The sequence below is a fragment of the Limanda limanda genome, chromosome 23 (assembly GCF_963576545.1).
Source record: "Limanda limanda chromosome 23, fLimLim1.1, whole genome shotgun sequence".
NCBI lineage: Eukaryota > Metazoa > Chordata > Actinopteri > Pleuronectiformes > Pleuronectidae > Limanda > Limanda limanda.
The window spans coordinates 5,493,650-5,561,920 of record NC_083658.1 but is presented as its reverse complement, the minus strand read 5'-3'; the positions used below and the strand labels follow the sequence as shown (position 1 = coordinate 5,561,920).

Sequence of the window (68,271 nt, the reverse complement as noted above, 5' to 3'; positions counted from 1 at the left end):
CAAAAGCAGTTATGAGGCACAGATCTACACGAACACCAAAGTTCCAAGAGCCATTTTCAAACTTGAATTCAAGAAAATGTCTGAGCTATTAGATCTGAATCGGCAGCTTCTACAAACGTGGCTTCTCTTTTTCATCCTAAAATAATCGCGCCCATCACGATATTTTGCGAACATCTTACGAGGTTACTGAGTTTAGCTTTTAAATAATGGCCAAAAAACTGTTTTTGTCGCAGGAAGTTTACCTTTAACGTTTTTGCATAGAAAAAAGCTAACATGGCCAAACATGTGTTTGGCGAGGTCAAAGTGTCCTTGACCTTTGACCACCAACATCTATTCAGTTCATGATGGACGGACCAACGTCCCTCATCCATAAAGCCTCTGACCTCGGCTGTCACCAGAGTGGAGGCATTAAAAAAAGCAGATGAAGCTGAGAGTGTAGAGGTAAAGACTGAATTTTCACCATATAAAAGAATGTTTTAAGAGAAAATGTCAAACGAGTCAATGTACAGAAGCTTCATCTGCAAAGGGCCTGGTCACCATCAGTGGAGACCTGAGAACAACCTGCAGAGATGCATCCACAGACTCATTAACACAGTGCAAACTGTATGATGGAGAAATGCAATTTAAACCCTGTTAGAGTCAGCAGTAAAATGTTGAGGTCACAGCTTCCACCACTTCAACACAGCTCTGCATCACCAAAAATACATATCTGAACAGAAAGATGCAGCAACTTGGAAAAATTCACCTTTTTACGCCTTCATGTGTCACGCTACATTATATGACCTTGCTTTTTTCTTAAAACACGTCATTGGCCATTAGACTTGTAAGATAAAGGTTTACTGGATAAGATCAGTTCTCTCATTTCATCTATGTTCAAAATAAAAAGGTGGGTTATGACACGTTGTGCTGGTAACACAGTAAACAAACATTTCCTATTCATCATTTAGAAGTAATACAAACAACTAGAATTTCACTCAGTAGCTCAGATTCCTCCGCCAATGCCCAACAGTCACTTTAAATTAAAACAAGCCATACAGCTGAGGCTACATTACGTTTCTCAGCACATAGGTGGTTGTATATATTTTATATAGTAGCTGAAAAGCTATTATATCCACTAGATAAATGATTATTTTACTTTTGCAAACTCAAATTTCAGCCCCCTAAACATGCCAGGTTTTGTTTCATCAAGAGCCATGAATTTTTTATGAATACAACAAAATCTTGGATCCACAACCAGATTGAATGGGTTCCTCCATGACCATTACGACACCCTTCCACCAAGTTTTATAGAAATCCTGCGAATTAACAGACAAACACAGATGAAAACATAACGTCTTTGGAACACCCTGACACCAGCGTCGGGAGATATTCTCACAAGTAAGATAACGACCCAAGTTTGGTGAGTTATCACACACATACACAAACACACACACACAAACACACAGGAAAACTATACCCTGGCTCCAGCGATGCTGACAAAGGGAAATAAAAAATGAAAAAATAAGACCCTGAGCTCTCATAATGGCAGGCTTTATTCCACTTAGTCTAAATATGAGCTGTAGAAATCGCGGCAAATAGTAAAGAGATTTGATATTTCCTACACTGCCTTTTCATCATTTAATCTCAGCACCTATGGAAAAATAACCATCTAATCTGTTGTGAAGGCCATTTCCTTATTTACAGTGTGTGCCCAGACTCCACTAATATGCACAATCATTATTCAACAGTATTTCAGCTGCTGCAAACTGTAGAATAAATAAGAAACTAAAGAAAATATATTTGCAGTGTGCTCGAAGGCAGTGGTCTCTCCCTAAGTTCTCGAATATTATTCAGCAAATATGTAATTTGTGTGTGAATATTGTGGGTAGTGTTTGTAGAGACATTTTACCTGTTTTGTTCGGGTTCATTTTTACATCAAAATCCGAAAAAAACTATAGAATACATGGAACCATGCTTAAATAATTGAAACCCTTTGTTTCCTGCATTTTTTTGTAAAATGTAATTTGTCTTCTTTTCTTTAAAACAAATATACGTAACAATTAGTGTTAAATTTACTTAATTTGAATGTCCCAAAATATACTAATAACCAAACACGTCTCTATTATGAATTTTTACAGCCAATTGAAAGGGGATTTATTTGATCTGAATTTAAATCTCAAAATCAGTTGCTAATGATTAATCATGACAATAAAAGCTCTGTGCATCTCACTTGATTTTCAGTGTTTCCCTCATCAGGCGTCGTCCTGCTGTGAAATTACTACGTCCTCCGGCTGTTTCCCACAGTGCACTGTGTGTTACATGCACAACAACTCGAGGACTGATAAGAGTAAATGGGATAAAACAGGATTAGATTTCTCTGCACATGGTCAGTTAGTGTCAGTGTGTGGGGGCTGTAAACATCTGTCTGCAGGTGTTAGACACACAACAGTTTATAAAACACAGTCGCAGAGGATTCTGTGCCCTCTGAGGTTTAAGGTGGATGTAAAGCGCCCTCTAGTGAAACGTTTTTACACTCCTGGCTGCTACAGGAAAGTCCTACCTCTCATGTTCTGTCAAACACTTAGAGACAAATTAAATTAAAGTTCTAAAATGCAATTTCAGTCTCCTCAAATCACGTCCTTAGTATTGATTCACAGACTGAAGTACAGAAAAATGCTGACATTTGTTTAATTCTGATGGTTTTAGAGTAAAAATTGCCAATTCTACTAAATCATAAGTTACTTAGAAGTAAAACACCTTTTAAGTTAGAGCTGTAATTAACACCTTTATTTACCTATTTCATGACCCATTTCATGAAATTGTAAGTATTTAAACAATTGTATAAGGATGTAGATATATTAAAAAATATCAACTTTGATTATCAACTTTGATTATCATTGAAATAATTGCTCATAATTATAGATTATTACTGACTTTTGTTGGCATATCGAGAACTTTTCAGTGTTGACCTCACTATTTCTAAAATATGTCCAGAATTAAGGAAATTAAAGTTATATAGTAGAAAAAAGCATGAATAAAATATATAAATAGAATTCCTGCAATAACCTGTAAAGGGGAGATACTTTGTCCCGTCCACTCATAAATGCTCAATACAGGTCATTTAAGATCAGATTATATGCGATAAGACAGTATTTTAATTATGTTTATATTAATTTTAATTTAAACAAAGGAGAGAAATATAAAAAGAAAAAATCAAATCTGACTTTGATCGCGATGCCACTTTCACTACATTGTTTGTTAGACTCTGCTGCCATCTAGTGGTTAAAAGAAGACTTTCAGCATTTACTTATTGCAGTTTCCAATGTAAGAATTCATTTAGGAAGGTGAAGATTCTCCAATTTGAAAAATATTACACAACTACTTCCATTCATAACTATGCTGTGGATTTTTAGAATTGTTTTGAACATACTGGAAAAATTTGTCAATCTCAAAATGGTGAAATTGGATGCGTGTAGGGAATTAAAATGATCTGATTAATCCTTATGCATCAGCAACTACACCTTAAGTTACAAAAACATCCGTCAGTAACTTAATGTTTGTTTCATCCACATATAGCAGAGAAGAGTTCCAATCAGATACAAACATCTCTTATTCTACTACATCACAATTCAAACTATAAAATCTGTTTAAATTATTAGATGTTAAAGATTGCCTTCATGTAAAATATTCACCGTCGATAAGTTTCTTAAAAAATGTATTGAATGATCACTTAAAATAGTTGCCATTTGATTTTTCATTAATCGAAGACTGGACTTATCTAATCAACAGCAGAGTAAACCTAGAGAAACTGAACGCTCAGCGGCAGAGGAGCCAAACAAAAAGCTGGGTTCATTGACAGGTGAAGAAACCTCACACAGACATGCTGACACACAGTAGCCAAGACAGACCTCTACACACACACACAATTACTTAATTGCTGCTTTATAAAGCCGACAACAGTCAGAAGACACAACTTTCATCAGGCATAGAACAAAGGCAGATGTAAGGTTTAAGAGGTTGATCCAAGTTATATATTTCGAGTCTCCCACCTCTCTAGACTCAATAAAATGTCTTAAATCCTGTGAATTATCTGAACATCACCTGAAAGAGCAGGCCTGTGTCGTCACATGACTTGTTGCTGGAATGAGAAATAGCCACGTTAAGCACCAGCCCTAACTCCACGGCTGGGAATCAGTTTCATTAGCTCACAATCTTGACCGATACCTTGTTTGACGGACATGGATTGACATTTCAGTCAATCCTAACTGAACCGCATGGATCTATTATACATCCACGACTTTCCTAAAACTCTCTACATCCTTTCCCCCAAAATATATATCCAGGCCTGACAGTTGTTATCTTTAATCCAGTTTTTTATGACCAAATCTTTTCAGAATCAGGAGAAAAATCAAAAGTCTCTCATGTGATCAGCAGCAATATGTCCATAAATTATGGAGTTTTTAATTTGGTCTAATTATGGGGGGGGGGGGGGGGAGGTTATAATGTTTAATGTGCAATATTGCATGAACATAGTAAAACACCCCTTTAAAGTTAAGGTCAAAGTAGCACTTGAAAATTAAGACTTAGATATTTATTTTACTGATTTTTTTGTTAGTTTGATATAAGGAATCTTTTAATAACCTATAAAAAAGCTTTTGTATATTTATTACTGTCTTGGGGAAAACATTTTGTCACTATAATGCAACAGGGGCAATAAAGATTAAACTGTACCCTAAATATTTACGGGCAAATTAATCAGTTATTGTTAAATGGCTGTTCCAAAGTCAGGGGCTTGTTGGCTCTTCTATTCACTACGTCATCTCTGTTTAGAGGGAACATAAGTGCTGTGCAGACTCAATGTAAGTCACGTGACTGAAGAGTGGTATTGCTAAACATACACATACCAGTCAGCTAATGGAGCAGAAGAGCGACAGGCTCATAACTCATCCCAACAAATGTTAGAAATCCAAATAATACAACAAACGACTAAAAGTCAGGCCAACATATCATTATTCTTTTAAATGCCCACAATCTGGTCACAGTTCTTTCCAGAGCGTTACAGTTGCACCATCAAGCATAGGACAGACTGACCAATCAGAGCTGTCGGAGAGGAAATGCTCCTGGCTCCTAAACTTATATATGTAAGGTTTAGTGAAAAAGAAACACACTTCATTAAGCTCTATACAATTTTACAGTCAGATTATACATAATCTATCCAATTTCCTCTGTACAGTCCAGAGAGTTCAGTCAGCATCTGAAACAACCACAAAAAAGACGATTCAACTAATCGACATATGAGCAGTAGCCAGGGAAAGGACAAGTTGGACCAACAACACTAAATTATCACAACTCTGTGGCTGTTAGCAACCACTTCTTCAATAACACAAGTGAGAACCTCACAGTATTATGGCTCCTAGCATTAATCTGCCTTAAGTGCAGATTCCACTAAGGGGAATTTGATTAAATAAGAACTAGTATGCATTTTTAGGTTGCTATAGTGTCGGGGTGAAAAGAAGTCTTAGTTAGTTTGACATGAATTCTATTGAAATAAAGACGATGTTAATATAGGGTTGTTTGCGTGGATTCATCAAGTAGCGACCCCAAATTTGTGATTCTCAACTTGCCACATATTACTTCTCACGTCCAAATAAAGATTTGAAAGCATCGTTAAAATGAAGGAGAAATTCGCACAAAGTTTGTGACACGTTCGAATAGCAGCACTTACATCATGTTGTTTCAAATCCACATTATGTACATTTTCAAATCTCTTAGAGTTTCCATTCACAAGTTCAGAGGAGTTTGGTCCAAAATATTCAAAGTGTAAAAACACAAGTGACTTCTTCCAACTGAGGAAAGTGTCATCTTCACATCCAGATAGAAGATATCGATGTTGTGTGGATCTCTTGCCATCATAACATCAACCTCACTCAGGTGTAAATATGAAGTGATGTTCCTCTCATAGATTAGCTATAAATTCCACTTTGAACCACTCAGGTGTCCAGTGCTGTCACCTGTTTCCGTCCATGTGGTCAAAAAACACTGCTGCACTCCTCCATCTGGATGAAAGGGTTAAACCCTGCAGAAAGAAAGTCCCTCCACAGACTGAAGTGTTGCTCCCTTGAAGTTAAAATGGAGCCATATCCGTGACTTGATAGGAACGTGTCCGCTTACATCCACTTGGTGTCATCCCAGTTTGCTGCTCGCATTTTTTAATCAACTGGCAAACTGCAACACTTTCCTTCTGAGTCTTCTTTTTCTTGTGATCACCCGGTATTTTGAGCAAAAAACATATGGCATGAGAACAACTCACAAAAATCCAAAATGCATTGATGGTTGATTAATCCATAAATCCTCCAGACGAAGGAGAAAATCTTTCCTCGGAATGACAGGTGTGCTGTTAACACCTGTTAGCTGGCCATGAAAACCTCCTTTAAAGTTTGGACTTCTTGTTTAAAAAGAAAAGCTTTGGAGATGAGAATGTTGGATGAACAGAGTTGAGGAGTCATGCACCCTGCATCTCCCATCCAGGACGATGAATGGAGAGCCTGCCTCTCTGCCTCCTTTTATATTCTCTTCCCCTGCTGACTCGCTTTGGCTTTTACTCTGGCTTCAATGTGAGTGTGTGTGCGCGCACACACAGAGACAGACCTCTTTCAGAGCAGCAGGAATATATTATAGCCCAAACAAAAGAAGCCGCCTTATTGTTTATGAATTACCAGCCTTCCAAAGGCAACAAAGGCCCCTATTTTCATAGAAAACTCCATTTTCATTTCAGCTCCATTTGATTACCAGAGCGGAGAAAATAAAAAGACCTCTCCGGTCGCCCCGTCCCAAAGGGACCCATTCCTCCTTCTCTCGCTCAATCAACACAACTGAAAAGGTTTCTTTATTGCTTCCCTTTCAGGACTGACGTCAAATGGGCTTTTAGGAGTAAACCAATGACAAAAAATTATTGCTTGGCTATTTTGTACAACAACAGGGCCGGGGAGAAGAGAGGAGTCCTGTGTTGTCTTTGTCATCTTTCTTTTCCCTTTTCTTTCACTCCACTCAGCTATTGAAGAGGAAAATTGCAGAGGCTGGAAATTAATGGTGAGGGTTTGAAGGGAAGAGAGAGAGAGAAAGAAAGAAGAGGGAGACACAAAGCAACAATACAAGTAAAATCTAAATTATCGGCTGCTGCTAAACGCAGTGAAAGAAAGAGTATATATTTAGTGTTTGTGTGTGTCACCTGTTGGTTCTATTGTCAAAAACAATGCGAATCCAGTGAATTTTTGTTTCATATACAAAAGGGACCATCGATAGTGTGTGTGTGCGTGTTAGACTTAATGATTGGTTCTCTATACAGTTCAGATCTCAGGCCCTGAGTTTCACAAGCATTTTCCATTCAACTCCAAAGTGTATAGAGTCATGCAATTACATGTCAGGAACAGTTTATGTTATAACCTCAAAGTGTGCTGTGTGTTTGATTAAGAGATTCAGCAAGAAAGTATGCAGTCATCAACTGACTGCACACTCAATATTGAATTTTGTGATGATTATTGAATCATCACACGAGGTAAATTTAACATAAATTTCTAACTGACGCCACCATGACAAAAACAGTATGCCTGAAAAGAACAGTCACCTGAAGCCACCTTTTTCTGTTATCGCAAGCCAACCAAAACACAACAGATGCTACATTTCTGTGCAGTCCGTGCACCATCTTACAATCTAATCCACAAAAACCCTTAATAGCAGGTAATGTAAAATGTATATACCCCTGAATCGTTTTCATTATCAAGCATCATCCTGTGATTGTCACTCACGGCCACAGAGACGAGAAACATTACTCACAGTTAGTAGACTACATCTATGAAGCACTTTTCTAGTCTTAATGCCCAATCAAAATTGCTTTGTAGAACAATTCACATTCATACAACATGCTGCACTTCTATCACACACTGTCTGCACAGGGGCAATTCAGGGTTGGAACCAGGAACCTCTGGTTAGTGGACGACTGAGCCACAGCCATGGACTGTTGAGCAAGGTAATTGATAAGATTGATCGTGTTTAGTTTTTTAGGTTATCTGCATTTCAATTTGAATATTTTTAACTTCATGTCCACTAGATGGATTAAATGACCTACAGCCTGACATTAGCAGCCTGTACATTGTGGAGAAACTATTTTTTCCTCAAGAAGATGAATAGTGTCAGCTCCAGAAGATGCTCTTTCATCTTCCGCTTTGCCTCTTTTTTTTGTCCTTCTGAATGAATATTTGGCACGAGACAAAAGGTGAACCAATCAATTATGCCTCTCACAGGGCCCCAGTGCTGTTGTGAAAAGCATTGACATTTGAGCTTTCCAGACGACATCTGCAAAATTATATGCCTTCCATTGTGTGAGGCAGCCAGCCCTGTATCAAAGGCTGTAAAAGGCCTTGTCAATTTAGTAAGGACAACTCGACAAAGACTCTTTTCTACTCTGTTGTTATGGGAATAATGCTTTTCACTGGTGACCTGCCAAAACCTGTTGGCAATTTGGCCATGTGATGTTATTGACGACATTGATAACAGTCATCCACCTTAGAAACCATCAAACCGTTGTTAACGCACTGTCAAAACATCACAAACGTATACGTGGTGCTCAAATTAAACAAAAACTTTATAGAGGCTATGCAGAGAATACGTGGAGACAGTCGGTCTCTCCTCTAGTATACTGGAGCTGCCTGAAACCACTGATCATTTTCTGTGCAGTAATAAAATAAGTAAAACAATCAGAAATCAAGCCGATATTACTCACTATTACAGAGAGAGAGGGTCAAAGTGTCGGAAACTTCAAAATGTTAAAAGGCCAAGCAGGCAATAAATAAGATTCTGATCTAGCTGAATAATGAGACTATAGGTGGACAGCATAGTCCTCACTGCATGAAACACAGCAAGTGAATATCTCATTCAAATATTTATCATTATAAACAGAAGCATCGTTTAGATAAGGTGACACACAACAAAACCCCATCAATCAATAAAAATCTACAACCTATGGATGAAATATTAGATAATCTACTCCAGATATCAAGGCATCTTTACCAGCGCTTCCACAGATCAAACATTACAAATCCTACGCAGTTTTTTAGATAGTTTAGATCCTAGTTATTGATGTATGGCCTAATACAACCAGAGATTCTAAACCGATAAATGGTGTCACGCTGCCGCGACTGATGTTTTCTGTTCACCTGTTGAATGAATCGCTCTGAAGTCTGAACGTTCGAATTGGCCAGGTTTTTTTGGTGGATTAAAGAACCCAGGAGTGATCTACAGGAGCATGAGCAAGGAAATACTTCTATTAAGAACTCCAGCTATAAAGAATCGATTTGATATGCAAGTGGAGAGCTGGATGGTGATGAAGACATCGCAGGATTGTTTGAAAACATGGTGTGAACACCCCTCTATGTCTTTCATAATCCAAGAGCTGACAATGGATTCCCTTACAAAGGAAATTAAAGGAAATCTGTTACTGGAATGGATTTTATTACTCAAGCAGTAAGGAGTATGCTATAGGAGGAGATAATTGGATTCCTTGGATAATTATTGTATTAGTGAACGGCGTATTTTACAGTAGTTTCATTAGACGTCACTAAATTCTACACATTGGACCTTTATATACACACACAAATATGACTGGACTATAAAACAGTATGAGAAACAATGTGACAGAGCTCCTGTATAAAAAACATAATAAAAATAATAATGACACAGAGTTAGTGTTACTACTCACATTTGAAGTAGAAGTTGTCTCTGCTTCCTTTCATGAAGACCAAGTGTGACGGTCTTCATCTCCCCAAACTGTGAAATACTCATCATTTTCAATAATAAAACTCAAAATAAGCCAATATTCTAAATTGTGCAAAGCAACACAGCAAACACACACAGAGTAAGTGTAAAAACTCACATTCGAAGTTGAAGTCGTCTCTGCTTCCTCCCTTGAAGAACAAGTATGATTATCTCTCTATGTCAAATGAGAGCTCATTTGCTTCCACCATTCACACTGACAAATTGAGCTGACCAGGTTAAACTAGTTCCCACTGACTGGCCTATAATAAACAGCCTTTCTCTAAATGTCATTACACATCATTACACCTACAAACTGAGCATAATTTAGAAAAAACACTCAAGTTTGACTTGTTATATTTGTTTGTTTATTGACATAGGTCCTCATCTACTCCTCACTGTGTTAATAAACACTGGAAAAAGCGCATTTGCCTCCACCATTAAAGCGGATAAACTCAACTAAATTCTGTAAACTTCTTAAGTTTACATTAAATACCTTACTTCCTGTCGTTTATCGGGAGTTCTCGCTTCTTGTTTCTCTTCGTGTTCGCTCGAAACTTCCTCAGCTGCGACATTAAATCCTCATCAAGAGCATAGACTGTATATATATAATCAAGAGACACGTGCGTCTTCCGGCGTCGCTCCAGCCGGCAGTACCCCTCTATGACCACATACACAGGCTGACATGAATCTATCGTCAGGACCCAGAGGGGCGCTGTTTCCCCTGTTTGAGGAAGAGGCCACACATATGGATAAATGTTGATTACGATAGAATTAAATGTGTTTTATCAATTTAAAGTTATTTTATAAATAATCTTGTAGTTTACTTGTGTAAAGTATTTATCTAGATATATCCTCTGTCACTGGGCATGCCCAATTCTAATGTAAACTGCTAGTTACTTTGCAGATTAACAACACAGATATAATTAACAGATAAGTGGTGATGTATTATTATAGGCTGAGACATGTCAATGAATGTAAATCTGTATTATCTTTTTTCTGCAATGGATGAAGCTCTACAAGAGACATGAGTCTGATTGAACATTTTATTCAGACAAATGGGTGAAATAAATAGAGGTTATGATTCTTCTCACAGTAACAACTGCTTGAAGACACAATACATTTAAATCAGTTACTTCAGTTAAATACATAATTTATAGTCAAAAATTGGCATATTGCATTACATGGCTTACATTAGTGTAGTTCTCATTCAGTTAATTTTGCGGGTGAAGTCTTAACGCTAAAAGCCTCATCAGTTTACTGACGCTCGGGAGAAAACACAAAGGTCCAAGTAGAAAATAAAAAAGTCTCACAAATCAAAACCAGCCGTTAAAGAGTAAAAACACAATCACAAATATAAAAATAAGAAATCGTGCTACAGTAAGTTTCTTTTCAACCTTGTAAAAATCATAAAAAAACAAAGAAACAATATATTTCCAGTGTTGCATTGCTTGGACTTTGGTCTTGAAACAAAAAGATCATTGAGCAGACGCACTAAAGCTCCTGAAGACTGCGATGGTGTCTGAACATCGTTTCTGTGACACGTGTGGACTCTTTCTGGGAAATGCAATGCCTTTGAATCAGTTCAGTGCAGTTCAAATTATTCCTGAAGTTTTAAATCAATCCACTCGCCTCAGAATCAGCAACTAAACATGTAATATTTGTTGATATTGCTACCTGATGAGTTTTTTTGGTCAATCGTATATTTCAAGTTCTTGCTGATTTACAAAGCTCTTACTTTGAACAGGTCTCAGACAGTTGGGAGCATGGAGGAATGACAGTGGGTCCCCAGATTTACTTCATCTTCCAAAAGGCACAGGAAACTCAAAATTCTCAATATTTCTAATAAAATAAGGAACGATTGCATTGGTGGTGTTGCGTACAGCTCTCTGAAATGTCATCACTTGCTTCTAATCGCTCCCACGTTGTTTCTTAATGAAATGTCATTATTTACATTGCCAGGTTCAGACTGTATATAAAGATGGGCGACATGACCCTAAAAGCGACGCCAAACCATCTTCGACCTCATTGCCTCAGTCAATAGAGGTCATAAACCCCTCCTCCTCCATGTAAGTGGATGGGACATGGACCAACTAAAAGATCAAGTTGTATGTCAAGTATGCTTTTCTCAAAGAGGATTTACTGTGATTTAGGTAGTTCTTATCATGCTTAAGATACACTTTGTTTTTCAAACAGTTTCCATAACAGCTTGTGTTTGACAAATTATAAGAAGCTCAAAAATATGTAACACTATACGCAGATGTATTCAAGTGTTGAGCATTGCAAGGACTATTAGAGGCAGTGCTATGGTTCTTTTTTCACAATATAAGCTTACATATTTCAAGTAATAAAGAAAAGTGATATTTGGTAATATAAAACATACTGCTGGTGGACAAGATTCTGCCTAGTTTTTCTAAATTAACTGCAAAATGGTTGCAATGATGTTTCTGTTACTCTCATGCATTCTACTGCAGCTTTTGGCAGATGTACAGTTCGTTTAACTTGTAAGCTTTCTCAAATTCACACACGGGGAAATAGAGGTGAATCTGAAAGTTCAGCATTGGTCTTCTTGTTGTGTCGAGTCTGATGAAACTGGTTCTTGCAGCTCATTTGGCTCAAACACATTTCTTTTATCTTAAGATATTGCCTTCTACATGAAATCTGAAATGGAAGCTGAGCGGAAGCTGAAACTCCCTGACGGTTGATTCCTGAGAAAATCTCCCTCCAGCTTCCGTTTGACAATAACAAGTTGTTTTTGATTGGATAAATTCATATTATATCATCTTCAATTCAATTAATGGAAATAATTCACATCAGACTGAGGAATTTCATGTCATCCTGTAAAATATGAGGCCACTTATAAGTGCTGGTAATTAAAGCTTAAAAAAAAGTATTTTGTGTATCACAAATAATAATTTATAGGCATCTTTGTAAATGTTTCTTTAACATTTGGATTTGTGATTACATGGCTGCTAATCAAAAATGTCTGTTTAGTTTTTATGAAATATATAAACTCATGTATCGTTCTAATTCATGCACCAGGTCAGTTAATAAAATACTTTCCTGGCAATGGTGAAATGTTATACTTACTGCAAGAAAGTAAAAGATATAAAGAGATTTTTGTGTCCGCGCTCCAAAGGCTTAAAGAAAGTGGAAAGGAGCATGACAGGATGTGAGATCATCATGCCTACCAGCTATTTTGGCTTCACAACTTTAAAGTCAGATGTGATGGCTTTGCTGATGGCCGGCAGGCATCTTCTCTTGGTCCAGAGTGTACTATGCAGGGAATAGTGAGGGTTTAAGTGGAAACGGTGAAGAGATGTTGAATAACACAATGGAGTGTTGGCAGTTTGTGTCCACACAGGTTGAACAACATTTCACTCAGGCCATTCGGTCATTTAAAGTCACATCCTGTCCGTAATGTTTGGATCCACGTAGATCTCAGAGGTTTGTCTCGTCCCAGGTTGGGTCGTCCATGCTCTTCAGAACCCTCCTGATGACCCTCTCCATCTCCTTCCTCGCTCGCTGCTCCTCCTCCAGCGTCCTCTTCATCCTCTTATTGTCCTGTAGAAAAACCGAAGAGGAGGGGACAGTTGATGGATGAGAGAGAGGAAAAACAAGCGGGATCCATCAAGGAAAAGGAGAAAATTGGTTTTCCACTTGACTTAAAAACACACACAAATGATTTCTTACCACACAACAATCTAGATAAAGTTTAGAAATGTAAGTTTAGTAATAATCAGGTTAGTAGTGAACTAAAACTGCCCACTCACCTGTTTGAGTTCCTGAACTTCATCCTTGAGGCTGTACACAGTGTCCACCAAACTCCTGCAGGAACAACACAGCTCTGATTTACTGTGATCTACTTTACATGTGATGTACTGACACTATCCTCATTTCCTAAATCCATATAAATCATATTTATAACTTGTTAGCATTTCATATCTTTCCCTTTTCATAAAGTAATTGATATGTTGCAATTCATTTTTATGGCAACCTCTAATTTTCCATTCACTATGATTGTATTCACATATTTTGTTGTTTTTGTAGTTTCAGCACCTTTCCTCCACCACAGTCTGTCCGTTGCTCCTGGTTTCCTCCACTATGATCTTCTCCTCCTCTGGGAACAACATTTGAACGTCCTTCCTGCTGGAGCCTGATTGAAACAATGGCGACAGCGTGAGTTATCAACCCTGGGTCACACACAATACGACAGATACACAAATACATGAACATCCACACAAAGATACTTCATCATTCCAAGTGGTTGATACAGAATTAGAGGAGTAAAGTATACAGTAATATGAGGTATATATTTCCTGAAGCTATACTGATGGGAATGCACAAAGACAGCTACAACCGATGCACATGTACATAAACACACACACACACACACACACACACACACACACACACACACACACACACACACACACACACACACACACACACACACACACACACACACACACACACACACACACACACACACACACACACACACACACACACACACACACACACACACAGCAGGTGAGATGTTTTGGCTGATAAACACGTATACACATCTATCTCTACTTGGACGCTAGCTGCTTCTTCAATGTGTCTTACGAGAAAACGAGGCAGTCCTAAAACTTTGGGCTGTCCAGATACTTTCATAATCCGAGTCCTCGGATTGGTCAGAACATGGCAGGCTGCCAGGCAAACCAGCAATGGTGAGGCTGGTGTCAGCGAGTACATGGTTGTGCATGAGGTCAGTCCCTTGCCAAGCTGTGCCATTAAGTCACCAGCAGAAGACGGGAGTTTGGAACAAACCAAATTGAAATGTTGGGGGATGAGATGAGCGGAGGAGTATAAACCAAATAGGATAAAGGATTTTTTTTTTAAAGTAAACCATATTGAAACAAGGCAGAATTTATTTAAGAACATAAATATGGGATTTAAACCAGAAATTAAAACAAAGCAGTTTGGTGGGATAAAAATATTTTAAATTGAATAAAATTCAGAAACAAATAAGGGAGAAACAAGACAGCAAGGATAAAGGAGTTAATTAAAAAACAATGAAGGATGAAGGGAAGACATGAAAAGAGAGGAGAGAGAAAAACATTGTTAGGGCTGAAAGCAGAGAACAAACAGTGTCAGAAATAACACACAGAAGCTAGCAGTGTGTGAGAATGTGCAAGTGATAATGTGTACATGGTTTGTGTGCGTGTTTGCTTACTGGAGTTGAGAGTCTGTCGTGTCTTGGCGCTGGTGCAGTACGCCTCGATCACTTTCAGTATTTGAGCGTCCTCCTCTAGAGCTGCGGTGCCTGAAAGACAAGGACGGGATAGGAGGACGAGTGAGGACATGTGAGGACATGTGAGGACAAGTGAGGACGCACCGCTCGCACATAACACTGCCGTTATAAACGCAGTTATAAACGTACTCTTTCTGACAGTGAAGTCCTCTTCTGAAGGTTTCCTCTCTGGCTTCCTCTTCGGGAGCAGCTTCTTCATGTTTTTAGGACTTTTGCTCATATCCTAGGGAAAAAAGTGATTAGAATGTTAACATTTACACCCAACTCCAGAACATTTACATTGTGTTATTTCCAGCAAATTAATATTAAAGGCAGGTGTCCTGACTTATTTTAAAGTGTCATTAAACAGCACCTCCTTGATGCAGAGAGCAGCGCACGGCCGAAGCGGAGGCGCAGGGCGAAGGCAGCTCAGGCTCCAGGGTTTGGGGGTGCTCGGTGGCTCAAGGGGCCCCCACATTGGGTTGCTTCCATGAGGCGTACCATATGAGGCGGGATGGGGAAGGGTGTGGTAGGTGTGTCCGCTGCTCCCTCCACGTGACTCAGAGTGTCTGGTGGGAGTGACCGGGTGGGACGGCAACTGGAAGGAGGTGAGGACACGTTAAAGAGAGGAGCAGGTGGGTGAAGAAGTGGATGAGGATCGAGTAATGAACAAAGCACTTACTGTGTGACAGACGGACTGATGCTTGTGTGCGAGTGCGGCTGGAGTGTGTGTGTGTTTGGTGAGAAGGTCGAGCCATTCCTGTAGTGCCTGCTGAGTGTTACACGCCACCTGCATCCGCTCACTCTGAGCCCCTGTACGACAAAACACAAACATGTGAGATATTATTAAAAAAATGTTAACCTATAGCTAGAGCGTGAGATCAAATTCAACTTAGATCCTCACAGATATCGAATGCAAAGACAAATCAGAAATGTCCATTAGGTAAAAGAGAGAGAAGGCTGACCGGATATTTCAAAAGCGTTCTTCAGGTTGTCTCCGTCCTCTATTCTGGAGATGAGCATCCCTGACAGTGGCATCCTCCCCTATGCAGAAACACAGGGTTAATAAGTCGACCAGAGTTTTTGATAAGTTGAGGGTTTAAGTTCATGTGAAACGCACCTGATAGATGAATCCACTCATTCTCATGCTGGCAGATAGAACGAGCAGTGTGTGAGGGAAGAGGACGAGGTAGCGTTCGTTTGACTCCTGAAAAAACAAAAGGATAAACTGCATGAACAGAGTCGAAACGATACAATAGCCTGATGTTAAGTAATACAAAAAAAAAACAATTGTGTTTCAGATGGATAAAGATAGTATCAGGGTTTTCAGCCTCTTCAGGTTTTCTGACGGTACCTGACAGTTCTGCGTGTGGACCTTGGCCTGAGACATGTGCTGGACGGGGCCGAGGGTTCTGATGTCATCCCCCTCCCAGTTTCTGATTGGCTCCGTTAAAATCTGCAACTCCAGGTCCTTCCTCTTCCTCACCTCCTGACACTGAGCCTGAACACACACACACACACACACACACAAACAAAGAATCATACAAAGGCACAACAACTTTTTGAGATACTTTACGTTCATCTTTGTTAGTTGGTACAAATACACACACAAGTTAGGAAGTGGATTAACTTGACATCAGCAAAAGCTCTTGTTTCGGCAATTTCAATATCACTGATGTGCTAGAATAGTGGTTCAACAGGTGGTAGTGAGAAATATTGAGAAAAACAATCCAGATCAGCTACAGGTTTAACTGAATTCTGTGAAAAGCTCTTATCAGTGTGTGTCTTACTGAAAGGGTTTTGAAGGCCGCCATTGAAGCATGGAGATCAGCTCTGTCAGGGTGTTGGTCCTGAGACAAAGGCGACAAATAATAAAAAAGATTAAACATAGAAACAGAACAGAATATTTTTGTATACATGCATGGAGATCAGATCATGGTCATTGTTGTGTTACTTAATATCATCTGAATCTTGAAAACTTTGCTTGTTGGTTTATCTGAACAGACACGGACGGACTTACCTCCATGTGTCTGTCCAGTTCTTTCAGCAGCGTGGGGTATCTCTGCAGTCTGGTGAAGGGTTTACTCAGACTCGTGGTCAGAGTCAGGATCCCTGGAGTGGACGCCCCCTTTGACTCCATGTACTCCCCGAGCGCCTCACTGTCACACACATCACACTTACATTTATGTTTTCTGTCTTTGTCTCCTGCACACACAGATCTCACTCATTCTCTGACTGTACCTGTGTTGTGTGAGCACATTGACAGCAGACGGGTGGCTGGAGCAGTAGGCCACGTAGAGGATCTTCATCTGGGGAATCAGATTCAGGAAGAAACCCCCGATCTTCTGCTGGCTCTCTGGGAGTCTACACACACAACATGTCAATATTAAACTGGGAACTGCTTCTGCTGCCATTTAATCACACGTAAAGAATACACAAAGTTGCATGACATATTTAAGGACAGTGACATGAAACTGATCGTGCCTGTTGCTGCACTGCCTCTGCAAATAAGATTGTGTTACTTCAGTCTCCCACTAGATGTCTCTGTCACTACACTGACACTACATGATGCTTCCCTCAGGCCGTCTACAGTCTTTGCTGCTTTGTTTTGATGTGAACCTGGAGGGTGCATTGTTAGTTTAACAGGATGCAACACATCTGCAGGGTAGAAAGAAAACATAATAGTGGTGCATGAGTCACACTGTGGTCAGTGCTGCAAATGAGTAGGATACAAATATTATACTGACTATTTTCAATCTGCTGGTATTTCTTAAATCCATTTTAAAAGGATCTTGACCAAATCTAGAACAAATAATCAGTTAAGGGAAGATCATAGCATACAGATGAGAGGGATGAACTAACTTTGTGTGCTCCTCTAAGGACTGAACCAACATCTGCTGGAAGGTCGAGATTTCCTCCAGATTTCCTTGAATGTGACCGATGTCGACGCTGCTGAGTCTACACGGCACAGGAGGAAGAAGGAAGAGAGGAGGGTCATCATTCATAATTCAAACATTTTCTTCGAGTAATCCTGATTAATTCGTATATTGACAGATTTCTGCGTTTGAATTAAATCTTCTGTGGAATCAGCGATTTAGTATTTAGATATTAGTCAACTGCAGCCTCATCATATAGATATTTATCCTTTTATACTTGAGGGGAACTCTAATTACAAAATGGTGCCAGAAATAAATCAGATCAATCAGATCTTGTAAAAGTGCAGTATTGATTAATTATACATACTGTAGATCAATGATAAAAGCATGGCTGTAAATCATACAATGAACTATAAATATTGTCATGTGTGTATGTGTACAATACAGTATAGATGTGGTATACAGTATATGTATATGTACACTAAATTGTGGGAAGATTTTGCAGACAATTGGTATTTCAACAGATATGCTCATGTGTTTCGCTGCCTCTAAAACACGACTGTGATGAATAAAAAATAAAAAAGGGTAAAAATAACCAGACCTGTCTGTGGGGTGAAGTGAGCGCAGGTATGAGCCCAGGAGACTCTGGAGTTCTCTGGAGTATTCAGTCTCGGTTTCCAGGATGTTCTGCAGGACCTGACACACGCACACAAAGAGATAAAGACTTTAGTTTTATTTACAGTGATAGTAGAATGATACGAGTGTCCATAAAAATCCCAATTCCCATTAAATATATTAGCGCACACTCTTATGTTGAAAATCACATATATTTCTTAGGTAGGAAGTGATACACGGGAGGGCCAATCAAGCTGTCAATCACGATGTTTCAAAAAAAAAAAATCCATCAGTGTATCAAGATTGTAAACTGACAGAAAAAATCTTTGAGATAGATGCATTTTATGTGTACTTTGACTTTTTAGTTAATTTAGCAAGTGGAAATCACTCTGAGAGCAGTTTGTTTTGTTGGTGGAGGATGTATTTTGTAAAAGGCTAATGGACGGAGATATCAGATCCTCTGGGAGCTGGAACACAGTAGCTGCATAATGGGCCCTACTCTACAGGCTAATCTCTCATCAGGAATCTCACAGGAACAAGGTTTCTGCTAATGAATTGTAGCATCCTCGACCGATGTTGTAAAGGCCAGACTGCCACTGCAGCACTGAAATCAAATGAAATTAAAGCTATATTTTGTAAATTGAAAATTGATATTGATGTCAAGCGCATGAAAACATTCACAGTCAAAAAAAAGCTTTTGTCCTAAAGCTCTGAAAAGCTCTATGAGAAAAAAGGACAACAACTTCTATATTTATAATTTTTTCCTCTTTCATTTGTGTTTGGGAACAGCATTGACTTCAGGCAGGGTCTGTGAGTGTGTTAGCATATCTGTGTGTGTGTGTCTGTCTGTGTTTGAGGGACACTTGGGTACTCCAACCAAAGAATATGGACTGTCTAGCTAGAGTGACTGTGCAGCTTGTTACATTATTAAAACGCCCACACACAAACGCACACGCACACATGCACGCACGCACAAACACACATGCACACAGGCAGGAGACAACCCTGGGGCAAGGCTGCCCCAGAAACCACTGAAATGGAAGCAATAACCTACTTTACATCTGATGCACTCACACACACACATATTTATAGATGGCTTATGCAGTACTGCCATGCAGCCACCACAAATCAACACATCCCTGTACACACACACACAGAGACAAAAGCTACACGATCATTAATTGGACGTGTGGATAAAAAATAATTGATTGTAAAAGCAGACACACACACACACACATCCATTAACTTGGTTCACTCCAGCAGTCTAAGTCTAAGAGCTACATGCAGGAAATTATTTATTTAAATTTGTGGGTAATGGCATCTTCAAAAATTCAGAATTCGTTCCGATCGCATTTCAAACCTTTGCCTCATAACCTCCAAGTTCTAACCCAAAACTATTTGGAATATTAATGATAATAATCAACAGATTTTCTTGCTTGAGCATTTGAAGATTAACACACACAAGCCTACATATATGCATACACAAACATGGTCACTGAAGAATGATGCTCACCACGTTGTAGTACGTCTTACTGATGATCGTGGTGTCAAAACCCTTGGGTGGACTTTTTAGGGTCCCAGACTTTGGCTTTTCTAACGTTTTATCTGAAAGCAGAAGAAGGGTTTAAAAGGTCAGTGGCAGGAAATGGAAACAAAAATAAAGAAAAATAAATGGGTTAGGGTTGGTCATACCCTTCAGTTCACTATTGCTCTTTGGAGATATTTCAATGTAAATCCAGAGGAGTAATGACTATTTTCTAGACACGGAGTGTATTCATCTAAATCTCAATTCTGACTGAGCAGAGAAAGTAAATAGTTATTTGAAGTTGAATCTGCAACACTTAGGATGTTTTTAAAAAAACAAAGAGGACTTATTCTCTTTGTTTTTCTTTTATCCAGGAAAGTCAAGAAGTTAAAACAGGAGAAATCTTTATATTCTATTCGTCTTTATTTTGTGTAAGGTTTCTTCTTCCAAATCGAGACTAAGCCTCCCTGGTACAAGCCAGCTTTTTCTCACAAATCAAACAGCTCCCACTGAATGGTCACCACATGAATACATGTGCTGCTACTGCTCAGTACGTCGTGAGCATGGCCCTTGTTTGCTGTTGTGAAGCTTTAAGTCAGGAAGCTCCTTTCTATACAGCACCTCAGGAACTTCCTGTCATTGTGTGCTTGTGGAGCTTCCTTTCTTGTTTCCTGCCTGACACACAACTAACCAACACAATCAGACACAGGGAAGTGGCAGCCGTTGAATATTGGAGCCATTAAATCCAGAGATGAATGGGATTAAGTGTCTGAACCAAAGTAAATACTACACATGTTTGTGCTGAATTACAGTATGTTCATTAATCAGTAAGTTATTATCAGTAAGAACAGACCTGGAGTCAGGACGTGCCGTCATGATGTCCATCTTTATATTCAATCTATACAATGCATTTACATTAAAAATAACCTCTTTTTTTTTTTGCAGTGTTCTGAATAAGCTGCAGATGAAAAAAGCAGTGCACGTTTCAGGTGTTAACTTGAGACATAGAAACAAAAACAGTAACCAAACCATCTACTGGGACCAAGACTGAGAAGACAGTTCATTTTCTCCCCACTGCTCTGAAATATGATTTGGGGAAATAAACGAGGGCTTCACCCACCGCTTCCTTTCAGCTCCCGCACATAGTTACTGGGGAACCATCCGGTCTTGCCGTTGTTCGAGCCTTCCCACCAGCCCCCATCCTCCTGCCTGCTCACACTGATGATGTCACCCTTGCCGAAAGAGAGCTCGTCCTCATTGGTCTGCTGGAAGGGGAAGCGCGCCTTGAACAGCGAGTGGACACACCCACTGCCCTCCGACATGTCCTAGGAAGGAGACGGACCCCCGTCAGTGTTTGTTTTCTACCATTACTTATGAGTGGTAATTGCGGTTGTCATGGTAACTCACCAGGCTGCGGTACTGAGGCTGATGCAGTTTGGAGGAGCGACTCTGAGTGTTGAGAGAATCAAATGACTTGATCCTGGATGTTGAGGAGTGCGACACACACACACTGTCCTCAGAAACACCTATATCTGCAAATGCACAATATCCTAATAAGTAGTTTTACAAAAAAATGTAAATATCTTAAACTCACATGACATGGTAATAAAAAGCTTTTACCAAAATAAAATTACTTGAACTTGATTAGTTCTTGATATGCTTTTACACTTTAGAATTATTTCAAATAAAAAGCATTTCAAATATACATTTTTAGAGCACAATTTACTGCAAAATAAAAGCACTGCAAAGAAGAAAAGTGTGCTTCAAACCAAACACACATTGACACGTGCACAAAACATCAATAATCTTGCCTTCAGTAGCTTTGTTCAGGGCAACCAGGCAGGTCAGCACCTTGGTGAAGTTCAGCCCCTGCAGGAGGTCGCTGACCTCGAAAGGCTTAAGGAGAGAGAATCAAATAAAGAACATGAGATACGTTCAAGAACAGCGATAAGACTGTGTCGAGGGGTTCGAGGCAGGAGAGACCAAGAAAACACATTCATTATAAATTCATGGAGCAACGTCACAAAGCTTTCTGACATTTCAAAGTAAGTATCTCATGCAGGGAATGTTGTGATGGAGGAAAAGGAATCAGGCACTAGCCCTTTTATATACAATTTACCTGTGATACGACCCTGAACCCATTCGCTGACATTGGAATTATTACTTACAGTATTTTATTTGGTGTGTATATATGTTCCATATTGTTTAAGTTCCCCTCAGTGTCTCCACAGTTTCCCATTGTGGCTGTCTCTGTTTAAAAAACAGATAAGGTGTTATTCATAAGAAAATGGGTTTGTCAGCTTAAAACTGAGGAAACACCGAGTTTAGTGGAGGTTCACATCTCTGCTCCAACTGGAGTCTGGATCAGGATTACTCAAAGTCTGAGCTCCCACCTTGTAATCTCCCCATCACACACACACACACACACAAGCCATAATCAAAATACCTCTGAAGCCCCTAATCTTGTGTGTACTCCACACACTGACTGACTTTGACGCTCCCAAAGTGTGAAGGTGGAGCAACCTGAACCGTAAAAGACAAAGCTAAAATATTCTGATGAGGAACTTTACAAAAATTAAGTTAACGACAAGAATCCCTCCTTTTCTTCAAGTGAACTCCACAACAACTACAGTGTTTTTTAACGTCATCTTCGTCTAAGAAAAGATCCCTGGACGTGATACACACGTCCTGATTAACGTCAAAGCAGCGTGGACGCAACAGCTCTCACACAGTTTCCCCTCCACCACGGGCACTTAGCCAACATACACTTCGAAGCTTCTCTCCTCTTCTCCTGCAGCAGAAATATGTTACTGTTGCATGCACACGTTTTACTTGTGCTTCTTCCGAGATCAATACATTTGATTAATACTTAAATCTGACACCAAGAATGACATGAAGCACATCAGCAACAAAGACAGGCGCCTCTACAGTGCACAGATCGTTTGTATGAATGAAGAGTATTGATCTCTGGAGGAATTTAATGGGTTTGAGTGAACAAAGACCCCAAGACACAGGATGTCTCGTCAATAAACCGTCTTTTAAATGTACAAATCTTTAAATAATAATTGTTTTCTTGATTTAAGCGTCTTCCATAAGATACATAGCAATAAAAAACATAAATCACCACGTATTTTCAGGCATGTTCGTAGGGACCCTCCCCTGCATCATAGCATACTTTGACGCGTGTGATTGGTCAAACAGCTTACCTACTAACAGGGAGCGCTTGTTTTACCGCCTTAGAGGAGTCTCACTAAATGCACCAGATCAATATCTCCATCCGTTAAGGTTTAATTAATCGCAGCAGCCGAGTTTATGTTGCCGATTGTTATTGTGATTAATCGTGCAGCTCTGTTTAATCGTGGAGTCATCTGCGCTCACACTGTCCCTCATGTAGTCCACCTCCCATTGGACGGCCGGTCTGGCTCGTCCTCCGCTCGTTGCGTTGACAGTCTGGGAGAATTACTGCGCTGATGTCAGCCGGGCCGCTGGTTAATGGAGGCCTTGGCTCCCAGCAACATGGCTGACATGGCTCTAATCAACCTGATTGGAAATATCCACTGGCTTCCCGGCGTGTTGCATTACATCAGCCCACCCCCCTCCTCCCCTCCATTTCATCTTCTCATTCTCTTTTGCATTTCTCCTTTGCCACAGTTTCAAGTTGTTTTTTCAAAGCCTCTTCTCCTCATCAATAAAATTTTTGAGCTCTTAAGACAATCCTTGTTAAAAAAGCTCTGCAGCCTACGACTTCGGAGCTACACATTCTGATGTTTTTCATTATGACTCTGTGTTTTTTTTACATAAATTACATCAATAATGTGTGTGTGTATGCGTGTGTGTGTATGTGTATGCGTGTGTGTGTGTATGTGTGTGGTGTCACTTCGTACCACAGTACTCACCCGCCCCCTTTCACACCCCGTCGTGCAGGATATAAAAGTGGTTTGATCTACTGTTATGCAAACACACACCCTACATGTCCTTTTGAACTCTGATAACAACACAGATATGATTTTGATAAACACTTCTATATTGCTTTCAGCATTTCAAACGTGTCTCACAGCTTCTGTGCAGGATTATCTATTGTTGCCCACAAAGATTTAATCTAAGTTACAAAGACTTTTGACAGAACGACTAAATTTAAAAGGAAACCAATATTCAGACTACAACCTTATTCCGACATTAACACATTATTCTAATGGACTGTTCCATTCATACTGCCATTTACATGTTACAGAGCATAGTCTGATTTGCACTGAAGTGAACATTACGTCCACTGCGGCATTTATCCAACATTACACCCAAACACAGGGTATGTGTCATCAAGCAGTTAGTAACCAACACATGCTGGGAAAAGTCAAATTGGATGGTATGTATACATGTCTGTCTATATAATGTGACTAAGAACTGAACTCTACATTTCTTGATTGAATTATTGCTTATTATGGCCTTGTTCAAGTTAATATCATGAGAAAATGCTGTTTTCATGGCAGCTTCTTACTCAGATTCATGTAGAATATTGATGTCTAGGGACTACACGAAAAACTCTGCTGGAGCCAACAAACCTTATAATCCCTAATAACAACACTATCTTTGCATGTCACCATCATCATCAAGATGTAATTGAAATGCTGTGAAATCCAAATAGTAACATTTCATCAGAATTATCCAACAGATTCCCACAAACACAGCATTATTGTTCATCCTCTGCCTCTTGTTTCCATAACGACAAAGGAACTGCATCTCGTTCTCGAGCACATCAACACGTTTAACACGGCATCTTTTTTTAAACCAAGAACTGAATGTTATTAATGGGAACTCCATTTTAACTCTTTCAATAACTAAAAGTCAGAAACTACACAGTGGTTTCATGCTTTTAAACCCTTCATTTTGTAATAACAATATATATAAGGATACACACCATTTTCTTCAGTTAATAAAGTTGTACCTCTTTCTATCAGAGTAATTTGAACAAGTTTTATCTCATGGTTTTATTGATGGACAATAAAAGAGTGATTCTAACTTTTGGGTTGCCAGGTTCTTAAACACAACTAGACATTTACCTGGACCACAGGTAATAGTTATATGCAGATCTCAGTGATAAAGTACTTTATAAATAAACTCATTAACACTTAAAATGATTATAGCAGACTTCCAATATTTTTAATAAAATGAATATTTTTCCGTATCGACCCTGTAGAAGGGTTGATTAATGTAAAAGTAGCAGAAGGGAACCTGTGTTTACAAGCTGGAGTGATGGATAAACAGAAGATCAAGTGGTAAAGGTGATTTAAAATAATCTAAACGGATCATGGCTGATTACGATGAAATATCTGAGAATGATTCCCCCCCACAGCCATGTTTAGTCTCCTCAGTATAAACCGGACAAAGAGGTAAACAGAAGATAAACAAGTTGTGGAATCTGTTTTAAACAACACCTGTGATGCTGTCGATGTGGTGGAGTCTGTTTCCTGAGCCTCGTCACGTACTGAACACATTCATCAATAGGTTTTAAAGGCGTCAGCTCACCTCCACACAGAAAGAGCCGCAGCCCCTGATGAACTCTCCGATGTTCCTCTGACAGTCGCTGTCGCTCCTCGGCTCCTGGAAGAACTACACACCGGAAGTGGCGGAATTAGCATCAAAACACTGACTGCAAACATGAGTATTACACTGGGAACCAGGGTGTTTTGATGGTTTTCTGCACGGAAACAGTCTTACTGCAGGGTCTGATTGTGCACCTGCCACTTGCTGCTTGTTAAAGACAAGCTAGCCAAAGATAGAAGCAATATTTCCGGTTTAAGGCTTCAAATTAAAATATAAACAAAGACGTTTCCTAACATTTAGTTTTTAAATTTGAGCAAAAACGACATTAACCACATTACCACTTTGTATAACAGTGATTATAAACCTACATGTTTGTAGACTGGTGTGTCTTTAGCTGTGGAAGAGCTAATTAAGTAAATAAACGAGCAAAGGACGCGATCCAGTGATGCTGAAACGTTTTATGCTTTTATTTTGAAATACACGTGTCCTCAATGTGTATTGAGTTACAGCTAAGTGAGGTGAACTTGACTTGACATCCACAATCTCCCGGGGAAGTTGGATAAGCCAAAGGAGGATGTGACGTCGATAGGTTCAGAGTCCAGCTTGTGGGTGTGTGTGTGTGTGTGTGTGTGTGTGTGCGTGTGTGTGCGTGTGTGAGTGTGTGTGCCCATATTACATCTGTACAATAAAGTTGCTAGTTTGCACAACAGTAAAAAATAGTAAAATTAGTCTAGATTCAATATAAGTATTTTTTCACTTTTACTACACACATGTTTTCTCTTGTTGGCACAGGAGTCATACATATTGTGTCTCGCTACATATATTTTTAACAGTTTTAAAATATAAAAGCAAATAAACGTGCAACTGAAATAGATTGCATCAAATTAAATTAAATAACAGTTAAGGAAAGAAAATAAGAAAAATAAAGTGGAAAAGTAATGGTGAGGATAGAGTGTAGACTGCTGTGTTTCAAGAAATATAATTAGTAGTAAGAATATAAGTCTTAGTAAGTAGTATTAATATATGAATATACTATTCTTATAATTTATTTACATGTGAAAGCAATTTTTTGACAGGAACCTTACATTTATTGAGTTGCAGCCTAATTGAGTTTTGTTTGTCCTATTATGCTTTCATGTGGTTTTTCATAAGAAATAAAGCACATTTTGTATTATTTTTCATGTTTTTTTCCTCCCTCCGCCCTCCATGCACTCACTTTGTCCACCGTCCCGGGTCGGAGTCGCTCCAGCAGCCGGCACAGCACCGCTCCGTCCTGCAGGGACGTCTGGAGGAAACCCTCTGGGTCCGAGATGCTCTTCTTGGGGGACTCCAGGACCCCCAGCGTGATGAGCCACGTTACCGTCTGCTCGGCCGAATTCATGGCTGAGGGTGTGTGGTGTCCTGGATCAGCAGCAGCAGCAGCAGCAGTCTTCCTCCTCCTCCTCCTCCTCTTCCTCACTGTCTGCTCTCTCCTGGTGGTGCTTCCAGAATGAGAGAGGAGGCTCAGTCAGCTCCTCCTGGAGAGAACATCAGTCAGTCCCGTTACTCTGGGTGGATCAGCCTCTGCTATTAATAGAAAACACGCACAGAGGTGGAAATGAGAAATAAAGCAGCTTCCTTCCTTTAAAAACACTCTCATGTTCTGCACTGCTCTCTCTATCCTTCTCTCTCTCTCTATCCTTCTCTCTGTCTCTGTCTCTCTCTCTCTCTCTCTGTTTGCGCGTGCACAAAGTAGCAACAACATCAGGGTCAATGTTGCCACTGTGGGATGTGACTTCCTTTCATGACTTTCAGTTTAAAAGCCTTCACAAGTTGTTGTTCACAATGAAAACCATATAATGATTTGTATGCTGACAATACGTAAATGGGAAAACCATATTGAACTGCTTTTTTGTATTGAAAAAGAGAATTAATATTAATATGCATTTTTGTATTGCTCATTGTATGTTTATGTGTTGTTTATAGACCGCAACCTAAGTCTATTATTTCATACAAAAAGCTTAAAGTGGACTAAACAGAGGAAACTTATTACACCTTATTGGAAATAATATATAATATGTGGCACCAGAAACATTTGTAGCAATATATTTAGCCTTGGCATTGCTGTTGGATTGCCTCATTTCTTTTTAATTCGGTGCCAAATATCAATTTCCAAAAGTCTGAGAGGATACTTATCGAAGCAAGGTTGCAGTTGAAGTTAAGCTGGAATATCAGAGATATTGAAATTGTCACATAACAACACATTGTAAAATAAACATTTAACAATTTAACATCATGCCTTTTCAGTGCAGACCATTTTCTCCCCATCATTCATTTAATACTTTTACTTTGAAGGCAAAAACATTACTTCCATTTTAACTCTTCACATCTTTTAAGACTTGACATCAGTATCACAGGACGGTCCCACAGATGATTAACAGGCTAATTAATGCAGAGCTGCATTTACAAATTTACATATTTAACATGTGGCTGAAACACACGGTGTTAACTCTAACTTTATCTTTTTTATACATACAATCCTAATTGTGACAACTGACAAGTTGCGATAACAATTACGGGTTAACTCTGATTATTGCAAATCCATATACCAATTAATACATTTAGTTATAATGGACAAGCTTTCAGAATTTTTAAACAAAGCACATAGAGACTAATAACATGGAGAAAAAGAAAAAGACTATATTCAAGAACAATGAAAAGAGAGGAACATAAAAAGCTAAACAACAAGAAGATCTGAAAGTGGTGCTCAACATGAACTGTGGGGTCTGGGCTGTTAACCAGAAGCTAACAGGGTGGGGGTTGTGGGTTTGAAAACTTTGTACACAAAGCCCAACAGGATGTTCACTTTTACGAGTAAAATATATAAATATGTGAATTAGCAATACAATAAAAGAGAGAAGAATGATGAAATTGATGTGAATAATAAATGATGGCATCCAAATCTTCACTCCTCCACCACCAACATCATCGAATCCTAAGGAGATTTGTTATGAATATGTTTCAGACTTCCTAAAGTTCATCTATATTTCTGCATAACTCAACCAGCTGCCAGCTTCATGATATTATATGATCACAAACAGGATCAAACTATTTCATAACAAATGGTTGTGGGCTTTTCGCAAGGGGAAAACAAGCTGTGACTTTTATTTCCACCAGTGGTTGTGGCTCCTGTAACACATCAGCATGTTCTTCCTGCAAACGTGACCCAATTCTCACACATCGACTCAGACACAGTCGTCAACCGGTGATTCAAAGTCAAGAGAGGCAGAACGAAACCATTCAGGTGTAACGTGAAACCAGGGGGAGAGAGGACTCGTGGTCAGACCCCCGCCGACATAGGAAATACACAATGTGGGTCATTAATAATGTTTTCCATTTCAAAGAACGTTTTATTTGTTGATCTGAAGATTTAAAGAATAAAATACAGTGAGGTGGAGGTGTCGTGCCTGGATAAAGTCAATCTAATCTGATGGGATACTTCTGGTGTATTGTGATGCTTCAATGACAGCATTGTATGATAACACAAAAAAGTGTGTTTATTACGTGTTTTCTGTTTAATTATTACCTCTTTGTGTAAGCCTCCAGTGTTTTCCCCTGTGTGCTTTTTTGTTTTTTAGTTTTGACTTTTGAGATTCCTGCGTTTGTTGTTATTTTTCTGTCAAAGACATTCACCTATCAAAAGGAAACTTTTTGTTTAAACCCTTCATCCTGGGTCCATCTGCTTTAAACCAATCTGGCGACTAAACTGCACAAGTGAAAAAAAAACACCAACTTCACTTGCACTGTGGTTTTGCTCATCCAAAAACATCAGAAAGGGAAGTGAGCCTTGCCTACTTTAGCACAGTGGGGGTGTGCTGTGTTTTTTTTTGTTGGACTGTGCCATTGTATGCAAGAAGATAGGGGGTGACATGGCAGTTTCATCAGTTCTGTAAGGTTTTCTGTTAACTTCCTTATTTTTCGGTGAGTGCCGCTTCCTCTTTTACTCACTGATGCGGTTCTTCTTCTTCAGACAAGACGCAGCTACAGACGACTCCTCTTCGCCCGTCAAAGAAGAACAAATATCTGAATGTTTACAGATGCAACATGAGTTGAGTTTGCAGCAGGGGTTGACTTGTTTCCAGATATAAAGTCTGACTTTTCTCATGCTGATGCAAAACCGGTGAGTACAGAGATCGCAGCAGGAGTCGACTCGTGGGAATGTTCTGTAAATTCTTCAAATCCAACAGAGAATGATTGTGATTGTTGGGTTCAACTCTGTCTCCAGCTTCTCTGCATCCCTCCGTGTGTGTGACTAAATGTGTGTGTGTGTGTGACAGAGGGAAAAGACAGAGTGAAAAGTGTGTGGAGGCTTGACGACAATGTATGTCTCTGAGCAGTAGTCGAGTGTGTGTGTGTGGAGTGTGCGGTGTGTGTGCGATGTCAGGAGACACCACAACCCTGTCCTGGAGGAGCATGTCTCTCACCAGCCGCTCAGATTCCTTGGATTTTTCTCCCACGGCAACTGTCGCCAGGGACAACATCTTCCCGGTGAAGATCATCAAAGTGTGTTTCCTTAGCAACAGCTCCAACCTGGGCAAGAACTTCAAACTGGTCCGTTGTGAGGATGGCTGGACTGTCAAGGTAAACTCTTCTCAGCTCTGCTCTGCTCTGCTCTGTTCTACTCTGCTCTAGTACTCTTCTGAAATCCGTTGTGTACTTTAAATGCTACACTGTACTCTTTTGTACTATTCTCTACTATACTTTACACCACTGTGCGTCACTATACAGTACTCTACTCTTCTGTACTTTACTCCACTATTAAAAACTGGGCTTTTCTCTGTACTATTTCTTCTACTCTAAGGCACCATGTACACAACTATTCTCTATTGTAATCCACTGTTTACACTCCTTTATTGTATTTTATTATACTGTAATCTACTCTGCTGTACTCGATTGTACTCTGCTCCAGTCTATTGTACGGTGCTGTACTCTGCTATAATTTATTTTAAAAAGCTCATCACCTACTTGGACGTGACTTGTATCCCAGGATATCATTCATGGGGTGCTGTCCAGTGGTTGTGTGGGTCCAGAGATAAAACACAGCCTGTGTTACAGCCTCCTCCTCAAACACCTCAAGTCCTCAGAGAAACACTGGCTGCACCCCGACCTGACAGTGTCCGAACTCACTCAGCGCTATGAACAACAGCACCTGGAGGCCGAGTGGAGGTTCTGTCTGTTTTTTAATACTGTCGTAGTTTTACTAATTTACAACGTGAGCCCCGACTTGAAGAACTTAACTCTGTTGTTTGTGCAGATATGACCTGAGGCTCAGATACATCCCATCAGACTTCATGGAGAAATTCAGAGAGGACAGAACCACTATGCTTTACTTTTATCAGCAGGTCAGTGATGTGTGTGTGTGTCTATCCCTGTTCCCGGCAGATTTATATTAGATAAGGAGTATCATATGTGTTTATGGTAGTTGTAGTCAATGAAAGGTGTGTGTTTGTGTGCTTACCCACAGGTACGAAGTGACTACATGCAGCAGTATGCTTCAAAGGTCAGTGATGGGATGGCGCTGCAGCTCGGTTGTCTGGAGATAAGGTACTGCACAACTACGGCCTCATGCACACTCCTGAAAAAATTAAAATATGTCACTGCAATAGCTTTAGGAAAAGGGGACAACAACAGCAATGATTCTATATTGTTCCTACATGATACAATGTTAATGTTATATGTTCACAGGAGATTCTACAAAGACATGAATCCAAACGGACTGGAGAAAAAGTCCAACTTTGAACTATTAGAGTGAGTCTAATGTGATTCTTGTATTTGTGCATCGCCCTGTTCCTCCATTAAGGCAACCTGCGACTTCCCTTTTAGATCAGGCCTTTTTAAGTCTATGTGATACATGCACTACTGTCAAATCATCTTCACCAAAAACCATTGTGTAAAGATGACAAACAGGGAAACAAAATGTTGTGGAGATAACATATCTTACTCTTTATGCTTTTTTAAAACAAAGGTTTGTTCTCTCCTCCATTAGGAAGGATGTCGGGCTGGACCTGTTCTTTCCCAGAGAGCTTATCGACAGCATGAAGGTAGGAACAAGTCATTTACCTGGTTTAAAACCTTAAATAATCTTCATTTTAAAGTCTAATACAAAATTAGCTAATTTAAAGTGTGTGTGTTTATCAGCTCAAGCAGTTGCGTAAGATGATCCAGCAGACGTTTCAGGGCTACTCCACACTGAAGCAGGACGAGTGTGTGGCCAAGTTCTTCAGCACTTTGGCCCAGTGCTACAGCTTCACACAGGAGAGCTTCGCCTGTCAGCTGGTGGTGAGCGCTTCAGTGTTTCAGATTTTCTAAGAAATGAGAGGCTATTTCCTGGTGGTATTCATGGTTAAGGTTTCTCTTTTAAGACCAGCGATGCGCAGTTTTATTGATTGTTCTCTGCTTGTGTATTTGTGTGTTTTCTGTGTCTGTAGCATGGCTGGAGTATAACAATAGACCTGGTCATTAGCCCTGAAGGCATCAGTCAGCAGACTGAGAACTCAACCGTGAGCTAAAACCCTTCCTCTCTTCTGCTTTTGTCAAATTCTTGCTGATGTTGATTGTTTTTTTCTTCATGTCAAGTGGAAAGAAATAACATTCTATACAACTTGATAGACAAGAGATGCTGTACATGAAGATCCATTATTGCAAATCAGCATCCCTGCATCCCTTTCTCTATTTATTCCTTCTTCATTTCTAAGTTTTGAATCTTTTTCTCAATGCAGCCCGTCTGTCTGGCTGCATTCTCTCAGGTGCGCAGCATCTCCTGCTCTGCAGAGAGCGACGGTCGAGCTGTGCTCACTGTGCACATAGAGGGAGCCCAGCAGGTATATAGCCCTAATGTCTCATGTATTACCAGCAAACAGCTAAATCATTTTTTGTTTTCATATATTTTTTGTTCAATTCTTACAGTTTGTAACTAGCAACTATTTATTGGATGGGTGCAGTGATGTGTTTTTTTTATATTGGATAGGGCCAGGCTGTGTCCCCCTGATTAAGACCACGTCACTTTTCACACATTCAAAAATATGGGTCAGTTGTGCAAAGCTTTTCAATATTTTGTGCATTAAACCCTCCAGCCACTGTCAGTGAACACCCCCTCCCTGGCTGTAGCCGAGAACATGGCCGACCTGATTGACGGCTACTGTCGCCTGGACGGCAGCGCTGAGGGCTCGCTCATTGTCAGACCCAGCCAAGGTACAATAATAACAATAAAAGTACTAATCCTGATTTCTATTTATTTAACAACCTGTCTTTTTATTATCTTTTGTACTTGGGACTTTCCATCACTGAATTTGTGGTTTATTCACTTTCTTTAACACTTCAAATTACTTCTTTAAATAAAGATTTTAACTGAGCCCTTTGTTTAATTTAAAGTAAATGTGGTTTTTTTTCACAGGCAGAGAAAAACTTCCTGACATCCCTAAACAGTAAGTGCGATGTTTAATAAGTGTACGTGAAGACTCTAACAAGTCACTCAAGATAACACTTTTTCACACTTGTTTTCACACTTTCCTCCTCCTCTTCCCCTTTTCTCATTATCTTTTTATTTTCTCTATACTGATTTTTTTTTAAAGAAAACAAGGGTTTAACCATTGCTGTTCAAAAGATGAAAGGTCATTGACTTCTTGCTTTTAAAGAATGTCTCTCTTTATTCCAGCAGTGCCCCCAGTGCTCCTGATAGAGGTTTGAGTCCAATCTACAATCTATAAATTAATTGATGTTTATATTTAATATTTAATTTGAGCTTTGTACCATTCTGCTTATATTGCTATTTTATTTTGTGCAAAGCAATAGCTCACATGGACTGATCAGCATTGATTTTGCCTTCTAAATGCAAAACAAATCGTTATTTTTTCTGCATTTTTCTTTAACTTCAGACACTGATATTTATGCTGAGATTCCAGAAAGCAGCGCATTGTCTGGTGGTGAGTATGTCTGCGGGCAATACATTGCAATCGATATTCTATAACCTGTCAGTTAAATCAATAAACCAGTCATCGTGTGTTATTCTCAAACAGTTCCCTCTTTTATGTAACTAAATCAAGGTGCTCTTTTCCTCCTTGAGAAGAAAATCATAACATATAGAACTATAGAAACTATAAAAACTACACTCCCAGTTACCCGAGACGGAACCAACATTTCAGAGAGGTTAGGTTTTGCTCTGACGTGCCTCTCAGCAAGTTTCGGTTTCAGCCAGAGCACTTGTGCAGTGGCAGGGGTGTGTACGTAGGTGGATCTCAACCGACTTGGTATATTGAATTTCCACTACTATAAACTCAAAGTTTACTTCCTAAATTACCTGCAGGAGTTTAACATGTAGCTCACCTGCACAGCTGCATACTGTTGAAGTGCAGCGATGCCTCTGCTGCTTGCTTGACGTACCTGAATGCAGCACAAAAATATAAAAATGATTACATCCATTTACAATTTCAATTACAGCTCAATAAAATTAAAGCTGCCTGTATAGTATAAACACAACTCAACAATATATTCATACAACTATTTCTCTGTTTCTCAATGTGTTTGTGTGTGTCCAGACAAACACAAGATGTCCAGAGATGACATTGTTTTGGGTCTGATCTTGGGTGAGGGATTCTTTGGAGAGGTTCATGACGGAGAATATAAAAGCCCTGTGAGTTCACTTTATCATGTAAAGTATAAAAGAAATGCAAAAAAATGCACTTGGGGAAAATCAAAAGGTACACTATTGTGACAGTGATGCATGTGTGTCTATGTGTGTATGTGTGTGTCTGTGCAGACGGGGGAGAAGATCCGCGTAGCTATCAAAACATGTAAAGAATGCTCAGCGGATGTAAAAGAGAAGTTTCTCAGTGAAGCTGGTGAGTATGAGGATGGTGCAGTGATTGTTTCCTCTGTAAACACGTTTACTGCTCAACGTCTAAGTCAGGTGACAGCACGGCACAGTCTGCCAAAACTTTGTAACAGGAAGTGTAAAACTCTCCCCTTCACGAGTTACTTGCTACACAAATAGGGTGAAGTAATAAAAGAGTGATTAGGAACATTTCATTTTGCATGTTTCATCAGTCAGAAAGTTGCTGTAGAGTCTTCCTGTTGTGTGGTTATGGCTTAGTGAAGAAGCTCAGACTGGAGGCTGTGGTCGCCTCAACATCAGACCAGTTTGTTCCAGAGCTGACTGACAACAAGCGTAGGTGTAGAAGGAAAACCAGATATAGCATTCTCGATAAAGTGAGCACGAAAAGTCAACATGTGTCACTTTGACAAGTCAATCAAATCCATCAACAACTAAGTCCTGGATAAAAGAGTCTGGAGGCCACCTAGTGCATCACCTGGTGGGGCAGGACAGAAAAGAAAAACCCCACATCAATGAGTTTGCTGCTGTTTCAGTGTTAGCAGATGACCCTTAAGACGAAAAGTCTTTCTGAGGTTGGTGATTTAGAGAACGTTATGGAATAGAAAAAATCATGTGACTCCAAACCCTTGTTTGAATGAACGCTACGTTTTTTGAAATTTCAGTGGAATTCTTTTGTGATCACTCGAAGAGATAAAAGAGGCCTTGGTTATTCTATTTCATGAGAAATCCAATTCAAAGCGGCATTCACTGCTATTTTTTTCCTCTTTGAAGGGCAGTGAAATAAGTTAGAAAACATATGCGTGTTTGCATGCCTATGTGGTTAGAGTGTCCTTTCTGATGGTGGTTTCAACGTTAAGCAGAAATGAAAGCTTGGGCTGTCTCTGAAGTTGACTGGTTAAGAGAATGGCTTTCATAGTTCTTCCATTAGGTGGACTCTGCCTTTCGCTGAAAGCTGAAAATAAAGCTTGAACCAGTCTGTCACTTTCGTTCTCTGGCATTAATAGATCATAGAAATTATATATGTTATTGATCAGAGGTGTATTGCTCTGGCTGTTGCAGGCTTGATGAAACACTTGGATCACCCACACATCGTGCGTCTCATTGGGGTCATTGAGGTCGATCCTGTCTGGATCGTCATGGAGCTCTATGACCATGGAGAGGTGTGGTTTTGCTGTTTGTTCATAATAAAGTTATCTATTATCTTTGTGAAACTTTTATTTTCACATCTCACAGCTACATTTTACTGCTGTGGGTGATTAATACATTTACATGTTCTATTCTCCTGATGTTAAGACGAGTCTGAACACAACTTAGATGAAATCTTATAAGAAGTGGATGTTTTTGTTTGTCTACCAGTTGGGTCAGTACCTCATACAGCAGCAGTACATGCTGACCGCACCAACCTTGATCCTGTACAGTCTGCAAATCTGCAAAGCCTTAGCTTACCTGGACGGCCTCAACATGGTGCACAGGTAAAACCACCCATACTTTTTATATTTAAAATTAAAAACATAAATGGAGGCATCCTTCCTTGTGTCTTTAGCAACAGTGCATTTCAAATCAGGACGAATGCATTTCACATGAGTTGTTGCTTTGCAGGGATTCTACTAATAAAAATGGACATTTTATTACTATTAAATGTAAAATATCTGCTGAGATACATAAAAGTAATTTTGCTTTTTGCTACAGAGCTAAAATTAGCATTTACAACAGTGTACTTACCAGTTAGTCTTTTCAAACTTCATTCCTTTGCTAGCTAAGAGCCGTCTCTCTAGTCAGCAACACTTCTACTGCTGCTACTTAAGTTAGCATGCTAACTTCTATTCTTTACTGAAGTAAACACCTAAGTTAGCATGATCATTTCAATTGTACCTTTCACTTCTACTGACGCTATCATGCTAATGTCTAGTCTATATTTTTCTTTTTATTAGCATGGTTAAGTTTTATCATGCTTTGTTTCCAATAAAGTCAACATGCTAACTTCTATTATATTGTTTGCTTCTACTAAAGTTAGAATGCTTACCTCTATGCTTCGACTGATGTTAATATGCTAACTGCTTCTGCTGAAGTTATCATGATGGCTCTTATTCTGTTCTTTGTTTTGATTGAAGTTAGCATGCTAACCAGCTAGCCTGGCTTGTCACCTACCATCAGATGAAGTAGCTTCTCTTTAGCATCTTCTCTTGACAGCGAGATATTTACACAAACCACCTTTGCTATTTGACCTAATTTTTTCATGTGATGTTTTTATTTTTGCTGTAAACTCATGTCTGTTTTCCGTTATGTCTGCAGAGATATAGCTGTGAGAAATGTCTTGGTGAAGTCGGCCGAATGCGTCAAGCTCGGAGACTTTGGGCTGTCACGCTACATCGATGAACATGAGTATTATAAAGGTACACACACAAGACACACACATCTGTTCACTCATTTTGGTTTAATTTATCTTCAGCATGCAACTTATTTCAGTCTTTATTAAAGTATATAAATGTGAGTAAAAATTCAATATGTGTCCATGTGTCTTTTCATATTGCTCCTCTGCTTGCAGCCTCAGTCAGTCGATTACCAATCAAATGGATGGCGCCAGAATCCATCAACTTCAGACGCTTCACCGCAGCCAGCGACGTCTGGATGTTTGGTGAGAAAACACCAAATGCAGGAAGATAAAAAACACTTTTCTGTGTGACACGAGACAATTCAGCCTGTGTGTGTGTGTTCAACCAGGTGTGTGTGTGTGGGAGATCTTCTCATTGGCCCAGCAGCCGTTCTCTTGGCTGGACAACGGGCAGGTGATCCACCAGCTGGAGTCTGGAGTGCGACTCCCCAAACCGCAGTTCTGTCCCCCCACCGTCTACTCCCTGCTGGATCGCTGCTGGGCCTACGAGCCGCCCGCCCGGCCTGGCTTCAGCCAGCTCGTCTGCTCCTTCAGGTGCACATACACACACATTATTTTTTAATTTCGCTTCCCACTCAGGGGTTTCTTTCCTCATTTTAAAAAGTTTGGAAGATTTTTTGATTGTGATACTGGTTTCAATGGTCAAAAACAGGATGTTCATGTTGTAACACTGTTTCCAGTGTTGCAAAAATATTCAGGTCATTGTTTTTTCCTGAGATTTGTGAAAACAAAAGGAAAAGATCAAGCTCAGGGTCGGATGACATTTAAAAAGTTCAGATGTTTAACTACCTGTCTGTGTTTGTGTATTTGACAGTGATATCCACAGGATGGAGTCGGAGCAGCATCTCAAGCCAGAGAGGTCTCGCTCCAACCCATCACTGTTAGAGTGCAACTTCACAGACCCTCCACCCAAGGTACCACACACACACTACTTCTCTGCAGTCAATCTCCTTTGTCAGAAGCTCAGTGCTAAATTTCCTTCTAACGCTGAGATGCAAGGAAACCCATAATCTAACATGAAATGATCAGTGTGCCGGAAATATAATTCACAGTTCAGTTATTTCTGCTTTTCATGTTTGATGTGTGATGCTGCTTTTTCATGTTTCATTTACAGAGTGACTTTTTAAATATGCAGTTTTTGTATGTGTTTTTTTATTTGCCTGACAGCCCTTTATTAAATGACATGTCCTGTGTTTTTCCCTCTCACCAGCCAACCAGAAAACAAGGCAACACGCTTCCTTGGGACATGCATAAACAGGTGTCAAACACACACACACACACCACACAGAAGTGGTCTTACACATAAATATACTCTAATGTGCACTCACATGTACGTGAACTGACCAAATGTAGGTGAAACTGAGCTATTTCAGTCTCCTGTTGGGACAAATTGTTCCCTAACAAAGAGAAAAGTTGCTGAGTAAAGTTTGCACAAATGATACAGTGAAAATGCTTGATATCAATATCAATATAATGATGGTGTGTGTGTGTGTGTGTGTGTGTGTGTGTGTATGTGTAGGCAGCAGACAGGGATAGCAGGCCAGTGTGGGAGAAAGAGCGAGCGCACGTGGAAGACACTTTACAAAGACAAAGATTAGAAATGCTACAGGATAGACAGTGGCTGGAGAAAGAGGAACGACAACTGGTGAGTGGTCACACGTGTACACACACGTACGTACACACACACACAGACACACACACACACAGTGTCTTAACCCTCAAACAAGCCACTAAAAAAGTGCGAACCAGCCAAAATGTCCTCACTTTCCATATATGGTATAAATATAGGTACAGTACACACAAAGTGGTTTGTGGGAGTAAGACCGTGAAGAAATTATAGAAGAAACAGAGTTGCGTGTCTCTTCTTGGCTTGGGCACAAGACATGTCTGAATTAATGAAAAACGTCACTCTAATGCTCCTACAGTGTTACGACTTATCTGACCAACTTTACCACGTCACTTCAATTTTGCACAACCGCTGAACACGTTGTGTTTTTGTGTAGGATCCTGCTGTGCGACAGGATTCACAAATAAAGGTACATACTCTTCTTTGAATTTCCTCTTGTGTAAATGTTAGTAGGCTGACTATATTAGTCTCTTTTTGACCATAAGAGGGCAGCAACACACATATTTTCTTTTAAGATTTTATTTCAACATTAAACATCTAGTATTCATCATTTAAAAGCTTTGGTTTGAGACCAATTATTTGTACTTCTGTCTTTTTACAGCCCCCTGAAAAAAGCCTGGAAAATGGTGAGTCCTGTTCAAAAGAATTATATTTGTATAGCAATTCACTCAAACAAGCTTTAATTTTGTATAAAATGTTGTGCTGTTTAAGCTACAAAGCATACGTTGATATCGGATATTTAACTGGAGAAAGAGAAGAATACAGAAAAGAGCAAAAGTTATGCATAAAAATACACCTTGATCAAAAGTTCAATACAATTTAGTCCACTCTTTAGAGTGTCATGTTTAAAATGTGTGACACTTTCTGTCTGTCAGGTCCTCCAGAGAAGCCCCCAATGCCTCCTCAAGTCGCACAGGTAAAGTAAACCAAGCCTCTACTGTAAATATATTAGGTTAAGTAAGTGTTAATATGACTGGATATGTGAAAGTGAAGCTGGGTGTTTTTTTGTGCCGTAGCATCGCCCCACAGCTGAGCTGGACCGATCGGGGGATCAGGTGTACACCGGCGTCATGGTGATGGTGAAACAGGTTGTTCAGCTGAAGAATGATGTCAGCACACTGTCCGCCTCCGAGTACCCCAGCGCTGTCAAGGTCAGTCCATCAACAACCTGGGAAGCACCTTCACAGGATATTACATTTCTTATCATCCACTTGATTTCATCCTTTCTTTTTCCATTCTTGCCGTCCCTTTCCTACCCCCTTTTCCCCCTTCAGGTGGTGGGTGTCACTCTGCGTAGCCTGATCCAGAGTGTCGATGAGATCCTGCCCTCTCTGCACTGCTCTGTTACCACAGAGGTACGCCTCACTTCCTCTCTCTTTGCAGCAGCCACAGTCACAAACATGCATAGAGGAAGTGGGTAAAGTAGTGATGACTGTCTTATTGTGGCAGAAAACACAAGTGTGAAAACCCCCCTGCTATTGTTAAAATCTAGGATTTTTAATTGTCTTAACTTACTTGACTTATACCTAAACACATGAAACAATATGGGTATTATTTATCTTTAAAGACTTAAGACTTAAAAAATGCAGCATTGAAGTTTATTTCCTCTCCTCCCTGTTTAAGATCGAGGGCACAAAGAAGCTGCTGAACAAGGACTTAGGCGAGCTGATCAATAAGATGCGACTCGCACAGCAGAACTCTGTGACGACGCTGAAGGAGGAGTGCCAGCGGCAGATGCTGGCAGCCGCTCACACTCTCGCACTTGACTGCAAGAACCTGCTGGATGCCGTGGACCAGGCTCGGGTCCGGGCCAACTTGGCCAAACCCAGAGCAGAACCACAAGACGCAGGAGATTCAGGGGAATGAGGAGCGGACACTCGTGTTCACATGGACTGGTTTTAAAAGGACATGGAGTTAATAAGAGCTCAGTTCTAATGGGAAGGTGCAACACTCCCTATAGTATTAGATAAGGGGGAAGAAATGAAACTATGACTATGTACAAAGCAAAACATTTGTACTGTTTATTCTTTTTTACGATTAAAGACAAAAAGTGTTATCCTGCGCCTCCCTCTTGTTATCATAGAACAGCTGGTCAACATCTTTCAACATGTGGTCTGTGACAAGAAAGAAACCCTTTAAACAGATGAGAAAAGTACTTGGATTCTAAAAAATATAAGTTTGGTCTCATCTGATGCCATAATAATTGAGGATTCTAGGTTCAACACAGTCTTTCTGAGCACTGCTTTTATTGTCAGTCACTCTGGAAAATCACATAAAGTCCCTTTGATTGTAGGGTAGACTGCAGACAAACAGACTTGCTGTAGCTTGCAGCGAGCTATAAGAATGGGACATACAAGATCTTTTTTTATTTATTTTCTTATTTTGTTCCTTTCCTGTCTGAAGAACTGTGAGAAGACAAAGGATTCAACTGAAATTTCCTTTACATAATAAATATTATCCCCCTGACGTCAAAGGAAACACCACATTCGAGCCACTTAAGTGTCGAATGTCAATGCATGGCCACCTCCTGCATTTTCAAGTGCCGACACCCATATGTGTTTCTGGGCTGTGAAAGGCAGCTCTTCTGGTCAGAGCAGTCAGCAGCCCTTCAGCAGAAAGTGCAGACGTAAGAAGCACGAGTCAGGATCATAGATTATCACCAGGTAAGGATTTTACATTTTAGTTTAGTAGTTTACTCAGGTTATTACTGTAACTCTTGTAGGTGTTAAGCTCATGAAGGTTTTTAACCTGCACCATATTCAACTCTCTCAGCTCCTATAAACCAGTAGAACAGGTTTTGGACCTGGTTGTAGAAAATATCTTTGTTACACGTCACATGCTTTGACTTTAGCTCCTCAGCCCGTCAGGAAAACTGCTCCAATGAGAGGTTGCACGATTTGCACTGATATTAACCGGTATAGTTACCTCTCCTCAAATGTGATGTTGTTCTTACTGCTCAATGTAGGATGAAGAAGAAGTTGATCATGGATGTGGACACAGGGGTGGATGATGCTCAGGCCATCATGATGGCCCTCGCAGCACCTGGTGTAGAGATCCTGGGCATCACGTGCTGCCACGGCAACACGCCCCTGGAGAACGTCCTCAAGAACACGCTGCGCGTCTTGAAAGTCTGCAACAGGCTGGATGTAAGTATGTTAATGAAGAAATAAAGCATCTGAAATGTAGTGGTGACTTCTTGAATGTGAAGTAAAACTCGTTCCATGACACAGGTGCCAGTGTACCGAGGCTGTGCAGAGCCCCTTGTGGCTCATAAACGCCACGCTGGAGATTTCCACGGGAAGGACGGACTGGGCGACGCCCCCGATCCAGACGCTCCAGGTCTGGATGCAGTGCAGGAGGAAAAAGCTGTGGTGGCCATAATCAAGATGGTCAATGACAACCCAGGAGAGGTGGGTCAGCGTTTGGCATTAAAATTCATTTCAACAGAAAGACTCCAGAGGACCATGAAGATCTGTTTCCTAAAGAATAATTTTCATCATGTTTTCTCTCTCCTATTTGAAATGAAAAGGAAATGTATCTTCTGATCTGTTGTCTATACTCTCTTGGATTTGCATAGGTGAGTCTTGTTGCCACGGGGCCCCTCACTAACCTGGCCATGGCGGTGAATCTGGACCCCTCCCTCCCCGAGAAGCTCAAGGCCCTCTACATCATGGGAGGAAACACTGAGTGTAGGTTCCATGTGTGATTGTATCTTTCTCTAAATGTTCAACTCAATGTTTATCACACTGATTTTGATTTGTGTGTGAGCAGCCAGGGGTAACACCACAGTGTGCGGAGAGTTTAACTTTGTGGCTGACTCTGAAGCGGCCTACGTCGTGTTGGACCGCTACACCTGCCCCACCTACATCGCCACCTGGGAGTTCAGCTGCAGGAGCAGTCTGCCGTGGGTCTGTCATTAAACACCAGTTAACACGAGTCTCTATGGAGCACCCATGACGACCAGAGACGCTCTGAGCATGTGACACTAATAAGAAAAATTATCTTTCTTCCTCAGTCCTTTGTGGACACTTGGCTGGCCCAAGACACAGACAAGGCTCGTTTCATGGAGAGGATTTCCTCCTTAACCAGAAAGGTACGAGAGTGTCCGAAACAAGAAAAGAATAAATGTAACACACTGTATATCTGCTGTTAAATCTTTGTGTTTAATCGCAGATGGTCCAGACGGAGCGGTATCAAAAGGAGCTGGTGTCAGGAACTGAGTTTAACTCCTGTGACACCTACGCAATGGCTGCGGCCATCGACGACACCCTGCTGACAGAAAGCGAACAGGTGACCTTGTATACTTTTTTATCAAACAAATTCCAAAAGTGTTTAAAGTATGAAGCAGACGTTTCTGTATTCAACATAGCTTTACTTTCCGCATGCAGGTGGCAGTGACGGTGGAGCTGCAGGGGACCCACACCCGAGGCATGATGGTGCTGGACCACATGGAGCTGCTGAAGAAGAAACACAAGGCGATCATCATGAAGACTGTCGACTTGGAGAAGTTCAAGCTAATGTTGATGAATGCGTTGAAGTAGCATGCATTTCTCTGTGTGACAGTAATGTGCTTCAGTGTTTACTGGATGGTGGGAGGAAGTGGACACACGTCAACCATCTTTGTATCAAGTCAATTTTTAACCTAAACTTTGACTCCAGTATTAAATGCATTAATGCTGCAAGTCTTGCCAAAATGCTGTGGAATAAATACAAATAAAATGATTGTGGTTTTTCCACTAATTTCTTCAAGCATCGACTTATAAGATGTCCAGTGATGACCAGAATCAGTCAAGTTGTAAAATAAATGTAATTATTAAATAATTGGAATTAATTTGGGAGTCTAAATCATGCAAATCAATTCAACTCTTTTTAAATATGATCAGCGTCTTTTGTAGATTGTGTAATACTCCATAGAAGGTAGACAGGAAGGGGCATGAGCGTCTCACTTTTCCATCTGTAACCAGTTTAGACACCATTCAAGTCTGCAGGCGTTTACTGTTCATTCACTGCAGATTCACACTGGGTGAGTTTCCAAGACCTCTGGCGAGGAATAAACCCGCTAATTTAAATTCATCAGGGTCATGTAGCAGGTTTGAACAGGATCTGTGCAGCAGCCAATCGTTGCTGCTTTAGATCCTCTTATTACCAAAAGTAGCATTTCAATACCAGCGAACAACATGTCTTTTTTTAAGGTTTGCATGTCGTAACGGAGTGGGTATTGTGAAATAATCTGTTGAATAACATTGTTGTAATGAAATCTCCAAAGCTACTCAACCTGAGAGATCAGATAGTAAGATATGAATTACAAAACAATGTCCTTTTGTCAAAAGGTCAAAATAAATCACATTGCATTTCTGTTGCAGTCACTTTACTCTATGTCTCTGATCTGTTTATGAATCAAGATGAACATGCATAAAATCTGCGAAACCTTAATCTTCCTCATTAGATCAAGAAAATAACATTTGTTCCGATGTATTGTATCCTGGCTGTACAAGTTAGACCTTGATTAAAACATTTCTGCAGAAAAGTGCATTTAACTCTATGCATCAAACTAAAACCATACAAGTTTGGATGCTCGTAAATCCTGTAGCGCTTGTACGTTTTGCTGCTTCATTTGCATAGGCCAACACCTCTCTGTGTGTCTCTGGCCTTTATAAGGCAGCTCTTCAGGTTGGAGCAGTGTTCAGCCGCCGCCTCCTCCTCAAGCAGCAGAAACCTTGTTCGGATCCACTCAGCGGGTGAGTAAAGAAAACTTAATTTTACTCTAAATTCAGACCAAAAACGGGAACCATTCACATTACGGCAATCAGAATAAGACAAATTTAAATATATGCATGTTGCATCCTGTATCATGCTTTAATTGCTTTGTTGAAGAAACTGGTGACAAGAAAATATTGGTTATGTATTGCCTTCCATTTCTGTCAGTAAAGGTGTTTCAGGAAACCCTCCAAACAAGACCCTCTGCCAGGGTGTGGTTTTTTTTTTGAGGGGTCAGTTTGGGTTGTTCCCCTTTTTGCCCCAAAGTATCCTCAGCCCTGCCGCAATTTTGCATATCTTGCACAGACAAATATTGTTTTTTATTTATAACCTGATCGTACATCATATATATCGTTTGTAACACGTAACTTTAATCTAAGCTGTACATGTATATTAATAATGTGTTTCAGATGGTGCACAACTTGTTCTTATCCGTCTTGCATGTTTTACGAGCTCCGTCAGCCACTGTAATTACGTTGTAAAAATGTTTTGGATTGGTTCCAAGTGCCAATGGATGGTGTTTATCATGGCACTCCCTGTGATCTAGAATCCATTCCATGATCAACTGAACTTTTCAGCCAAAATCCACAATCAGTAATCTGCAGATCTGATTATTAATTATTTACTTCTCTCCACATGTTTGTCATAGGATGAAGAAGTTGATCATCGATGTGGACACAGGGGTGGATGATGCTCAGGCCATCATGATGGCCCTCGCGGCCCCTGACGTGAAGATCCTGGGCATCACCTGCTGCCATGGCAACACGCCCCTGCAGAATGTCCTCAAGAACACGCTGCGCGTCCTGAAAGTCTGTGACAAGCTGGATGTAAGATTGAAAGACGATGTGTGGGAGCCATCGTGGTTGGTTGGCTGAATTTCACTCATGCATGATCCTGTATGAAGCATGACCTCTCTTACCTTGTAGATCCCGGTGTATCGCGGCTGTGGAGAGCCCGTGCTGGCTGCTAGAAGAAACGCTGGAGATTACCATGGGAAGGACGGGCTGGGCGACGCCCCAGATCCGGATGCTCCGGGCCTGGATCTGCTGAACAGTCGGAACGCTGTGAAGGCCATGATCAAGATGGTGAAAGAGAACCCTGGAGAGGTGAGACACACATTCTTGATTTTCTTTTATTATGGAAATCCTGATTTAATCAAATATCAGCTCAAAAATATTTTCTTGTCACCAGTTTCTTCAACAAAGCAATTAAAGCATGATACAGGATGCAACATGTCTAACTTGGCTGCTTCTGTACAGGTGACCCTGGTGGCCACGGGCCCCCTCACTAACCTAGCTGTAGCAGTACAACTGGCGCCCAACTTTCATGAGAAGCTGAAGGCCCTCTACATCATGGGAGGAAACACTGACTGTATGTAATTTCTCACTATATTTTTAAATATACATTTAATCTGCTGTATGCTACATTGTTTTGCATGTCTGTGTGTGTGTGCAGCCAGGGGCAACACCACTACGTGCGGAGAGTTCAACTTTGTGGCCGATACTGAGGCCGCCTACATCGTGTTGGACCGCTACACCTGCCCCACCTACATCGCCTCCTGGGAGTTCAGCTGCAGGAGCAGTCTGCCGTGGGTGAGGCTGCGAAGAACAACCTGAGGAGGGGCTTTAACCCTTCACTTCTTGTGTTAACATAAAATAATCATTGTTTGAATGTGTGTGTGTGTGTGTGTGTGTGTGTGTGTGTGTGTGTGTGTGTGTGTGTGTGTGTGTGTGTGTGTGTGTGTGTGTGTGTGTGTCCAGTCTTTCTGTGACGAGTGGTTGGCCCAAGACACAAAGAAGGCCGCCTTCATGAAAAAGATTTCCAACCTTTCGATGACAGTAAGTGATACGAGGTTTGATTAGATGCCATCAACTGAAAGGTTATAAAACCTTTGCACGTGTATGCACAAGTAGAAAGTATGCAGTGATCTCAGAAGGGTTATCACGCACTCAGCTGGGCCCTTGAAGGCTCCAGGCAGAAGGCAACTCAACCAAGTAATAAAGTTTGACGCATCATCCTCACAGACATTTAGATTTGTGCAGGATGGACAAACATTCACTTGTGGCCCGGTCACCTGGTAGAACCTGAGACTCTTTTCCTGAGGTCTCCTGCACTGGCTGCAGGCCTGGTTCTACATGTCTCTTTACATTTTACACCGTCCAATCACAAAAGCCCAAAATGCCATAGAAACTCTTGCATCCACAAATATTAACTTTGATTTCAATCAGGATGTGAGTTTAAATCTTGTGTGACTATGTGAATTTGAAAGCCACAATATCCAATGAAAACACTCAAAAGCTAAAAGAAACTGTTGCCTCTGCAGAGAGCTCGGTCGGCCGACTATCAAAAGGAGATCACAGCAGGAAAAGGCTTCAACTCCTGCGACACCTACGCCATGGCTGCAGCCCTCGACGACACAATCATAACAGAGAGCGAGAAGGTGAGCGAGGGGCCGCTGCCTTTGAATTTGGACAAATCATCTCAGCTCATATCATTTTCCCACAACGGTCTTGTCATGTTCCTCATGCAGGTGGCAGTGACAGTTGAGCTGGTGGGGACCCAGACCCGGGGCATGATGGTGCTGGACTACATGGAATTGCTGAAGAAGAAACACAAGGTCACCATCATTAAGAAGATCGACCTGGAGAAGTTCAAGAAACTGCTCACAGATTCTCTCAAGTAGGAAGATGCTGTAACAAGTGAATATGAATGATCCAAATCAATAAAAATGGCTCTTCTCGTAAAGATTTCCACTTTTTTTCAGTGTCTGACCATCAAATAGAAAATATACTGGATTTATTCAATTTTTCCTTATAAGACCTTATTACCTGTCAGAGGCTGACCTCTTCTGTCGGGTTTGGGGAAAGTCAGGGCACCTTCACACACATTTCCAGATTTGTGCAGGATGGACAAACGTTTACCTGTGGCCCTATAGCTCACCTGGTAGAATATGTGACCCTGTGCTTGTGTCCTCCTGGCTGCAGGTTTGGTTCTACATGTCGCTTTCCATTTTACACCTTCCAATCAAATAGCTGTAGAATCCCTTTCATGAAATAAATACTTACTATTTTTTCAATCGGGATGTGAGTTTAAGTTGTGTGTGACTATATGAATTTTAAAGCTGCAATATCCAATGAAAACACTCAAAAGCTTAAAGAAACTGGATTGAGCCATCTGAACAAATAGCTCAGGTGGATAGAAGTGTTTGGAAACAGTGAGGACACAAGTTCAAATCTTCTAAGACTCTGATTTATGAAGTTTAACTCACAAATCAAAGAGATTTGAGAACTTCACGAGTGCGAGTTCAAGCATATCTGCTTGAATAGCTCAGGCTATTGATGGACGACTGGTACCTCTGCCGACCAGGGTTCAAATCTTGTTGGAATTCATCACATTTACAATCCTACACCCAATACAAACACTCAAATTCATAGAATAAAGATGTTTAAGATGTACCAATAACTGTAGCTCAGGTGGAAAGAGAACAGCTTGGGGTCTCTGAGGACACAGGTTCAAATCTTATAGGAGTTTTTATGTTCAACACCCAAGGTAAAAAGCTCAATGTTAATATTACTCAATGCAAAGGGGACATGACACTAGTGGTGTAGAGGATTGGTTTGGATTGACAAGCCTGTGTTGGCTGGAGGAAGCTGGTAGAAATGTCGATTGCGAAATATTTTATGCAAGCATGAAAACCAGAGGTCACATGAGGTTTTTATTCAAGCCAGATGCTATACAGATGTTTTGTCGAGACACTTTGTTCCCATGCTTCTGTATTTCAGCACAAGTTTTACTTCTCAGGTCACCAGAGAGGAAGTTTTAGTTTGAACTCTTTCCTGATGACGCCTTATATATTTTAATTATTTTAATTGCATGTTTTAAAAGTAGCTGGATGTCATTATTAAGCTTTCATAAAAAAAAATTGAAATATAAAAGTTTTCTTTGAATTTGAAACTGCAAGGAATTCCAACAGCAAGGATTTCAACTCCAAAATCTTATCAAACTGTGCCACTGTTTGTTCATCAGTGTTCTTCGCAAGTCATTCCTTCAACCAACGCCTTCTTTTAGTTCCTTTCTACAGCCTCTCTGTGGAAATGTACCCTGGCCAGAGTGTTTCTCCTCTGTCATAAGAAACTCCTCCGTGCTATTAAAAGGCTGCAGCACAGATAAAAGCTCACAGCAGCTGCAGCTCATCATCACACAGCAAACAGGAGACGTTGCTCAATCCCAAGGTCAGACTCTTTACATTTTCTTAGTAGAATAACCATTCGTTCTTAATTATTTTAAAAGCTGACTATCTTTCATTTTAACATATCTGAATTTAGATTTCACCTAAACATGCTGTAAAATTTTATTTAAAAAAAAGAATTTGCTCAACCTGTACTTGATATTCATGTTGCGTAGATTCAACTTTTTTTACTTGATGTTTCTTTACATTTATTAAGTGTTTTAAAGCAACCCTGTGTAACTTTTGCTAAGTGACAGTGCTCCCTGACGCCACACGTGGTGGTTCTAAGAGATTTGATGGTTTTGATGGAGAGAAAAAACAAAGCCTATAAATATGTTGTCTGCGTAGAACATTAGCCATAATCCCCAGCTTCCTGAAGCACAGGAGCTGCTGATGTAACATTATCGACCAAATTCTGTTCAGAATTTTTTTATATCTTAAGTTTCCTCAATGAAAATTGGATTTGAGGATTTACAATGGGACTACCTTACTTGTGTTTGAGCGTAGCATGAAAAAAAAGCTGTTTATCGATGCGGACACAGGGGTGGATGATGCTCAGGCCATCATGGTGGCCCTGGCGGCCCCCGATGTGGAGATTTTGGGGATCACCTGCTGTTATGGCAACACGCCGCTGGAGAACGTCCTCATGAATACGCTGCGCGTCCTGAAAGCCTGCAACAGACTGGATGTAAGTTATTATTAATCATTACTCTAGTAAAGGTTGGATCTAAGTGAGAGAGTGACACAACCCTACACAACTATTACATTCAGATCCCAGTGTACCGAGGATGCTCAGGGCCCCTGCTGGCCAACCGGCGCCACGCTGGAGACTACCATGGGAAGGACGGCATGGGCGACGCCCCGGACCCGGACGCCCCCGGCCTGGAGCTGCTGCAGAAAAAAAGAGGCGTGCCTGCCATGGTCAAGATAATTAATCAAAACCCCGGAGAGGTGAATGACACACAGACATAGACCAGAGTGTAGTTTATTGACTTTGACCTCTGACCTTTTTTGGGGGGGGTCTCTTTTGGGAAGCACCAGCCTGAAATACTTCTTCCTGTTCTGAGGACACTTTTAAAGAAAAAGAAAAAGTGTGTATTTCTGTGTCATTGCTCTGTGAACAGGTGACCCTGGTGGCCACGGCCCCCCTCACTAACTTGGCCGTCGCAGTACAGCTGGACCCCTCCCTCCCCAAGAAACTCAAGGCTCTTTACATCATGGGCGGAAACACAGACTGTACGTCAGTCTTTTGAAAACATTAATCACACAGATACATGCGTTTGTCCCTTCTGTTACATAATGTGTGTCTGTGTGTGCAGCCAGAGGTAACACCACAGTGTGCGGAGAGTTCAACTTTGTGGCCGACCCCGAGGCCGCCCACATCGTGCTGGACCGCTACACCTGCCCCACCTTCATCACCCCCTGGGAGTTCAGCTGCAGGAACAGTCTGCCGTGGGTGAGGCTGCACAGAATAATGTGAACATTACTGGTTCTTTTGTTTTTTTCAGAACACTGGTGGGTTGGTTGTAGAGAAATGGATCCATTTACCAGCCAATGCATTAAACCTTTAAAAATGTTCGCTGTGACATTTAAAACATACTGTATATTTGCATGTAAAGTCCATATTGAGTTGTTAGCAGCTGAACTTTCCAAACTAACCACCTGAAACATTTGCTCTGTCAGACTTTCTGTGAGCAATGGCTGTCCCAAAACACAGAGAAGGCTGCGTTTATGAGGAAGATCACCAGCCTCTCAATGAAGGTAAGAACAGGGAGCTGTGAAATGCATGATATCAGAAATTGCTTTTATTCCATCCATCATCTGACTCCGTTGATAACTTTGACCATGGTTAATCTGCAGAAAGCTCAGTCGGCCAACTATCAGAAGGAGATCACAGAAGGAAAAGGGTTCAACTCCTGCGACACCTACGCCATGGCTGCAGCCATCGACGACACATTTATAACAGAGAGTGAAGAGGTGAGCGGCCTCTACATCTTCATCTTTTAAAATCTCCATCCAGCTCAACCCATTTTTCTTCCTTCCCTCCTCTTCCTCGCCCAGGTTGCCGTGACAGTGGAGCTGCAGGGGAAATACACCCGAGGCATGATGGTGCTGGACTACATGGAGCTGCTGAACAAGAAGCACAAGGCCGTGATCATGCAGAATGTCGACCTGGAGAAGTTCAAGCAGATGTTCATGAACTCGCTGAAGTAAAGAGATGCTGTGACGAGGAGAAGGCAGGAATCTGGTGAATTAAAGAAAATACACCAACATTTCTCATGTTTTCTTTGGAAAGCTTAAAATAATAATAATGCTTCTTATATATGGAAAATAGAAACTAAAGAGTCATTATAAAATCTACTGAGATATTTCCACTAATGGCTGATGTTCAAAACTTGTATTATATATTATAAAACAGAAATATTAGTGTTATTCCAGCACATGGTTGTCATCATGTCCAGTCGCCCATTGCAGGGACAACAGTGCCACTGTGTGGCTTTAGCATGTAACTGCAATTACACTCTCACCAAAGGTGAGGTTATTCCTCCATTAAAGCCACATCCAGTTAAATTAATAAAACCTTTTATTGAAAGTGCTCTGGAATGTACACTTCAAGAGAAAAAGAAAAGGAAAAAAGTTTGCATCCCACATTCTTCCACTTTCCTCTCCTCTCTTCAATAATCAGGATTTTACTTTGTTCTGTTTTTTTTAACCAAACTCAAAGAAACAAAGCAAATTTCTCCCCTTCAGAAACAACGCTCTGTGTATATATTACAACCTGCCAGAGAACTATTTACAAATCATACAAAAAAGAACAACGATAAAAGCTCCGTCTCTTCTGTCCCGTTGTTTCTGCAACTGGTCCAAACACACCACTCTTCAGCTGCAGGTCATCATGAGATCCAAACAGAAAATCAGGTGTGAGTCAGCGCAACTCAACCCAGAGGTCCCAGTTTCCATAGTCCCTCTCCACCGGATGTTGGCCGACAGCCGCTGAAAATAAATTTGATGTCCCCAAATAAGGATTTTGATGGCTTGTCGGCCTAAAGGTGTCTTGTGTCCAGTTTGAAGTGCAAACTGGTTTTATTTGACTCTGAATTTGTAGAATGAGCAGAGGCTCTGGGTGAAGTTCCAGCCCAGAGAGATGGAGAGGACGTAGAAGAGGCCGAGCAGAGCGAAGGGGTAGAGCAGCACCACCGTGTTCTGCAGGAAGGGAAGAGCTGCGAGGACGACACACGATCACGGGTTAAAGACAGAAGAAGATACAAAGTCAGACTGAAACATAATCTAATATATTATATGCACTACAACCAATCAAAAAGCTGAATTTTGAGCAGGGCCAACAAGGTGAATATAAAGTTTGACAACATGAAGTGAAGCCAATACTTTCAATCAGAAATATTTATTTCACTTAAAAAACTTAAACCCAAGAAACAAGTGAAATAAGTAATAAATTATAGTCGATATATAGTAACTTTGACCATCATTTTATCAGTTTAACCGACTTTAATCCTGTTTCAATAACAAGTGGTTTATAATTAAACATTTTAAAGTCTCAGTTAAGGTGAATGGGGCTTACCATTGTACCCTAAGAAGGTGATGTAGAGATAATAACCGATGGCGATGAGCCACAAAGTGTTTCCGACAAAGTATCCCAGGAACCAGTCTGAGTTTATCACCACAATATCTGAAACACACAAAACCACAAACTGCAAATAGAGACACAACATCTGATAAACTACATCTGTGTAAGTCTGGTTTTGATTTTATTTTTTGTCTTGCATCAAAACTTTATTCTCCTCTTGGATATTTTATAGGAATGATTAATAAAACATGTTAAATGCATTTTAAAGATAATTTAACAGCTTAAACAGAATGATGTCCTTAAACACATGCAGCTACAAATCACACAAAGAGATAATCGACTCACGGTTGATGAAGAAGAGCTGCAGAAAGTGCAGGATGAGTAACAGTGGGTAGAACGCATTGAGGTGAACATCAAACGCGTAGCCCCACTCAACATCTAAATTTCTGCTGGGTTGCTTTAGCAGGTACTTGTTGCTGATAAACCTGGAATAGACAAAAGAAGAACAGATTCCACCTTAGAGCTCAATTTTCCAAAAGCTAGAGAGACAATGTGAAGATGATTTTCATACAGTAAACCAGACCAACTTGCGACTCACCACATGAGCGTCGATATGAGCAGACCAACTCCTATGCAGTCAACAAAAACCACCCACAGCAGCAGTTTCAGCGTTTCCAGGACACCCATGTCCAGCACCAGACCAAAGCCTAATGTTGACACTACAGACGAGCACAGGGAGCGTTTAGTTCTCATTGTACATAGACAACATCAGGATTAGCCCAGATGCATTATATAAATAACAACACAGTCTGACTGACCACACAGCCAGATGCTGAGCAGGACCAGGAATGCAGGGTCGTCCCTGGCCCACTGGTCCTTTGTCTGTTTCCGGTAGTGGAAGTTGCGGTAGACCCTCTGTGGCGACGTGAACAAGTACAGCATCTGCCACATGGCAAAATCAAAGTCCATCTGTCCAAAATGCAGCAGCCGCCTCAGGTACTTGTAGCGTTTGGCGCCCGCCGTGTGGCGTGCTGCGTCTCTGGAGCCGGGGGCGCCGTTGCTGTGCGGCGAGGTGGTCGGCAACATGGTGCTGAAGATTTGATTTCAAGTTCAAGAGGGTGAGGGAGATGACAGACAGGTTGAAATACTCCAATATCCAGATGAGTCTGTCAGTCTAAAAGTGACTGTCTGGAACTGTGTGGTAACCAGCAGAATAAACACACTGCCTGCTTCAACATTTTAAGCTGGCAAACTTTTAATTAAGAATCTGTGTTATTTAAAAATCTAGTTGAGAAGAATAAAACTTTGAGACAATGTCAGATCATGCACTTGGACCTTGAGTTGTTGTGCCAGATTATTTTGACGCACAGACTTTTTAAGCTGACAAATTACAAAGACTGTGCATTTTAGGGTTTATGATCAATGGATCATACACAGCTATTATAGTTCAACTTCAGTATTTTGTCAAACTAAGAAAACAGTAGGAGAAGAGTAGGGTGTTTAACTGGACCTTTCCTGTCATGCTAACTCCAGACCAGTGCTGACCCTTAGTGACAACATGTCTACAGCAACACACACAGTTCTGTGGCTCTTTCGTTAATAGCAAACATATTTACATGTGTAACATATGACACCTTTTGTGTTCTATCATTGATTAGTCATCAGAAATGGTGACAGCACATAAACACACCGGGTTACTGAAAAGCTAAGCTACACACTGACCAAGCTAAGCTAACTGTTGGTTCATATATACACCAAAGACACACTGAGCAGACACACCACATATTGAGGAAGGCTTTTCCCTATAAACACTGATAAAGGTTATTTTTTAAAGTTATTTGACGCTAGCTGACACAGTTAGCATGCTGCTAGCTAGTTTCAGAAGGTATAAAGGCCAATTTAGTCTCATTCAAGACAAATCTAATATAAAAGGCATCGGAGACAGATAAATAACTAAATCGCTCCATGTCTGAGGATATTTACCAGATTTTTGCTGCACTCCTTCACAGGAGAAAGCACCAACTCTCGTTTCTGTTTGTTGACGCTTCCTGAACTGGGATCTAGGAGAGCGAACACGTAGCGACTTCCGCTGAGCGCCCGGGGCATTGTGGGAAATGTAGTCGAAGATGAAAGCCAAGTTGTCCAATAATTGTATTTATGCGTTTTAGTATTTTTGTTGTGTTAACAAATTACTGCAATCGACTCAATGGATCCAAATAGCTCGTATGTCAGTGCAGTAAAACAATAAACTAAAAAAACAGAAGATGTAGTGTCATGTCAACAAAAGTGAAGGTTTTATTGTGAAAATAAATGAATATATATTTTTAATCTGAATAAATCAAGATCGTTTTTAATCAGATTTTTAAAAACTTCATTCAATGCTGAGTTGCTTTTAAACACATGGACAAGGATAGTAACTTAAGGCATTACAACAAAATACTAATATATACACCATCATAACATAATGACCATATATTTAATACTAAAGTTTCATATTAATACTACTACTTCTACTAATACTACTTATCCTACTGCTAACAATAAAATGTTAAATTATAATAATTATTATAATAATAATTATAAGGGATTGAGTAAAATGCTCAGAAAACTTTTATTGTGGAATCTAGAGTCTAATATCAGAAGGAAGTGAGCTTCCACTTCCGTTAACAGCAGCCATCGCTATTCTACTAGTGGTTAAAACTCAGTTCCCCGCTGTTCTGGTCCAGAAGGCCAAATAGCGAAAGGTAAGATCGAAGACAAACATTATTCTCTAAGATAAGTTTACGTTTTTACGTTATCAAACCGCATCTTAAGGGTAGAAGTACGCGTTTGACCCATTAACCTGCAGGTACCCTCTTACAACACAGTGTCCTTGAGTAGCTAACGCTGCTAGCCTGCGTCCTCACTGCAAGGTTCATGCTGCCTTTAGCTGCTTCTCATGTCCACGTTGCTTTATAACAGTTTGACATGATCTTAACATGTTGTGGAAAACGATGATCTGTCCTCTGTGTGTCATCTGCCTGAAACGTTACCATGGTGGAATGACAATAACACGTTGTTGTTGATAGCTTGTTAGCTTAGCATTGCTAGCACTGGGTCTCAATCCAAAACAACAAACCCTGCAATAAAAGATGCTTCATCAAAATAGTTTTGAGGTTGTTCAGCAGATGGATGAATGTTTTGGTTGCTCCTGATTTCAGCCTTTTGCCTTAAAAGCTGAGTTTCATTAAGTGTTCATGTTCAAAGTTTGTATCTAATCTTTATCATAGTAGTTAATCCCTGATGAATCAAGAACTGTACCTAATATTGCATAGTACATATTTATTAATATCATATAAGAAAAGGTTAATTTCAAAGAGGAAAAACTTCTCAAAGGATGTCAAGTAAAAGAAAAACTGGCTGCTGCAGCTATGTTATGAAAGCATCACCTAAACAGTGTTAGGTGTTATGTGTTATGTGTGTTTCCTCACCTCTTAACAAGCCACTATCATTTGTACTGCTGATCAATTCATCATGCAAAAATTCTTAAAGTTAATTAATCGTTTAGGTCACTTTTACAGAGAAATACCAGAGACTCAGTTCTTAAAATTTGAGCGTTAAAAGGATCTTTGTTTTAAAATTTTCAGTGAGCGTGACATAATCTCTTTGGGATTTGCTGTGTGGTTTGAGCAAAAAAAGTCATGTAGGGCTTCAGATAATTGTTGGAATTGACAGTTGCTCTCTTTCTTGAAATGATTCCTGTTCAAATGTGAATGTGTACTTTGCTGATCTCAAAGTCGCAAAACCAAGTAAGATTGCAGATTTCTGAATTTCAGATGAAATTTGATACATGGTATCTCTGAATAAGATTGGCTCATATGTTGCTTCCTCTCACAGAGTCATGTTGCGACTGCCGTCTGTCGGCCGGGCTCTAGCCGGAGCTGCCAAGAGCAGTCTGGCTCCCTCCAACACCGGTAAGATCTAAAGTGTTTGTGTTTATACATCTGTGTGTGTGTCAAGGTAAATAGCAGGTTCTTGTGTATATTTGTAAAATATAATTATATTTATATATGTCTTAAATATAGGTCTACTTAATATACAGATTTACCTCTGTAACACCTTTGTGGGAACTGAGTCATTTTTAAACATATTAATTTGCATTATGTGCATTTTCAGTGCGTACATCAGTGCGGGCTGCCAGCAACATGGTGGAAGTGTTTGTGGATGGGAAACCAGTGGAGGTTGAACCAGGAACCACTGTCCTCCAGGTGAGAGGCATCAGATTCATTTACTTCAAACTAATACAGATACTGACAAGGATTTTGTGGCAATTATTTAGTGTATATTTTTTGTTGGCTGAGTTCTCTTTCCTCTCCCTATCAGGCGTGTGAGAAAGTAGGAGTCCAGATCCCCAGGTTCTGTTACCATGAGCGCCTCTCAGTGGCGGGAAACTGCCGTATGTGTTTGGTGGAGATCGAGAAAGCTCCAAAGGTAACAAGAGGTTATCTGCTTGTCTTAGCCACATTATTTTAGTAGCCACTAGGTTGAACAAGCACTCAAGAGAGAGTAGTTACAATGGATTAGAAACTACTGTAAATGTTTGTGTTTGAGTGTGGTATTTGATTTGTGTGTGCTTGGTTGTGTGCCTTCAGCCGGTAGCAGCCTGTGCCATGCCCGTCATGAAGGGTTGGAACATCCTCACCAACTCAGAGAAGACACGCAAAGCCAGGTACAATTAAAAAAAATTATACAATCTTTTGTAAAACTTTAAAATATGTACCTGTAGGTAATAAACAATTGTAAATGAGCTTGACGAACTTGTGTGTGTGTTTGCATCATCAGAGAAGGGGTGATGGAGTTCCTGCTAGCCAACCACCCACTGGACTGCCCCATCTGTGATCAGGGAGGAGAGTGTGATCTGCAGGTAATTAAAGGACGAGGTTATGGAAGTTAAAGTGCTAGTTCACCCACTAAACAATGGAAGTGAATGGGATTAAGGTTGATTGAAAAAGTAAGTGTAAACACAATCTGCATGCGGTGTTCCCAGGATCAATCCATGCAGTTTGGTTCAGACCGCAGTCGTTTCTCAGAAGGGAAGAGAGCAGTGGAGGACAAAAACATCGGGCCGCTGATTAAGACCATCATGACTCGCTGCATCCAGTGCACCCGCTGTGTCCGGTAAACATGAACAGCCATACTTATGTCTCTAAGGAATAATGTGATGATCTTATTGTTTGCAATGTAATTTCTATTGGTGAAATATACTTAGTGAGATCTTTTGTTTGTTTGATTTAAAGTTTTGCCAGTGAGATCGCTGGTGTGGAAGACCTGGGAACAACAGGAAGAGGAAACAACCTGCAGATTGGGACGTACGTAGAGAAGATGTTTATGTCGGAGTTGTCAGGCAATGTTATTGACGTCTGTCCCGTCGGAGCGCTCACCTCCAAACCCTACGCATTCACCGCACGACCATGGGAGACGAGGTAGGACAGGGTTGGATTCTTCAGTTAAGCTGATGGACTAAGAGTAACTGCTACATTTGTTTTTTAAAATCTAATCTTCTGCTGTCTCTGCAGGAAAACCGAGTCGATCGACGTGTTGGATGCGGTGGGCAGCAACATCGTGGTGAGCACCAGAGGAGGTGAGGTGATGAGGGTGATGCCCAGGCTGAACGAAGACGTCAATGAAGAATGGATCTCTGACAAGACCAGGTGAGACAGACCCCAGCCAGAAATATAAACCTATTACTATAACATGTTGCAGATTCAATCGTTTTTTTGTTGCTATCTATCTTGACTGAGGAGTGAAACTTGTAATGTGTGTTTTCAGATTTTCATACGACGGTCTGAAGAGACAGAGGTTGACTCAGCCAATGGTTAAGGACGGTTCAGGTCAGCTGACTGCCACCACCTGGGAGGATGCTCTCACTCGTGTCGCTGGAGCAGTAAGTTTGTGTCTGCTGCTTTATGCAACCTGTCTGTTTAGTCCTCTTTCTGTAGTTATACTATGCTGATGGAGGATGTGATGTCAATGCTGTCTGTCTTTAAAAAAAGGTATCCTCGATTGTGCATTAATGCTTGTCTGTGTGTGTTGTGTGTTTGTAGCTGCAGAGCGTGCAGGGCAGTGAGGTTGCAGCCATCGCGGGAGGGTTGGCTGACGCTGAAGCTCTGGTCTCCCTCAAAGACCTCCTCAATAGATTAGACTCAGATAACCTCTGCACCGAAGAGGTCTTCCCCATGGCTGGGGCAGGGTAAGTCTGCCTGTGTGGTCATGAAGGTTATGAGTCTCTCTAGGTGTGCAGTTTGTCACCATTTTTTCCTGCTCGCTCTGCAGCACTGACCTGCGCTCCAACTACCTGTTGAACTCGCGCATCGCCGGCATTGAGGACTGTGATCTTCTGCTGCTCATAGGAACCAACCCACGCTACGAGGCCCCGATGTTCAACGCCAGAGTCCGCAAGAGGTAAACTCACACATCACAGAGAGAGACAGAAACACACGGCTTCCGTTAAAGTTGGTAGTTATAAAATTAAATAATATGACGACACAATTGATGTCATTTAAAGTTGTGGCTTGTAAATTATTTCCACTATTATTATTAGTTTGCACGATATTTGATGGACTTGTGTTTGTAATCGACCTCCCATCATCTTCGTCCTTGTCAGCTGGCTCCATAATGAGCTGCAGGTCGCCATGGTGGGTCACAGTGTTGACCTGAGCTACACGTACGACCACTTGGGAGAGGAGACTTCGGTGCTGAAGGAGCTGGCTGATGGCACACACCCCTTCTGCCAGGTAACGTACACAAAGATGAAGTCTGATCGGTTTGCATGATATTTGGTGCAAGATGATGAACTGATGTTGTTGTTTTTCCTCTTCCAATCTGCATCTCCAGGTGCTTTCAGCTGCTAAGCGCCCAGTCGTGGTTGTGGGCAGCAGTGCTCTGCAGCGAGAAGACGGAGCTGCCATTTTGGGCGCCGTCTCCACCATCGCTCAAAACGCAAGGACCAGCAGTGGGGTGGAGGAGGGGTGGAAAGTCCTCAACGTCCTGCACAGGTAGAACTTGTGTGAAGTTTGTAAGATTTAAAACACGATTAGATGCCTCCTGCTCATACTTTTAGTATGTATTGTGCGTGTGTGTTACCAGAGTGGCCAGTCAGGTGGCTGCATTGGATCTGGGCTACAAGGCCGGTGTTGACGCCATCAGGAATAATCCACCCAAAGTCCTGTTCCTGCTGGGAGCTGATGCCGGCTGCATCACCAGAGCTGACCTGCCTAAAGACAGCCTCATCATCTATCAGGGTATAAACACACTGACACTCAAACACGTCACACAGCATCCACACATTCAGCAGGTCACAGGAAAGTCAAACTTTACTGATATCTGTTTTTTACCTCTCCATCCAGGTCACCATGGCGACGTAGGAGCAACAATGGCAGACATCATCCTACCAGGCGCGGCATACACAGAGAAAAATGCCACTTATGTGAACACTGAAGGCAGAAGCCAGCACACCCGGGTGGCCGTCACCGCCCCTGGAATGGCCCGAGAGGACTGGAAGATCATCAGAGCTGTGTCTGATGTGAGCAGGATGTTTCTCACAAAGAAAATACAAACGCTCCTACTGCACGTTAACATTTAAATTGACCAAAGAAACATGTGTGTGTGTTCGCAGCTGGCTGGAGTGGCGCTGCCCTACGACACCGTGGATGAGGTCCGAGCCAGACTAGAGGAGGTTTCTCCTAATCTGGTGCGGTATGACGACATTCAGGAGGCAAACTACTTCAAACAAGCAATCGAACTTGCCCAGGTACACGCACGCACACACTGACTCACAGGAGCTATTTTTCCGACACTTCTCTTGATTAACCCGTTTCCTCTCTCAGGCAGTGAATCAGGACCTCATAGCATCTCCTCTGGTGCCACCTCAGCTGACTGTGAAGGACTTCTACATGACAGGTACGTGTGATTTTTTATTTTGGATACGCCGTTTAAAATATTCTATATATAGAAATGTGAAATAAACTTCTTATGCCCGCACCTTCTCTGTTTTCAGACTCCATTAGCAGGGCTTCACAGACGATGGCCAAATGTGTCAAAGCCGTCACAGAAGGAGCCGCTGCTGTCGACGAGCCATCGATTTGCTGAATCACATCCGCTTACAAACAAACGATAATAAACTCTTCCTCCATCGTTGAAATAACCAACCGACACTTCTCTGGAATATCTCAGCGCTGCTCCTTAATTTAAAGTTGTCCTCGATGCTTGTTGTACACAGTTGAATTGTTTTCGCTCCCGACAACGAGCTTTGTTGAACTAAACTGAGAAACGTATACAATATAAATAAAATCTTACTTATGTCTTTACTCCAGTTTAGTGGTTTGTGTCATTGTGTTATTGTGTTACACTCTTGTCACTGTTTGTCCTCATGGGAAAGGATTAGACAGATCTGGAACTGGTCAGACCTTGACAAAAAGGTGTAGAATTTGAACAACACATAAACATCACATTAAAGGAAAACACAAAATTAAATGGCGAATAAGAAAACATAAAGACAACACAACGACAAAGAAAAAACGGGAGAACATTTTTGCATTTCAGGTCCAGCATGAAAATCTCACTTTTATACTTTAAACACTAAAAGACACAGACCAGCATTTGCCGAAAAATGCACTTTGACTGCTGACTTGCAGGATGTTTTGAAAGCGTCTGAGATCTTGTCGAGTGAAGTAAAGGAGCTCGGACTTTAAACGACCTGGGACTGTTTGTTGTCCAGCTGTTATCTGAAAGAAAACGGTACATTTCGAAAAACTACAGCAGCAATTACAGCACCAGTGTAATTGCAGCTTTAGTTCCAGACACATTCACTGTGTTTGTTTTTGGGCGCAACATACCGCACCACACCCAACTTCCAAAAACGCCCCTCCAGTTCTCCAAGCATTTTGATTGTTGAGCCTCCAAACCATTATAGTGTGGTGGGACTTAACTGCATCTCAGAGTCAGTATTGGGGGTGTTTGCACGTCTCTTAAAAGTGTGTTTACACGTGTCTTGAATGGATCCAGAATGGGAAACTGGCATCAGGAGCTGGACATCTCTCCTCCAGACTAATGGCTCTTGTCATATACTGTTCCCTGAGGAAGAGAGAGAGGGAGAAAGAGAGGGAGAGAGCCCTTAAAAGCAAACAAGCAGAGGCGCACACACTTAAACACACAGAGACGGAGAGGAGAGAATCCCATCCCTTCTTTCCCTGTCTGCTCAGTGTCTGACACTCGTTTTACTCCATATCTGGAACTCTTTTTCACTTAAAGGTGAGTATTACTCCAACTTAAAGTGTTAACCTATACATCCACCTCTATATATATTTCTATGTTTTCATATTGTGATATATTCTGGTTTTCTCTGTAGGGTTTTCATGCCGGAACAAACAGGACAGCAGACAGTGGACTAACCGTGGCCCTGCAGTAAAATGGTTCCAGTTAAACTCCTCATTCTGGGAGCTCAGAACACTGGAAAAACAGGTAAACAACACACAGCAACACACACACAGAAACAGGATCGTCCTGCGTGTGTACATTTTTGGATTATGTAAGCAAAGCAATAATCCAGCTAAAGGAATTAAAAGGTGGAGTGTAGGGTTAGATTTTGTTCATGGTTGCAGAAGATTTTTGCTTAATATGGAAATGTTACACGGGTCCGAGGTTGACCCATCTTCCTGAGCGCTGAAGTGGAAATGTGCACTTCTGTGACCTCGTCTGACTGTTTTACTGCCAAACCACTGCCTGTCTCCCATCATGTCCACTCTCAGGGTGGAGATTCCTTCAATGTGTCGTGCTTTTCATGCAAGAATTATGATTTCCTTTAAAGGTTGTGCTCTTTCTGTGTAACTTCATACAAAGACTCTCATGTGAATGAAATATTAGGATCCTTTTCTATTCACAAAATAGGTAGAAAGCAAGTTGTTATGCATGAAAATATGAATAACGACCCAGCCGTAAAGGCTTGAATAACAAGTTGAAGAAGCTTAAAGAACCTTTCTCAAAGTGTCTCGCGTGAAGGAAAGTGAGCCCTCGAACACCAGACGCTCAAGTCAAACAAACATGAACCCGTCCAGACGCCTTCCACACAAACCCTGAGAGCGTTTGTGCATCTGTTTAAACAAGTCAGGGAACTTCACAAGGAGGCTCCTTCTCAAAGCGTCAGTGACATAATGTAATGTGAACACTGATCAGATGCATGATCAGATCGTGTGTGTGTGTGTGTATAAATGTACAAAATTACTTTGTGACTGTCTGTTTTTGGCTGCAGTCACCGAGTCTGTTTTCTGTCTCCAGCGCTGTGCGTCCGCTTCATAACAAAACGCTTCATTGGAGAATACGACCATAAAAAGGGTAAGACCGCACAAGTGTTTATCACAATAAATGTTACAGACATGGAGAAAATAGTTGGGTGCATCGCTTCCATCACTGCATAGTGATTAAATAATATGAATATAATGTGTCTGTTAATGTGCCCCAGAGGTGACCTACAGATGTAGTCGGGTGGTGGACCAGGAGACTGTGGACCTGGAGATTTTGGACGTAGCTTGTAAGGTAATGTTTGAAATTGAAGTTGAAGTTATGAAGGTTACTGTGGGTCTGTGAATTCCTGGATGACTGAGCCCAGGGAGCATTCAAGGCTTAAGGATCAGGGAGGATTGCTGCCCCTTGTAGTGTAAAGTGATTTATTTCCTTTATTCATGCCAATAAATAATTTCAGTGGTTTATAATGATATCTTTGAATGCATCATAGTTCACCATATTCACTGAGGCATGATCTTCTCCAGGACAGCACTGTGGCTTCTCTGGAGTCGTCTATCCGCTGGGCTGACGGTTTCCTGCTGCTCTACTCCATCACACAGCGCCTCAGCTTCCTGGAGGTCCCGCGCCTCAAGAAACTCATCGAACAAACCAAACAGAGCCTGGGTAGGAACAGACTCCTCTGACTGTGACATTAGAGAATTCATTGGGATATGTGGAGTTTTTCACTGTAAATAATTCCACAGGGAGATGTCAAAACCTAATCTTGCAAAATAGGTGGCTTTAATGCCAATTATTTTGTAAGATTATTTAATTTCTAATATCTCTCATACAGGAACCTTACTATATATTATACTGTCATGGTTTTAAAAATGTTGTAGACATATACTGAGGTAGTGAGCCAGCAGTATGATCTCCAGAGGACAGTGTGTTCACTATGTTCACTCTGTAAGTGCAGTTTGTCTCTGGTCATCCTCTGTTTGACATCTGTCTATTGTCATCCACTCACACACACACACCGATGTACATTCCATGTTTAGAGCGTCCTGTAGGTATGTGTTAACGTGACACAGAGCTAACAGAGTCATCATTTCGGTTTATTGTCTTCACTTTGTGTGTGTGTGTGTGTGTCAGTCGTTCCTACAGTGCTAGTAGCCAACAAGGCTGATTTGGAAATAGGACGGGAGGTGACAGCAGAGGAGGGACAGCGAATGGCCAAGGATTTAAGGTTTGTGTGCATGGGAAGTTTCCATTTTATTGTATTTGTTAGTTTGTACGAATACAAAACCTTTTTATTTGTCAATTGTCAGAGAAATTTAAGTGTATGTATGTTTGTGTGTGTGTGTGTATGTAGGTGTGGATTCAGGGAACTGTCAGTGGCCGAAGCCATTTCAGCTGTGGAGGCAGCAGTGTTTCAACTCATCAGGTGTGTTTGACCGTACTTCACACAGTTTGTGGTACACACACACACACTCAAATACACACTTGTCCTCGAAACAATCTCTGTGTAGTCTTGACTTTTGAGGCTGTGATTGATTTGCTCTTTGCAAAGCACAAAGGAAATGGAGGAGTGAGAAGATAAATTGTGGCTAGAAAAGAAAAGACGTTTGTTCTCTTTTTGTGACGTTTTGATTAGAATTCAGTCACAGTTTATTCAGTATCTGACGGCACTTGTACTGTTAAGTTCCCTGTGAGAACAAAACTGCTGAAGTATATTGATTGTTATTGGTGACATATTGTGTCCGACAGGCTGGTGGTGGATCAGCAGCAGCCTCTGCCTGACAGGCGCTCCTACATGCTGACGGTTCGCCACGCTCTGACCAGGAAACTGACGCGATCCAAGACCATGCAGTGGTGACCACAGCAGACAAACGCTTTGCCAGCTACAGTTACAGGGGGACATTTGATTTCCTGATACTGGCCCTGTAGCACTGAAAAGATGTTTGGACATTGTCTAGTTGAAGCTTCGACCTTTCTGAATTCAGTGATCGTGCAGGAAGAGACTACGACAACAGAAAAATTAACAATTATGATGTTTTGCAATTTAAAGCTGATGAGTACAAGAAATTAAACTTTAAGCTAAACTGGTCGAACATATAGTTTGTGATACTGCTGCCCAATTTCAGCGCATTCATCTGGAAAAGAGGCATTAGCAGGATGAATACAATAATTTAACAATGGGTATATGTAGTTGGCTAATACAACTAAAATACATAGAAATATGTATTTTAAAATATAATGATGTTGGTATATTTACTGTACATCCATAGATGTATGTGTCCTAGTTTGTAGTGTGTTTAATCTTCCACTGGAGGGCGGTAAAGTCACATGTATGTGGACACCCTGGTGCAGCTGGATGGAGAACAGAGTAGCAGAGGATGTAACAGCAGCAGATTGATTCCAATTGTTTTGGAATGAGATGATCCAGAAACTCAATGTTACGGTGTCAACATACGTTTGTCATTCCTGTCATTGTCCTCACACATGCTGATTTCTCTTACCTGTAGATAAACAACACAGTTAAACTTGTACTTGTTGTGTGTGTGTAGATGATGTAACGGCGTGTAAAGGACGAGGCTGGCTTTCATCACAGTGCTGGCGTTATTCAGCTCGGTTTCTGTTGTTCCCCCTGTGTTTCCCCCTCGTCTCATCGCTCTCTCTGAACTTCTGAACTCCCTGATCGACCAGAGATAGAGAGGAAACAAGAAAAAAAGAGGACAGACTGAAACAGGGGAGGAACACATTGGCATTTTATTTGTGAGGAGCAGAAGAGGGAAGAAGCATAAAAGCTGCCGGGTCTGAATACATGTTTATGCAGATGGTTTTATCTCCAGCCACATGTGATAAGATGGGAAAAACCTACCTCCTCTCCATCCCACCACACTGTGCACTTATTATACATGAACTCCTCCACCCAAACCTCCATCAAGCTCCTACTGGGCCTAATGTACCACCACAGAGGAATGGTCGGCTGTGTCCTTCAAATGCAGGATTCAAACTACGTAATGCAATTCCAAAGTATGACACAAGACATGATAAAACACGAAGAGAAAAGAAACGGTCACCAGTAGTTAGTTGCTTCAGTTAAGATGATTTATTCCTAAGGTTTGACATCACAACAAATCCCTGTTATTTTTAACAACCGCATAGGAAATATGTATAAATTAATGGGGCGGTTTTGGTGAGGGTTTGTTGGGGGTTAATTTTCTGATTAGGATTTAATTGGAGCCCTGTTAGGTTTTGTGCTGACCATTTGTTTCCGACTGCTTGGACGTATGAAGTCATTAATGTCAAGTATGAATTTGTATTCACAGTCATGAGAGGGTGCTGCTGTGAATACGTCGTTAATCTTCAGGGTTGATGAAGACAAAAGCTTTGACGATGAAGAGGAGCTGTGTGACAGTGACAGTGTGGGGGGGAATCATTGACTCACGCACACATATAAACTGTGTGTGTCCCCCCCCCCCCGGGGCTCTGATGCCACCACTCATCTCACACCGCCGAGGAGGATGATGACAGCAGCAGTGCACGGAGACGACAGGCTGTGACGTCACAGCGGTCACTAAGGCGACGAAAGGTCAGCATCCCGTGTCACCTCATTGGCTAAGAATAGAGGATGAGTCATAAACCTGCATCGTCACACCAATGGCCAATCGGTGAGCTGCCTGTGGAGATTTGCATCAACAGATGAGCAGGAGAAAAAAACTACAGCTTTGAGATTCTTAAACGTTTGTACAGATCAGATCTATTTAAGATAAATACATGAGTTCCTCCTGAATAACTGGACGTATTGTCGACAGGTGACAGGTACTATCTTGTGTGAACATATGAAAAATTACCTAAGATAGATTGATAGTTTCTTCCTCGTCTTCTTCATTGAGGACCCTCTTCTTCTTCCTCCCTCACCAGGAGCCATTTGTTTTCATTCATCACGCCCCAGTTTGACTGAATTTCATTTCTTGCACCGACGATATTAAATCTAAATGATGCTGATGGTACTCCATGTCTGCTGAGTACGTGCCTGCTGTTTAGAAATGATTTTAACCCATAAAACTTTATAAGGTGATAAAATGTCAAAGTGTTTATTACTTGTTCTGCTGCTCCCAGCTGGGGAAAATATAAAAAAAATTGAAAAATTTGATTTTAAGATTTCAGTTGTGATTGTTTTCATGTGGTCACTGGTAACTGCATTTGTGCTTAAAGGATAATGCAGATTCTAAAATTGTGGTTTGATATGATAAAATAAATATAGCATTGTATCAGTATTGAGTTTATACTTATATAATCTTGTAGAATGTGTTTCCTACCTTACATAAAGAACTTTAAGCTTAGGTGTTTACATTTATTATAAAAATCCAGCTCCTTTAAATATGAATTAGGATTATTATTTGTAGGACAGGGTTGCATTGTCATTGTAAGGTCACTAAAGTTACATAACACTGATGTGTGTGAGAGACCCTGTGCCTCGGGATGGGACACGTCTGTAAACTGATATTTGGACTGAGAAAAGAGACAGATAACATATGAGGGGTGGAAGCAGAAGGAGCATGTAACGGAAAAAAGAAAACAGAAAAACAAGGAAGGAATTAAGAGGTTGGAGAGTAACAGGAGATCATTAGGTAATCGATTGAAAAGGAACATAAAACAGACTCACAGATGCGGAATGGTAATCGCTGCCGTCAATTATGACAAAGGAGCTCCATCTTTTCGCCTCCACCACACCCTCTGCAGTGACCTTGTTTGAACCGTACTGTTTAATTTGGTCCGTGTCCTATCTGCTAACATGGAGGAGGCAGGGTTTATGACTTATACTGCGGCCAGCCTCCAGGGGGCAATCAAGACACTTTGGCTTCACTTTTGGGGAGCAGTCATGTCATCCATCTTCATATACAGTCTATGCTCAATATCTCCAATCCGATACTTATAGATATTACCATTAAAATTCCACAAAACATCAAATGACAAAAAAAACAAAGTTCACTCTCATGGTGGCGCTATAAGTAAAGTCATAATGAATGTATGCGCAGAGTTTCATAGAAATCCATCAAGTAGCTGATGAGATCTTTCAGTTTTGGGTAAAAAAGTGGAGAGATTGAGTGGTTCAGTGCCAGTGGCTAAAAAAGTACCCTGATTGTGTAACAGGTCAGAGCTGCAGTGTATACACACACACACACACACACACATACACGCCTGCAACACAATGGTTTCTCTCGCCCCGCTGCAGGTGTCTCTATCTCTCTCTGTCTGTCTCAGTTTCTCAGAGCAGAAGCAATCCAGGGCAGAATGGGAGAGGAGAATGAGATAGATGAGTCTGAGTAATGTGAAGGTGAAAGACCAATTTGTCCCTCACTGAAGAACACGTACTTGACCAATACCTGATAATATTCAATTAAATTTGCAATGATGTCCTCTTACCTATAGGGGTAACATTACACCCAGGGTAATCTACATTGCCTCTTTCATATAGCAGTTGTAAGCAGGCACCTTATCCCAGCAACACAGATTTATTATTCTACAAGATTTCTGACAAAAGTCAAAACAAATATTAACTGGCCGATAAATGGATGAAAAACAGTGGTAGAAATTAACTAAGTACATTTACCCGAATACTGTATTAACTAATGGTTGCAAAGTTCTTCCAAACAGTTTTTCATCTGTGATGATAATGTGATTTGTTTTACTACAATTGCAAAATGTAATTATTGCTGTTATTTCAATGCATTAATAATAAAATATCAGTGAAAAAAAATGTACTTTTATTTTTAATTCAAACTTTTTTTCATATACTTGTGTACTTTTATTAAGGTAAAAAGTATATCTGCACTAGTTTACCTTGTATGAAGTAGTAGTGTAGTATTGTGCTCTGGGTACTTTTACTGAAAAAGGGCATTATTTAAATTAACTCTTAATTGAGTT

The 68,271-nt window shown here is 40.8% G+C and overlaps 8 protein-coding genes across 8 annotated transcripts; 6 read left to right on the top strand and 2 right to left on the bottom strand.

Annotated features, from left to right (window-relative positions):
- Window positions 1-12,712: 12,712 nt before the first annotated feature.
- Window positions 12,713-26,921, bottom strand: LOC132996565 (rho guanine nucleotide exchange factor 7-like). Its single transcript, XM_061066865.1, has 21 exons — window positions 26,838-26,921; window positions 25,604-25,687; window positions 21,892-21,976; window positions 21,488-21,612; window positions 21,201-21,405; window positions 20,069-20,160; window positions 18,542-18,636; window positions 17,927-18,022; window positions 17,306-17,428; window positions 17,085-17,223; window positions 16,855-16,914; window positions 16,419-16,565; window positions 16,185-16,271; window positions 16,030-16,108; window positions 15,747-15,877; window positions 15,438-15,662; window positions 15,215-15,308; window positions 15,008-15,097; window positions 13,846-13,942; window positions 13,560-13,614; window positions 12,713-13,350 (listed from the first exon to the last, which is right to left on the bottom strand). Exons 5-21 carry the CDS (start codon window positions 21,400-21,402, stop codon window positions 13,228-13,230), a joined length of 1,935 nt encoding a protein of 644 aa, XP_060922848.1. The 5' UTR covers window positions 21,403-21,405; window positions 21,488-21,612; window positions 21,892-21,976; window positions 25,604-25,687; window positions 26,838-26,921; the 3' UTR covers window positions 12,713-13,227.
- A 2,729-nt stretch (window positions 26,922-29,650) lies between these two features.
- LOC132996575 (protein-tyrosine kinase 2-beta-like) lies at window positions 29,651-40,546 on the top strand. Its single transcript, XM_061066876.1, has 30 exons — window positions 29,651-29,780; window positions 29,886-30,241; window positions 30,648-30,826; window positions 30,915-31,002; window positions 31,125-31,204; window positions 31,346-31,408; window positions 31,647-31,701; window positions 31,799-31,939; window positions 32,089-32,160; window positions 32,380-32,481; window positions 32,734-32,851; window positions 33,054-33,084; window positions 33,315-33,340; window positions 33,535-33,582; window positions 34,195-34,289; window positions 34,416-34,497; window positions 35,550-35,650; window positions 35,847-35,962; window positions 36,783-36,883; window positions 37,036-37,125; window positions 37,212-37,416; window positions 37,697-37,796; window positions 38,093-38,140; window positions 38,402-38,527; window positions 38,886-38,918; window positions 39,111-39,135; window positions 39,385-39,425; window positions 39,526-39,660; window positions 39,784-39,864; window positions 40,133-40,546. The coding sequence occupies exons 2-30, from the start codon at window positions 29,984-29,986 to the stop codon at window positions 40,373-40,375; spliced, it is 2,883 nt and encodes a 960-aa protein (XP_060922859.1). The 5' UTR covers window positions 29,651-29,780; window positions 29,886-29,983; the 3' UTR covers window positions 40,376-40,546.
- Window positions 40,547-41,475: 929 nt separating this feature from the next.
- Window positions 41,476-43,050, top strand: LOC132996478 (inosine-uridine preferring nucleoside hydrolase-like). The gene is made up of 7 exons (XM_061066759.1): window positions 41,476-41,655; window positions 41,740-41,919; window positions 42,087-42,198; window positions 42,281-42,417; window positions 42,525-42,602; window positions 42,683-42,799; window positions 42,898-43,050. Exons 1-7 carry the CDS (start codon window positions 41,476-41,478, stop codon window positions 43,048-43,050), a joined length of 957 nt encoding a protein of 318 aa, XP_060922742.1.
- Window positions 43,051-44,915: 1,865 nt separating this feature from the next.
- Window positions 44,916-46,949, top strand: LOC132996887 (inosine-uridine preferring nucleoside hydrolase-like). The gene is made up of 7 exons (XM_061067252.1): window positions 44,916-45,093; window positions 45,193-45,372; window positions 45,526-45,637; window positions 45,722-45,858; window positions 46,027-46,104; window positions 46,590-46,706; window positions 46,797-46,949. Exons 1-7 carry the CDS (start codon window positions 44,917-44,919, stop codon window positions 46,947-46,949), a joined length of 954 nt encoding a protein of 317 aa, XP_060923235.1. The 5' UTR covers window position 44,916.
- A 1,516-nt stretch (window positions 46,950-48,465) lies between these two features.
- Window positions 48,466-50,739, top strand: LOC132996476 (inosine-uridine preferring nucleoside hydrolase-like). The gene is made up of 8 exons (XM_061066758.1): window positions 48,466-48,498; window positions 49,002-49,182; window positions 49,266-49,445; window positions 49,619-49,730; window positions 49,814-49,950; window positions 50,178-50,255; window positions 50,355-50,471; window positions 50,556-50,739. The coding sequence occupies exons 2-8, from the start codon at window positions 49,003-49,005 to the stop codon at window positions 50,706-50,708; spliced, it is 957 nt and encodes a 318-aa protein (XP_060922741.1). The 5' UTR covers window positions 48,466-48,498; window position 49,002; the 3' UTR covers window positions 50,709-50,739.
- Window positions 50,740-51,060: 321 nt separating this feature from the next.
- On the bottom strand, window positions 51,061-54,150 carry unc50 (unc-50 homolog (C. elegans)). The gene is made up of 6 exons (XM_061066756.1): window positions 54,064-54,150; window positions 52,899-53,170; window positions 52,679-52,799; window positions 52,426-52,565; window positions 52,075-52,182; window positions 51,061-51,715 (listed from the first exon to the last, which is right to left on the bottom strand). Exons 2-6 carry the CDS (start codon window positions 53,164-53,166, stop codon window positions 51,579-51,581), a joined length of 774 nt encoding a protein of 257 aa, XP_060922739.1. The 5' UTR covers window positions 53,167-53,170; window positions 54,064-54,150; the 3' UTR covers window positions 51,061-51,578.
- A 598-nt stretch (window positions 54,151-54,748) lies between these two features.
- On the top strand, window positions 54,749-60,425 carry LOC132996473 (NADH-ubiquinone oxidoreductase 75 kDa subunit, mitochondrial-like). The gene is made up of 19 exons (XM_061066755.1): window positions 54,749-54,824; window positions 55,957-56,033; window positions 56,236-56,327; window positions 56,443-56,550; window positions 56,712-56,788; window positions 56,902-56,983; window positions 57,107-57,237; window positions 57,357-57,542; window positions 57,636-57,770; window positions 57,889-58,003; window positions 58,164-58,309; window positions 58,393-58,521; window positions 58,724-58,853; window positions 58,954-59,114; window positions 59,206-59,360; window positions 59,466-59,641; window positions 59,735-59,869; window positions 59,946-60,018; window positions 60,116-60,425. The coding sequence occupies exons 2-19, from the start codon at window positions 55,961-55,963 to the stop codon at window positions 60,205-60,207; spliced, it is 2,196 nt and encodes a 731-aa protein (XP_060922738.1). The 5' UTR covers window positions 54,749-54,824; window positions 55,957-55,960; the 3' UTR covers window positions 60,208-60,425.
- A 1,101-nt stretch (window positions 60,426-61,526) lies between these two features.
- Window positions 61,527-64,225, top strand: zgc:110699 (uncharacterized protein LOC325371 homolog). The gene is made up of 7 exons (XM_061066757.1): window positions 61,527-61,578; window positions 62,392-62,448; window positions 62,576-62,649; window positions 62,883-63,021; window positions 63,490-63,583; window positions 63,710-63,781; window positions 64,105-64,225. The coding sequence occupies exons 1-7, from the start codon at window positions 61,527-61,529 to the stop codon at window positions 64,211-64,213; spliced, it is 597 nt and encodes a 198-aa protein (XP_060922740.1). The 3' UTR covers window positions 64,214-64,225.
- Window positions 64,226-68,271: the final 4,046 nt, after the last annotated feature.

What these genes read in the sequence shown, in the direction of transcription:
- LOC132996565 (XM_061066865.1), bottom strand. Translation starts at nt 21,402, where the DNA reads ATGTCGGAGGGCAGTGGGTGTGTCCACTCGCTGTTCAAGGCGCGCTTC. An exon ending in TCCTTAGAGGAGCACACAAA is followed by an intron (nt 17,429 to 17,926) that starts GTTAGTTCATCC and finishes TTGTGTGTGTAG; the next exon opens with ACTCCCAGAGAGCCAGCAGA. An exon ending in TGAGTGGATTCATCTATCAG is followed by an intron (nt 16,109 to 16,184) that starts GTGCGTTTCACA and finishes GTTTCTGCATAG; the next exon opens with GGGAGGATGCCACTGTCAGG.
- LOC132996575 (XM_061066876.1), top strand. Translation starts at nt 29,984, where the DNA reads ATGTCTCTGAGCAGTAGTCGAGTGTGTGTGTGTGGAGTGTGCGGTGTG. An exon ending in AGGATGGCTGGACTGTCAAG is followed by an intron (nt 30,242 to 30,647) that starts GTAAACTCTTCT and finishes CTTGTATCCCAG; the next exon opens with GATATCATTCATGGGGTGCT. An exon ending in CTTGGGACATGCATAAACAG is followed by an intron (nt 38,141 to 38,401) that starts GTGTCAAACACA and finishes GTGTATGTGTAG; the next exon opens with GCAGCAGACAGGGATAGCAG.
- LOC132996478 (XM_061066759.1), top strand. Translation starts at nt 41,476, where the DNA reads ATGAAGAAGAAGTTGATCATGGATGTGGACACAGGGGTGGATGATGCT. An exon ending in CATGGGAGGAAACACTGAGT is followed by an intron (nt 42,199 to 42,280) that starts GTAGGTTCCATG and finishes GTGTGTGAGCAG; the next exon opens with CCAGGGGTAACACCACAGTG. An exon ending in TGCTGACAGAAAGCGAACAG is followed by an intron (nt 42,800 to 42,897) that starts GTGACCTTGTAT and finishes TTCCGCATGCAG; the next exon opens with GTGGCAGTGACGGTGGAGCT.
- LOC132996887 (XM_061067252.1), top strand. Translation starts at nt 44,917, where the DNA reads ATGAAGAAGTTGATCATCGATGTGGACACAGGGGTGGATGATGCTCAG. An exon ending in GCAGGAGCAGTCTGCCGTGG is followed by an intron (nt 45,859 to 46,026) that starts GTGAGGCTGCGA and finishes GTGTGTGTCCAG; the next exon opens with TCTTTCTGTGACGAGTGGTT. An exon ending in TCATAACAGAGAGCGAGAAG is followed by an intron (nt 46,707 to 46,796) that starts GTGAGCGAGGGG and finishes TTCCTCATGCAG; the next exon opens with GTGGCAGTGACAGTTGAGCT.
- LOC132996476 (XM_061066758.1), top strand. Translation starts at nt 49,003, where the DNA reads ATGAAAAAAAAGCTGTTTATCGATGCGGACACAGGGGTGGATGATGCT. An exon ending in TTAATCAAAACCCCGGAGAG is followed by an intron (nt 49,446 to 49,618) that starts GTGAATGACACA and finishes CTCTGTGAACAG; the next exon opens with GTGACCCTGGTGGCCACGGC. An exon ending in TCACCAGCCTCTCAATGAAG is followed by an intron (nt 50,256 to 50,354) that starts GTAAGAACAGGG and finishes GTTAATCTGCAG; the next exon opens with AAAGCTCAGTCGGCCAACTA.
- unc50 (XM_061066756.1), bottom strand. Translation starts at nt 53,166, where the DNA reads ATGTTGCCGACCACCTCGCCGCACAGCAACGGCGCCCCCGGCTCCAGA. An exon ending in GCTCAGCATCTGGCTGTGTG is followed by an intron (nt 52,800 to 52,898) that starts GTCAGTCAGACT and finishes GCTCGTCTGTAG; the next exon opens with TGTCAACATTAGGCTTTGGT. An exon ending in CTCATATCGACGCTCATGTG is followed by an intron (nt 52,566 to 52,678) that starts GTGAGTCGCAAG and finishes TGTCTATTCCAG; the next exon opens with GTTTATCAGCAACAAGTACC.
- LOC132996473 (XM_061066755.1), top strand. Translation starts at nt 55,961, where the DNA reads ATGTTGCGACTGCCGTCTGTCGGCCGGGCTCTAGCCGGAGCTGCCAAG. An exon ending in CAGGAACCACTGTCCTCCAG is followed by an intron (nt 56,328 to 56,442) that starts GTGAGAGGCATC and finishes TCTCCCTATCAG; the next exon opens with GCGTGTGAGAAAGTAGGAGT. An exon ending in GAGAAGACACGCAAAGCCAG is followed by an intron (nt 56,789 to 56,901) that starts GTACAATTAAAA and finishes TTGCATCATCAG; the next exon opens with AGAAGGGGTGATGGAGTTCC.
- zgc:110699 (XM_061066757.1), top strand. Translation starts at nt 61,527, where the DNA reads ATGGTTCCAGTTAAACTCCTCATTCTGGGAGCTCAGAACACTGGAAAA. An exon ending in AGAATACGACCATAAAAAGG is followed by an intron (nt 62,449 to 62,575) that starts GTAAGACCGCAC and finishes AATGTGCCCCAG; the next exon opens with AGGTGACCTACAGATGTAGT. An exon ending in CGAATGGCCAAGGATTTAAG is followed by an intron (nt 63,584 to 63,709) that starts GTTTGTGTGCAT and finishes GTGTGTATGTAG; the next exon opens with GTGTGGATTCAGGGAACTGT.